Source organism: Strix aluco, chromosome 4 (assembly GCF_031877795.1).
Source record: "Strix aluco isolate bStrAlu1 chromosome 4, bStrAlu1.hap1, whole genome shotgun sequence".
Lineage (NCBI taxonomy): Eukaryota > Metazoa > Chordata > Aves > Strigiformes > Strigidae > Strix > Strix aluco.
Window position 1 is genome coordinate 85539309 of NC_133934.1, and position 71876 is coordinate 85611184.

Genomic DNA, 71876 nt, shown 5'->3' on the forward strand with positions numbered 1-71876 from the left:
GCTTCGAGAGGCTCCTGCTGAGCTCCCACACCCAGGCTGATCCTTTCCTTTGGGGAAAGGGGGGGAAAATCTTGCACAAGCTGAAACGTGTCAGGTCCTGCAGCCAGGTGCGGGGGCTGCCTGCCCAGGGCTGCCTGTGGGCCCTAGCTCCTGGGGTGCTGACCTTCACGCGCATCCCAAGAGCAGAAAATGCCCGGGCTGCTGACCCTGTGGGGACCGCCAGCTGGGGGGGGGAGTCAAGCAGAGGCAGGTTGGGGGGTTTATACATGCAAAAATAACATAAGCTACCTCGAAATGTCAGAGGGTCCTGCAGGTCCTGGCTGTTTCCTGCAGTAATTTGGATAAAAAGGATCTACTTTACAAAGAGGGGTGCGGAGGTTTGTAAACGAGGCAATGGCATCACACAAAATGGCTTGGGGGAATCCAGAGGAGTAGGGGACTGCCTCTGGGGCAGGGCTCTGGGGCTGGACTCACAGCCATGGGCTGTCAGAAGCCCCCCCACCCTGGGGTGCATCCTTGCTCCTGGCAGAGCGCTGAGCCTGAGGGCTGGGAGACTTCCCAAACTGAAGCTATCCTCACTTTGGGCACCAGCAGAAAGGCACTGAAGGGGTGCTGGGGTTTGTTGCTTGGGACTTTGGAGGAAAGCGGGGCATGCTCAGTGGCCACAGTGGAAGCACTGGTGGGACAAGGGGTTTGCTGGAGGGCAGAGGTACCACTGGGAAACCAGAGGCACTCAAATCCACATGCCTACTGTCCTCCCGCAGACCTCCTGGAAATCAGGAGTTATCAGGGCTTGGGGCTGTAATGACTCGTGCAAACTCTCGATTCATTTAACTGAGTCTGAAAGCCAGGCTGTCACACCATTGACCCCTACGGAGCCCATCATGAGCTTTTTGTAAATGCTGCCTGCAAATGCGTGCTCCATTTCCACAGGCAGACAAGAAAATCAACATCTTTTGCAGTGCAGCACTATCGATTCATTCACATGCATCAGGATAAAAGCTCGCGTCGGATGGCACGTAACACAATCATCATCTCCTGCCTGGAGGTTTGTTTCGGTCTGGATTTGTTCTAGGCCAGTTTGTGCAAAAAATACTGCTCTGTGCTTGTTGGCCAGCCAGGGCTGGAGGTAGAGGGAGATGTGTGAATGAATGCTCATGTGTGCCCAGCTGGTGGCAAGCAGAAAGGCATAACCAGTGTGTGAGTGTGACCGCCTCTGCTGGGCAGAAAATGCAGGATTAATGGCATGCTTGCATGAGTGCCTAATCACAGAATCACAGAATCATCAAGGTTGGAAAAGCCCTTGAAGATCCTCCAGTCCAACCATGAACCTCACCCTGACCGTTCCCAACTCCACCAGATCCCTCAGCGCTGGGTCAACCTGACTCTTCAACCCCTCCAGGGAAGGGGACTCCCCCCTTGCCCTGGGCAGCCCATTCCAACGCCCAACAACCCCTTCTGGAAAGAAATACTTCCTAAGAGCCAGTCTGACCCTGCCCTGGCGCAGCTTGAGGCCATTCCCTCTTGTCCTGGCACTTGTTCCTTGGGTCAAGAGACTCATCCCCCCTCTCTGCACCCTCCTTTCAGGGAGTTGTAGAGGGCGATGAGGTCTCCCCTCAGCCTCCTCTTCTCCAGACTAAACCCCCCCCAGTTCCCTCAGCTGCTCCCCATCATCCCCATCTGTGCTCCAGACCCTGCACCAGCTCCGTTGCCCTTCTCTGGACACGCTCGAGTCATTCAGTGGCCTTTTTGGAGTGAGGGGCCCAAAACTGAACCCACTCATCGAGGGGTGGCCTCACCAGTGCCTAGCACAGGGGTAAGATCCCTTCCCTGTCCCTGCTGGCCTCGTCATTTCTGATACAAGCCAGGATGCCGTTGGCCTTCTTGGCCACCTGGGCACACTGCTGGCTCATGTTCAGCCAACTATGAGCACCCGATACTTTTATGCATGAACAGCCCAATGCATTAGCATCCAATTATTTCACACCTGAGTGCCCTAAAATGCATTAGAGTCCAGTTAGTTCATGCATGAGTGCCCAATTCATTTATACCTAAGCATCCAATTACTTCATGCACAAATATCCAATTTATCTGAGCATGAGCACCAAAGGTAGCTCACACAAGCATCCAGTTAATTCATGCCTCAGTTCTGAATCAGCTCACGTGTGAGCAGCCATTTCTCATGTGTGAGTGCCCATTTAGTACTCGCACGAGTGCTGTGGTGGACTAAAATTGCAGGGTTCAGGTTGCTGGGGGCATCACATGCCCAAATGACAGCTGGTGAGAAAAGCCCAAGGACCACTGGTCGGGCAGAGTTAAGGAAGCTGTGAGACAAGGTGCCATGTGAGGAGCTGTGCAATGAGATTTCTGAGGAGACATGGTGAAGGAGACATGCAGCTGGAGACATGCTCCTGGGTGGACATGCTCTGCGTGGTGGAGGGGTTCACCTTGGGGGGGTCTGCAGCCATGCTGGAGCGGTGATGGCAGCACACAGCCCCAACCTTCCATGCTGCCGACAGAAATTCCTGAAGGAATGGGAATTTCCTGAGGGAATGGGGATGTGCTAAGGGCAACCTACAACATTTTTGCTGTAGGAAATGAAGACTAAGGAGGAGCGGAGGAGAGGTGCGTGGCTTGAGTTGAACCTCAGAAAGGGGGAGGAACATTTACTGAAATGTTTAATTGCTCATGTTTTCTTTTTTTAATCTCAATACCTGAAATAGTGATTAGAAGTCTGTGTTAACAGGCAATTAAGCATCACATTAAGTAAAGATTCACCAAGTCGAGAACATTGTGCCGACAACACTTTGCTGTTCACGTAGCTGGTGCTGAGCCTGATCATCATATTGCTTCCCCACGCCTCGTCTTCCCCAGAGCCGTGAGGCATAAATAAATGCCTCTTGGCTGCCCTGGAGGGAAACAAGCCAGCAGCAGTGCCTTGGTGCCACCGTAATGCTCCTGCCCCAACTGACTGGAGGACTAAGAAATGGGCAGGAGGGGGGCAAGGAAACCAACCCGTTCTTTCCTGCAGTCTGAAGACCGATTGCCAGTGAGATGCATCTCTGATGCTGCGTTCCCACCCTCTGCCACTTCTTGGTGCGGGGTCATCTCAGGTGCTTCTCCACTGAAAATTGTTTCTTTCCAGGAGCATCAAAACTACTTTTAAGGTCTTTATTCTAGCAGAGCGGTCCACAAATGCCCTTCCTGGCTCCCCAGAGCACTGGGAGGCTGAGAAGCGTGGTCTGTCAGGGGGTCACTGCATCTGCTCAGCCCTTGGGAAGAGGCAGAAGTGCCGTTCCCTGCCCGTGCGCCCAGCACCTGACTTCACCTGTCAGAGTTCAGCGCTGACCCCATCTCTTGCCATTGCTTTTTTCAAGGGTTGCACTGGAAGCCGTTTTCTTTACTCCTGCCCGCAGGAGCTGGGGAGGTCACCAGCATGTGCGGTTTCTCTTGCAGCGTGGGGCTGGGCCAGGTGGCAGCAGGCATTCCTAGGAGGTGACAGGCTTTCACACCCAGAGCTTACAAACCCTTTTGCCTTGGCTGATCCAAACAAATAAGGTGCTCACTGTCTTCTCCCGCTTGACTGACTATGCTCTGAGTCTTTCCTACATCTCAAGTGACAGTGTACTATGTGAGTTTTAAACTGTGGTTGCAAGCCAAAACTTCCAGGGGACTAAATCGACACAAACTGTGTATTACAAGACTACAGATGAGATAAACGCAGCTCTCGCTTCACTGTGTGCAATCACCTCACCGTCACCATGTGCCTTCCCGCTGTATTTTTGCCTCCCAGCTTACTCTCAGGGAGAGGATGTGCACTGCAAAGCGTAGTGAAGTATATATATATATATATATATATAAAAATACAGGTATATATTTACATGTCGTGGTTTGAACTCGGCTGGTAGCCAATCACCACATGGCCAGTCATTTACTTCCCGCCCCCCTCCCGGTGAAATAGGGGAGGGACAAAAAAAAGAAATTCATAGGTTGAATTAAAAAAAAATTAGTAATAGTAATAAAACAACAGTAACAATATTAAGTCCAAATGGGTAATATGCAATGCAATTGCTCACTGACCGGTGACTGGTACACAGCCTGCCCCCAGCAGTGATCCCGAGAGCACCAAAAATCCCGCCGTGCCCACTGGGAAACAGAAATGGAAATGAGAGAGCACATGTCCCCGTATATACTGATCATGATGTCACATCATTTGGAATACTCCAATGACCAATCCAGGCCCGGCCCTCCAGCTGTGCTCCCTCTCAGCCCAAGGAAAGTTAACCCTATCCTGGCCCAAACCAAGACAAATGGTGACTCAACCGCTTCCCTGTTCCTGCCTGTTCCAATGCTTGATAACTGTTTTGGTGAAGAAATATTTTTAATATCCAAAACTCCTCTGGTGCACCTTGAGGCTCATTCCTTTTGTCCTATCGCTTCTTACTTGGGAGAAGAGCCTGACACTCACCTTGCTACAACCTCATTTCAGGTAGTTGTAGGGAGTGATGAGGTCTCCCCTCAGCCTCCGTTTCTCCAGACAAAACAACCCTGGTCCCCTCAGCTCCTCCTCACAGGAGTTATTCTTTAGGCCTTTCACCAGCTTTGTTGCTCTTTGGACATGCTCCAGCACCTCAATGTCTTTCTTGTAGTGAGGGGCCCAAAACCAAACACCGTATTCAAGGGGCGGCCTCACCAGTGCCGAGTCCAGGGGTAAGATCCCTTCCCTGTCCCTACTGGCCACGCTATTGCTGATACAAGCCAGGATGCCATTGGCCTTCTTGGCCACCTGGGCACACTGCTGGCTCATGTTCAACCATCTGTCAATCAACACCCCCAGGTCCTTTTCCACCAGACTGCTTTCCAGTCACTCTTCCCCAAGCCTGTAGCATTACATGGGGTTGTTGTGACCGAAGTGCAGGACCAGGCACTCAGCCTTGTTGAACCTCATACATTTGGCCCTGGTCCATCAATCCAGCCTGTCCAGATCCCTCTGTAGAGCCTTCCTACCCTCCAGCAGATCAACCCTCCCGCCCAACCTGGTGTTGTCTGCAAACTTACTGAGAGTGCACTTGATCCCCTCATCCAGACCATTGAATCACAGAATCCCAGAATCATCTCAGTTGGAAAAGCCCTTGAAGCTCCTCCAGTCCAACCATGAACCTCACCCTGACCGTTCCCAACTCCACCAGATCCCTCAGCGCTGGGTCAACCCGACTCTTCAACCCCTCCAGGGAAGGGGACTCCCCCCCTGCCCTGGGCAGCCCATTCCAACGCCCAGCAGCCCCTTCTGCAAAGAAATACTTCCTAAGAGCCAGTCTGACCCTGCCCTGGCGCAGCTTGAGGCCATTCCCTCTTGTCCTGGCGCTTGTTCCTTGGGTCAAGAGACTCATCCCCCCTCTCTGCACCCTCCTTTCAGGGAGTTGTAGAGGGCGATGAGGTCTCCTCTCAGCCTCCTCTTCTCCAGACTAAACTCCCCCAGTTCCCTCAGCTGCTCCCCATCAGACCTGTGCTCCAGACCCTGCACCATCTTCGTTGCCCTTCTCTGGACACACTCGAGTCATTCAATGGCCTTTTTGGAGTGAGGGGCCCAAAACTGAACCCAGTCATCGAGGGGCGGCCTCACCAGTGCCGAGTACAGGGGTAAGATCACTTGATAAAAATGTTAAACAAAACTGACCTCAGTACTGAGCCCTGGGGATCATCATTTGTGACCAGCTGCCAACTGGATTTAACTCCGTTCACCACAACTCTTTGGGCCCGGCCATCCAGCCAGTTTTTTACCCAGAGAAGAGTGCACCTGTTCAAGCCATGAGCAGACAGTTTCTCTAGGAGAATGGTGTGGGAAATGGTGTCAAAAGCTTTATGAAAAGCCCAGGTAAACAATACCCACAGCCTCTCCCTCATCCACTAAGCAGGTCACCTTTCATAGAAGGAGATCAGGTTAGTCAAGCAGGACCTGCCTTTCATAAACCCCTCCTGACTGGGCCTGATCACCTGTTTGTCCTATACATGCCACATGATGGCACTCAAGATCATCTGCTCTGTAACCTTCCCCAGCACTGAGGTCAGACTGACAGGCCTGTAGTTCCCTGGATCCTCCTTCTGACTGTTCTTGTAGATGGGCATCACATTTGCTAACCTTCAGTCAACTGGGATCTCCCCGGTTAGTCAGGACCACTGATAAATAATGGAAAGTGGCTTGGTGAACACTTCCGTCAGCTTCCTCAGTACCCTTGGAAGGATCCCATCCAGCCCCATAGACCTGTGTGTGTCTAAGTGGTGTAGCAGGTCACTAACACTTTCCCCTTGGATTATGGGAGCTTCGTTCTCCTCCCCATCCCTGTCTCTCAGCTCAGGAGGCTGGTACCCTGAGAACAATTGGTCTTATCATTAAAAACTGAGGCAAAGAAAGCATTAAGTACCTCAGCCTTTTCCTCATCCTTTGTCACTGTGTTCCCCCCCACATCCAGTAAAGGATGGAGATTCTCCTTAGCCCTCCTTTTGTTGTGAATGTATAGAAACATTTTTTATTGTCTTTTACAGCAATAGCCAGATTAAGTTCTAGCTGGGCTTTGGCCCTTCTAATGTTCTCCCTGCATAACCTCACAACATCCTTGCAGTCCTCCTGAATTGCCTTCCCCTTCTTCCAAAGGTCTTAAACTCTCTGTTTTTTCCTGAGTTCCAGCCAAAGCTCTCTGTTCAGCCAGGCCAGTGGTCTTTCCTCACAGGCTTGTCTTTCAGCACATGGGGACAGGCAGCTCCCGTGCCTTTAAGATTTCCTTCTTGAAGAATGTCCAGCCTTCCTGGAATCCTTTGCCCTTCAGGACTGCCTCCCAAGGGACTCTGGCAACCAGGCCCCTAAACAGGCCACAATCTGACCTCCGGAAGTCCAAGGTGGCAGTTCTGCTAATCCCCCTCCTTCTCCAAGAACTGAAAACTTTATCATTTTGTGATCACTATGCCCTGAACATCTTCAAACGGTCACATCACCCACAAGTCCTTCTCTGCTCACAAACAACAGGGCCAGTGGGGTGCCTTCCCTAGTTGGTTCCCTCACCAACCATGTCATTAGTACACATGCATAACGGTGTTTATTGCTTACCTTGCTGTGTTGACAGCATGTCCCATCGTTACCTGATTACAAACTGTGAAGACAGACTTCAGTGAAAATGCTCAGAACTTTCCACTACCCTCACCCCTGCCAAATCAAGAGGAGAACAGTACCTCCACTCATCGAGGCGATGGATTTGCTGGATGTTTGGTCTACACCAAGGGGTGAGGTGTGACTGTTCACTCAACTCCTTCTTACATTTTGTCTACCCCGGCTCATGCTAAAGCCTGCTTTATACTGGGAGCTGCACCATTAGGTCAAAGCCAGTGCACCAAGTAGGCAGGACAGGTGGCCAGGAAGATCTAAAGGGTTGTTATGCCACCATTCTCACCTGCAAATTGCTGTCTCCATCAGTTATTATCTTTTGTCTGGCAGTTTCCTCAGAATCCACTAATTTATGGAAATGGTATAGACCAAACCTCCAAGCTGGAGGGTATAAAACATCAGCTTACCCTTTTGAAGGCAGACCCAACAGCAGCTGGACTGCTGAGGCATTCGTGCTTCCCGCTGTGATACAGGGGATGCCCACACCATGACCAAGGAGGAAGGATGAGCACTCTCACTGTCAGCTAGGTAACTAATTCTTTTTTCTTGCTCATAGATGCATGATATTAAGAGTTACTGGTTGTAAGTTATGAAACCTTATGGCTTGAATGGTGAATAACTGACTTCACGTGATAGACTAGTCTGGTTAAAAGGGGATTGAGCCTGTTTGTTTGTTGTATTTCCCAGTGAGCTCATGAAATAAAGTTTAAATCACAGAGTATGTTGTCCTGTCTATTGAGAGATACAAACAGTGTGACAGTGGGGTGGGGAGTGGGAGAGAGAGGTCAGAGAAGAAAGGAGAGGAGGATGTCAGGATGGACAATTGCCCTTGATGTGGACTGCAGGTAGGTCACAGGCCTGACTGAGGGAGTGCTGCTCCGAGAGTCAGTCCATCCCTGGGTGTAGCAGTCAGGAGTTAGTGCTTCTCAGTTCTTACTGTCCTCCTTCCCTTGCAACAGCTGGTGGAGAAGAAAGAAGAGGCATGGTGTGGAACGAGTGAGTGAGCACGAATAGCAGCAGTGCACTGAAGAGGGGGATGAGAAGGGCACCCTGGGCAAAGGGGTCTCCCCATCACCAGGGCTGTGGTCTCGCAAGAGCATTGCTGGCACCTTTGGTGCCCTGGCTGGCTTTGCCCTGGGCAACCTCCCTGTAACCAGGGCCTGGGTCTTCACTTTTGTTGGCCTTTTGCCATGTTGCTCCATTGGCTGCCTGGAGAGAATGACAACCCTGTAAGGAGGGTCCCCGAGAGTCACTGTCAGAGACAAAAAACCAGGGCTGTGAGAAACATGGACTGAGAAAAACAGCCAGAGAAAGAGAGAAAAGTTGAGGCCCTCTGAGCTGAGAAATGCCTCAAACACTCGTAAGCCAAAACTATGAGTCACAAGGTGGATGGTGTGGAGGTCAAAGCTGATGAGGCTGCCCCAGTAACAGAGGATGTGGCTGGAGGGGGTAGCCCTGTGGAGACAGGATGGCTCTGCTCTGGGGCACCTGGTCAAGTTCCAAGGGGCATCTGTCTGGTGAATGCCCTTTGCTTCATTATCCATGAAATGCATGTTAAAGTTCACACCCTCAATATGCTAACGAAGATTAACAAGATCATGCTAATTACATCATCCCATGAAACACCTTACCCCTCCCCATCCATGGGATACGTAGGTATGTGGGTCGACCCAGGGGACGGACCCAAGGAAAGTGGGTATAATTTGAGGGGGGCAAGGAGGAGGGGTGGTTTGGAGAGTGCAGTGAAGCGAAGGAGACGGCTGCCTCCTGGAACCCTCGCTGGCAGGATCGACGCAGGAACCCAGACCGGTGATCTCTATTCCTCTATTCCCTCCATCTCCCTCCTTTCCTTTTTCCCCTTTTCCTTCACTACCATTAAGCAATGCAAGGCACACTGTATTGCTTGCCACAACTCGTTATATACTCAGCCAATTATCGTGTGGCCAATTAGTACCTTGTGGGAAGTTAATAAATGGACTTTGAGACTTGTCTCACCGTTTTCCACTCCGTTGGGGATTTGTGAATTTGAGTCACTTGTCTCCCTCATCTGAGCAGGACGGGACAGTCACTGTCTCTGCACCCAAGGGGGAAACTGAGCTCTCTGGACGCCAAGGCCATCCTGTAAGCAGAGGAGGGCCATTTCCCTGTCCCAATCCTCCAGCCTTGGCAGTTTTCTGCCTGCTGACAGCCTGGCCAGCATGACTGCCTGTCATCGGGGCACATCATGGCATTTGCCCTTTGGTCACCCATGAAGTTCCTAGGCATGTTGAGTGGTCTGGCCTCCACGCAGCTTGGGAGCGGGTCTGAGGGTGTTCTTCCTTGCTCGCAGCTAGGGCTGGATCTCCAAGACGTTGGCTGCACTGAGCTCTCTTTCTCCTTTGGAAAGCCATGGTTGTTCCTACCCTGTCCTTGTCCACGTTGGTGTGAGTGAGTGAGCTCATCCTTTAGATCTTTGATCAAATTGCTGCAGCTTAGCTTGAGTTTCGCAGGAAAGAAAGAAGGGCTCTGTGCAGCTGCAGGGGGTGGTCCCCTCTCAGGCAACGAGTGGCAGGAGAGTCCAGGCTTGCCCTTTCTTTCCCTGGACAGAGAGAAGCCACTCTACGGGAGTGTGAGCAAGGTGACCTGCCTGTAGTCAGGGCCTGGGTCTCTGGTGACCTGCCAGCATGACAGCCCCATCCTTGAGGTGTGTGTCACCAGCCACGAAGTCCTTCGTCCCCAGGAGCAGCCCTGACCTTGTAAGCAGGGCTGGGGAGGCTGCAGTGCTGCAGCTTTAGCCAGTGAGCAGGAGTGACCCCTCCGTCACCTTCAGAGGGTGCAGGTTGAGAAAGCGTTGTGCTGGAGGTAGGGGGAAAACCTGCCTTTGGCGCTACTTTTGACTGGGGTGACCTCCCCACAGCTGGGCTCAAGGTCGCTCCCTGGGCTCCTGAAGATGAGGTGGCACGCTGCAGTTGGGAGGGCTAGCCTGTAAGTCTAGCTTAGGCTGGAGCCTCCTGCTCCATGGGGCTCGCTGAGAGTGTCGAACATGTGGCGGGGGTTGCCTGGGGGGGGATCCCCTGTAATCAGGCAGGTATCTCTGGCCCTGGACTTTCAGAGGTGTGAGGCCGAGATGTGTGGGGCTGGGTAAGGGGCTCTGTCACTGGGGTTGGGGTCCCAGCACCCTGGCCTTTGGCCGTGCTGCTCCACTGCCTGGCTGCTGAGCGGTGTGCCTTTGCTGTGGGGGTAGGACTAGTTCTTTGGTGCATCCACCTGCCTGCCTGTAAGCCTCAGTGCTCCACTGGCAGCTCATGCGGGGTGACCACCCCATCAGGGTGTCCCTGAATTGGAGAGAAGGAGCCTCCTTTGGCTTTCGAGACCAGGGCTGCCCAGTAACTCAGGGCCTGGCCAGTCCCCCGCAGTCCCAGGCACTTTGCAGTCCAGGCAGCAGACTGAGCTCGCCCTAAGCAGGGGTGCAGCCCCTGTGGCCACTGCTTTGCATGCCCAGGTCCCCTTGCCCAGGGTGCCTGTCTTAAAGCCCAGAAAGCTCCAGCACAGTCTGGAGTCCTGCTGGGCATCCCTGTGGTGAGAAAAGCAGATGGGTAGGGGGTGGGAAGGTGGCTGGTAGTGCTGTGGGTTAATGGTCTGGGGGTCGGAGTCCCTCTGTCCTTCCAGTAGAGGAACTGAGCTCCCCAGCTCTGACTGTGTCCTTCATTTACAGCAGCTGGTGCAGAGAACAGAAGAGGCATCGCAGGGAACTGTGAGGCAAGAGTGAGCACATGTTATTTGTGGGTACCCAATAAAATGCTGTGAATTTGGGGCTCAGAAAAAAACCAAACATAAAGTGCTGTGTTTTTGAGACTAAAAATGCAGACCAAATCCTGCATTTTCATCTTCTGAAAACAGAGATTAAGTAAGTCCTGTGTTTTTGGGCCTTAAAACAAGCTTTGGGGGCTGGTTTGGGGTCTCAAAAGCACAGCCCTGTGTTTCTGACACTCTCAAAAAAGACCAAGTCCTGCATTTTCAGTGCTTGAATACAGAGACTAAGTGCTGTGTTTTGGGGGCTCAAAACCAGAGCGTTGCATTTCTGAAGCAGGGAGCACTGCATTTCTGAAGCTCAGAGAAAGACTGTGCAGTTTCAGCAGTTGAAAATGCAGGCTAAGTCAGGCATTTCTGGGACTCCAAAAAAAAGTCCTGCATTTTTGGGACTTGGAATTGGAGGCTGAAGTGGACTGTTTTCAGTCCCCAAAATGGAAGCTTGGGGGGTACTTTGGGCAGGTGGGAGACAGAGGGGCTGTGGTGGGAGGGCATTGGGGGCCAGGTGGGCAGGGTGCATGGGGGTTCAAGTCACAGTGGTTCCAGTAGGGAGGCCAGCAGGCACCAGGCCCAGCTCAATGTCTGAGCTAGTCTCTGGGTGGAAAGATGCTTTTTTTTCCAACGCTTTATTCAAGGTTTGTACAATGACCGGAATAGTTATTAAATAATTAGTATTTAGACAACATACCATTATGATAGTTAGATGATGAGTTATGATGAGCTTGAGTTGAAGCACCCATCAACCAGAGCTGTAAGAAGCAGAAGCATCTCTTTTCTGAAGTATCCAGTAGCCAGAGTTTCTGTGTGGATCTGGAGTTTCAAGAAGCAGGAGCTCAAATAACCTAGGGCTTCAAATAACTTGGGCAGTCACATGCTGGAGTGTCCATCAGCCAGAACTGTATGAAGCAGGAGCATCTCCTATCCCAAATGTCCAGTAGCTGGAGGTGGAGCTTCAACAAAGTAAAGCTGGAATGAGGTGCAGCTACAACTGAAACAAGCTGAGCAACAATCAGCTAGAGCTGTAAGAAGCAGGAGCTGACTTAGCTAACTTAGAGCTTCACATTATTTGAGTCCATCATTCGGAGCTGGAACAAGCTGAAGCATCTCGTAGCTGGAGCATCTTGTAGCTGGAGCTGTTGTTTAGAGCTGAAGCTGGAATTACCTGAAACTGAAACAAGCCCGAGTGTCCGTTGGCTGGAGCTGGGACAAGCAGCAACAGTAAGAAATAGAAGTATCTCTTATCCCAGCTGTGTAGCAGCTGAGCTGCAATGTAGCTGAAGCTCCAAGAAGATGGAGCTCTAAGAAGCAGGAGCTGAAATAACTTGGAGCTTCAAATAACTTGAGCAGGAACGAGCTGGACCATCTCACAGCCAGAGCTGCTATATAGAGCTGGAGCTTCAACAAGCTAGAGCTGGAGCTGAAATTACCTGAAACAAGCTGGAGCATCCATCAGACAGAGCTGTATGAAGCAGAAGCATCTCTTAGCTGGAGGGTCCAGTAGCCAGAGCTGGAATGAGCTGGAGCTGAAACTAAACCAAGCCTGAGCGTCCATCAGCTGGAACTGTAAGAAGACAGAACTGCCATGCAGAAGCTGGAGCTTCAACAAGCTGAACCTAAAATTACCTTAAACTGAAACAAGCCAGAGCTATAAGAAACTGGAGTGTCCAGTAGCTGGAACTGATATTACCTGTACCTGAAATGAGCAGCAGCAGCATCTATCATCGCAACCGTGTAGGAGCCGGAGCTACAATATAGTCAGAGCTATAAGCAGGAACTAAAACTAGCTGGGGCTTCATGAGTAGTAACATGCTGGACCATCTGTCAGCAAGAGCTGTAAGAAGCAAGAGCATCTGTTATCCGGAGTGCTGGAGCTGCCACACAGCTGGAATGTCCGTTAGCTGGAGCTGTAACAAGCTGTGGCCTCCATCAGCTGGGGCTGCACTCCCAGCATGGTTGAACAGAGGAGTATCTGCTATCCATAGCCTCTATTAGCCAGAGCTGAGATAACCTGCAGCTGTAACAGGAAGAAGGGTCTATGAGCAGGAATGTCTCCTGGATGGAGCTGAAATTACCTGGAGCTGGGGTGTTTGTCAACCAGATCCATACTCTGAGGCAGGCACAGGCAGGGCTGTCCCCAACAAAGAGCTCTTCCCAGTCAGGAGCAGCAGGGAGGCAAGCTGTCCTTCTGCAAGTGGGGAGCCTGGCTTCTTCCTCCCAGCTCTCCCAGGGCAGCCATGCTACAAGGGGGTGCAGGTGAGGCAGTGGTGTCCTCTGTACCTGTGAAAGGGGAGAGAAACCAGTTGGTCAGATCCTGGGGTGCACAGCACGGCCCTGCACAACCCACTGGAGATGCCTGTCACTGTCCCAGGCAAGGGCAACTCTTCCCTCCTGACTGCCCCTCACTTTCAGCAGATGCTGCCCAGCACCACACACAGTAATAGGGAAGGGAGGGAGAAACGACAACAGGAGAGCTTGGGGCTCAGCCTCCAAAAACACATTTCTTCCCAAAAGAGCAGGCAAGAATGAACGCTGTGCTCAGTGAGGAGTATTTCAGGCACAAAATGACATGGAGCAATACTGGGACCGAGGAGGGGATTAGCACAGAATCCCAGAATCATCAAGGTTGGAAAAGCCCTTGAAGCTCCTCCAGTCCAACCATGAACCTCACCCTGACCGTTCCCAAATCCACCAGATCCCTCAGCGCTGGGTCAACCTGACTCTTCAACCCCTCCAGGGATGGGGACTCCCCCCCTGCCCTGGGCAGCTCATTCCCACGCCCAACAACCCCTTCTGGAAAGAAATACTTCCTAATAGCACTTGGTCCCCCAGCTGTCAGCTTCACCCTGCCCCTGCCCCAGAGCAGGACTCGGGGAGCCACAGGCTGTGCTTCGCATCCTGCTAAACATCATTGCCAAGGCAGGTGCTAAACATCAAGTAAAGGTAAACCAAGCCAAGTGGGTTTCAGGAGGTGCCCGAACAACCAGGAACCCCATGGGGGAGGCCAGGGCTGTAGCTAGCCCAGCCATAGCCAGGAACCACACCAGCACTTGCTAGGGACAGGCTGGGCAGTCACTGATGGTGTGGGGAGAAGCTGCCCTGGAGCAGCTCCAGCACCAGAGCTTCCCTCAGCTTCCTCCACAGCAACCAGCCCCAACCCCTGGCCTGGCCCCACTGCAGCTGGGACCCCTGCCCAGAGTGCTGCCGATGCAGCCCCAAACTACCCCACAGCAGGATACGCAACGTAACCAGAAGCCAGAAGCCAAATAATTTTCCTCCCAAACAACAGCCAGGCACAACAGAGATGCAAGGTGCAGCCATGGCCATGACCCTGACCCTGCTGCAAGCCGGGAGTGATGCCAGCCCCAAACCACTCCACAACAGGGCCAGGGCTGGCACCAGCACCAGAAGCCACAAGAAAGGCATGTTTTCCCCATCAACCACAGCCAGGCACAGCTTCCCCAGCTCACATGCATTTGGGGGGTGTTCCCACGTGCCTGACCCTGCCAGGCAGCCCCAAAGCACAGCATGCCCCCCCGCCTGCTTCAGAGCACTCACCTGACGTTTCCCACCGTGTCGGCATCCCCTGGTGCTGCCCACGTCAGGGCTGTGCTCCTTGCCCAGGCCCAGGCTGAGCCTTTCTGCTGCTCAGCTGCTTCCCTGCACCGTTACCTGCACTTAAAAAAAACCCCTGGCGAGGAAGTGGCCGCAGCATCGTAGCTGGGAGGACACAACTGGCCCTGGTACCCAGCCCACACTGTGGCAAACCCAGAGTCAACACTGGAATGTGGCTTAGCATCCAGAAAGCAGTGAATATGGCCCTTAACATCAGCCAAAGTATCTAAGCACCTACCAAGAGAGATGTTACTGCACGGGTATCGTGTGCCCTCAGGAGCACAGAAGTTTCAGTGATCCCTTGAAGCACAAAGGGTATTTTTACTACATATTGCTTTTGTTTGATTCAGCTGTTTTCATTACCATACACATGAAAAGGAAAGACAGAACACCTTGTTCTTGTTAAAAAAAAAAAAAAAGTTTTACAGGTGAATTACCATGGCTGAAAGGTTAAGGTAAAAATAAGAGGAAATTATGGGTAAAGCAAATTAACAACCAGTGAATCCTATTATGGGTGAAAACTTATTTGTCTTGATGAGGGACAGTAAACCTCCTGTTAGCCTTTGTGATTATGAACATAATGAGTGCATCTGCTTCCCCCCAAGAGGACAGGCAAATTTATAGGCAAATTTCAGAACAAGTCAGTAAGAATATTTGTGTTGCCACGGTTAGCGGTGTGTCCCTAACGATGTTTCTGATCTCACAGCCTCTTGCCTGGTGTGGGAGAGAAAGGATCCCGACCTGACCTGTCTCCCTTCAGTGGGATGGGCACGGGTATAAGCAGTTTAAGGGGAAATAAAGGGGAATTTCCCCCCCAATTAAGGGGAAATAAATTCTGACATGATTTAAAATACAGCTTTTTGCATCAAAGAGCCTAATTCACCAACGAAGCTGGGGAAGGGCCTGGAGAATAAATCCTGTGAGGAGCGATTGAAGGAGCTGGGACTGTTTAGTGTGAGGACGAGAAGGCTGAGGGGAGACCTCATCACTCTCTACAGCTCCCTGGAAGGACATTGTAGAGAGGTGCTGGTCTCTTCTCACAGGTGATTAGTGACAGAACAAGGGGTAATGGCTTTAAACTGCAACAGGGGAGGTTCAGACTGGACATTAGGAAAAAATGTTTCCCAGAAAGAGTGGTCAGACAGTGGAATAGGCTGCCCAGGGAGGGGGTAGAGTCACCATCCCTGGATGTGTTTAAGGGTCGTTTAGATGAGATGTTGGGGGATGTGGTGTAGGGGAGAACTTTGTAGAATAGGGCTGATGGTTGGACTCGATGATCCCAAGGGTCTTTTCCAACCTGAATGATTCTGTGACAGAGGAGACTTTAAACATCACTAAGGTAGACAGCCAGGCCAGTCATGATCCAGCATTTACATATTTTTTTTGAACAGTATCACTAGCATTGATACAGCTTCTATCAAACCCCGCCACTCACTGCTGAGACCACCCCAGAACAGTAAATGATGAGTTGTGGTCTCTCGCCACAAACGCATCCCTCGTTTCTCTGGTAACATGCATTGTAACAGTGCCAGTGATACTGCCACAGAAAGAGTCAAGTTCACCTCAGGGCTCCACTCCATATCCTACTGTCCCAGCCAGGGAGTAAGGGAGACCAGGGGGTGGAACTGGGGGCAGCCCCAGCCCAGGACTTCAGGCACCTAGGTGGGGACACAAATCAGCAGGTCATGGCTGAGACCTGCTGCTGTTATCCCTCTTTGAACCATGAGCTATGATGACAAATATACGTTGCTTTGTTCTGAAATAAGCAGTGCCCTCACCGAAAGAGGAGAAGGTACAATCCCAGCAGAGTGATATTTGCTCTTTTAAGCATATCTGATTAAATATACTTATTGTTCTAAACCTTTGGTTGAAATCTCATCTCTGCGGTCTTTCTCATTACATTTATACTCCCACTTGACAGTGGGTGGCAGCAGTCCTATAAACACACTATTTACTAATCCTTTTCCTCCTCCTCCAGTATTTTCAAGTTCAAGTGCCAAAGCAATAAATTGGAAGTGGTTATCAGTTTGACACTTTTATAAATATTTACACAAAGTCTTTAACCAGTTAGCTGTTCTCCTGTTCTCTCCTGTTGATGGCAGAAAAGTGCATTTCCATAAAACTCTTAGATTAAATGTTCCTCAGAGTGATGAGGGGAAGTGAAAAGGCTTTTTCTAGTTTCTGAGTTTTTCCTTGCACCTGACTGACTGGCCAGCCCTGCAATGGAAACAGTACATCCACAGTATGTCCCTTTTGAGGTGGTTTGTTTCCCAATCCTCCGCTCTGACTGTTGTGCTTCTTGGCTGCATATTTTAGTCTCCCACAGGCTTCCCCTCATCCTTAATGTGGCTGCATTGGTTAAATTAATCAATTATGTTGCTGTTACTTCTTTAGCGCATTATACCAATACCACTAGCAGCCCCTTCAGGAGACAGCTTTTTGTCTGCAATGAGCAAAACTTAGCTAAGAATCCACCCATTCCTCCTGCATCTACAGCAAGAGGCCTTGAAGGAAATCTTCTGATTTCATTTGCAGTTTAACCATATATTTTGCAATGTAACTGTCTATTTTCAGGAGAGAAACTGTTTCTTTTCTGAAACACAACTCCCAAAACGCATCTGTGAAACCTTTCTGTCCTCACTTTTCCCCTGGAGGGCTTCTGGGCTCTTCTGCAGCACATGGGAAAAGCCTTTCCCAGATCTACCGGGTAACCCAGAAGACAAATTTTTGGGACCCTGCAAGATACAGTGTTGTGTAATGAGACCAAGAACTGGTAGGATATGTTGAAACTCGTCCTTGTTTCTAATTCAAGAAAAGAGAAGGTATGACAGCTGCAGTCTTGCAATGGACAGCCAACAAGAAAAAACTAGGACATGATTAATCCAAAGAAGTGTCTTAACTGTTAAATGCAAGTCTCTCCTTCCATGGCTCAGTCCTCCGAGGGGATAGGGTGAGAGCTCCAGTCAGAAGCACCAGATTTCAAGACTAGGCTGGATTATTAGTCGTTTGTTGTTTGGACTGGGGGTTTTGGCCTTTCATTTTGATGAACGTTCACATGATATTCTATTCAGGCAAATTTGTTTTCCGTTAATCTTGCTAAATTATCTTAAAACATAATTGTTCATTCTGAGTCACTCAAAAAAGTAACCTTTGATGCCCATGACAAAGCTGAAAGAAACTCCAGACCCCAAATCCATTACAAGTGAAGTAAAGATGTACATCATTCACAGTATATCTAGTTACGTTCCAGCACTGTTCTTCCTCACTGACTTAACCACTCTAATTTATTTCTATATATTCGAGTAAAAGGATGTTTAGCCTGTGATTTCCGTGACAGCTGTGTCACTGTTGTGGGATGTTTCTGGCATGACACTAGCAGCCCTTGTCTTGCTTAGGCCAGGCCTCACAGTGAGCTCTGCTTCAATAAACATCCTAAGACAGAGCCTTTTCCGGTTCTTTGCCTGTGGGTACCACAACAGTGAGTGGTTTTTCTAGTCCTCAGGACTCTAAAAAGAAACCTAGGAAGGTCATATGATATTACAGCCAAACAGTGACAATTCTGGCAAGTGTACTGTTGAACTATGGCCAAGTCTGTGCATCAGTTTCTGCACATGACTATTCTTTTTTACTGCCAGTTAGTGAAACTGCTGAATAACCAGATCTCCAGCGTAAATAAAGTATATCTACTTATCTTCAGTGCTTCCTGTAGAGGTGTGCTGATCAGCAACTTCGGAGGCTTTGGATCTGGAGAAAAGATACAAGCTGGAATAAATAAAAGAGATTGTAAAGACAAAAGCCTCAAACACAGGACTATCAGTTTGCTTCTGAAAGCACTTTTAATCATAGTGTCACTAAAGGAATGTGCCTTGAAAAATGAGTTGTTTAAAAAAACTCGACTTTAATTGGAGGGTGCCTCTAATGATGTTATAGTAAAGATATACAGTCAGAAATTACTTTAAACTCTTTTATTGACCGAATTTCAAGTAATTTTAGGTATTACACCTGCTCCTAGGCCAATTCTTGTGGTTTAAGAACTATGTTCTCTTCCTTTACAAAATGCCTTTCTTTCCTTTGCTGTGGTACGAAATGTCCATGCAAACAGGGGAAACCAAGTACTGCCCAGGGAAATCAGTTAGTCACAGCCTGTGAAAACCAGTCCAGGCCAAATTCTAGCCTCTTTGAGCTCTAACAACATTAAGGGTCTTTTGTAATGATAGCTTTAAAAACATTCAGGCAGGAGATGGTGAGAACGTGGGGGGTTTGTTTTTTGGCTGTATACCTCTATAAATAAAATGCAAACAGCATCATCCTGATAGTTTTTAGGCAGAGAGAACTTGAAAACCATTAAGCTATTATTTGGGCAGGCTGAGCCCAAATCTGTAAGCCCTCTCTAAGGCAAATGGGCAGGAAAAATGTCAGACACTATGCAAATCAGATGGACTTAAAAACTGAAGACAAAAGCTGTGCTTTTCTCCTGGCTGAAAAGACAGATAGTTGCAGACAACAAAGAGCTTTTCACTGGTGTGCCTTGGTAACGAAAAGGAGCCTGTCTCTCTGGTGGGGAGCTGTGTGGGCTCCTGTCTTGACCTCAAGGACAGTCACAAGGAGTGATGTGCACAGGCTGACTGTACTGTAGGGGTCGCCCGTGAACCCATCGGTTCACTGCTGGGCCTGGTGTCATTAGGACACGGGGGGATGCCACCTGCTAAGCCGGAGCCAGGCTCAGATTTTCAGTAGACACCAGACCCTTCAAGTGAAAACAGATGCAGCAGTTCCCAATAGTTGTCTTCTGTAACAGTTGCATAAATAAATCCATAGTTTATAAAACTCAGTATGACAATGGCTACTGTTAAAAAACACACAAGCTCAAACAATAAACCTAACTGAATCTAATCTTTAATTTGAAGAGCTTGTTGTAAAATAGGTTCTACAGAGCTTGACAAGGCAACCTCAGCTTTGTGACAATACGTCCCATTTCTTTGTTGACAGTGGGCTGGCTGGTGATGAGTAACAGTCTATCACCAAAATATTTTCCTTTACAGTATTTTGGATGCTCTTGAGGTGCACACCTCTTAGCCTCAGTAGAAAAGTGGGAGCTGCTCAGTAGTCCTTGAGGGCTGGATTTCTCTCCACGCTGCCTTCTGTTAGGATTACAGCATGTTCCTGTCTTAGAATAGCACTAGACCACATTTTCCTCAACACAGTGCAGAGGAGAAAATACTTTGCAGCTTTCTAACTCCCCATGGGAGGGCTGGGGGGGTCATCACACTGCAAATGAGACTGCTGCCTCGGTGTCCTGGTTTCGGCTGGGACAGAGTTAATTTTCTTTCTAGTAGCTGGTACAGTGCTGTATTTTGGATTTAGTATAAGAATAATCTCGATAACACACTGATGTTTTAGCTGTTGCTAAGTCGTGCTTATCCAAGTCAAGGATTTTTCAGTTTCCAATGCTCTGCAAGTGAGCAGGTGAACAGGAAGCTGGGAGGAAGCATGGCCAGTATGGCTGACCTGAACTAGCCAAAGGGATATTCTATACCATAGGACGTCATGCCCAGTATATAAACAGCAGAGTTGGCCGGGAGGTGCTGATCATTGCTCAGGGACTGGCTGGGCACTGGTCAGCAGGTGGTGAGCAATTGCAATGTGCATCACTTGTTTTTCTTGGGGTTTATTTCTCTTTGTTATCTTCCTTTTCCTTACTATTACTATTATTATATTTTATTTTAGTTATTAAACTGTTCTTATCTCAACTCACGAGTTTTACTTTTTTTCCTTTCCAACTCTCCTCCCCACCCCAGCAGGGGGAAAGGTGTGAGCAAACGGCTGCGTGGTGTTTAGTTGCCAGCTGGGGTTAAACCACAACACTGACAGAAGGGCAGTTAGACCGCCAGCAAAATATCTGCTTCTGGTGCCCAAATACAATGTCCCTTTTGAGTGATGGGTGAGGCACAAGCTGAAGGAACTAGGACACTGGTCCCTCTCACTTCGTCCCCAGCAGGGTGATATGCCACAAAGGACGTAGTTCAGGATGAGGTCCCGCATGTTTCTGTTGCTCTTCCTCTCAGTCAGGGAAGCTGATCAGAAACACCTCTAACGTCAGCTCTTGGCAGCCAGGCACTGCAGCGGTGTAACTGTACAATGTTGCTGGGTGCCCTTTTGAGTCCCATTAGGGTGGGTTTCATCCTTCTTTTTCTGGAATGCTTTTTGCTTAGGAAGACAGCATGGAAGACAATCTATCCAGGGATGGACTTTGCTTCCCTGATGACTAGCCAGACTATTCAGCAGCCATGACTCCTGCTATTAGCTCAATAATTTAATTGGAATATTCATTCTATCTTTTGATGTAGCTGGCCTGCAGCTTGGTATGGGTAATGCCTTTTGGCTCTGCAAGCGTATCAGATGAGATTTAAAATTACATTTGCAACTTCTCACCTGCCACACATCGATGAATTGCTGGCTAGGTGGAGGTCAGCCACAGTATACCCCTGACTGCTGCAGATCAGGAGTTCACCTTATTGCACAACAAGCTCACATTTGGCAGTTATACCAAAGGATGCACCTGAACACTGATGTAAATCTTGCTGCTGTCTTGCTGCTATTCCCAAAATAGACCACCGGGCAATATCTGTGAGGCAAACAACGGATCATGGATTTGCAGGAAAATAGCTACTCACTTTTTCTGTGGCTGGTGTGCAAGCCAACTTGCTTTGAACGTGTAACTCCCCATCTACCATCATCTTGCACACAATGTATAGAAGAATGAGGCCCTCATCTCTTGCCTCTGATTACAAGAGGGTGACAAGAGTGGAGACTCTGACTCCCGAGGGGAAAAGATGCTTCTGACTGCTCGACTGTTCCCTGCTGGCCCAACATACCAACTAAATTTGAGTTGGGTTTCGGAGTAACATCCTGCCCTCTTGCCTGGAGGTGACCAAGGTTCAGAAGCCACAGGGACATAAAGGTTCAAGGAAGACAGGTCACGGCTGTGCATGACTATGGATGTGTTTAATTGCACATCTTCACATCAGCTCTGCACAACCTCCTCCTTGCTTTCCATCTTTGGAAAGAATTATCTGGTTTTACTGATGCTGCATTCTACCTCTTTAGCACTGTCTCCTCTCTCTCCCTGAAACTGTACCACATGCAAAATATGTTAATCATGATATGGTGCAAATCCATTTTCCTTGACCTTTCACCTCAAGAGATCTTACACACTTGACGAGCACAACATCCATGGGAACCACTTACCTGAGTGTGGACATGCAGCCACTTCAGTGGTGAGAAATGAAACTGGGAAACAACATTCTGTAATGGGCATGTTCAGGTCTGTGCACCTGTATATCTCTTGATTTACTCCTGCTTGTTCAGCTCTAGATCAAGAAGAAAAGAAGTCAATCAGAAATGCTCAAAGCCGTGACAGGAGACAAAATAACTGCACTACAACATTCAAGCACAAGAAACTCAAGAGATACAGAGTACCAGTCTTGTGCTGCCTTGAAAAAAAAAAATGGGAAGGGAGGATGAATTTAGGGCAGTGTGCTACGCTACAGTTGAGGAGGTGGCCTTTAATTGTCTCCTCTTTCCCACACTTTCTACATAATCTTGAGCAAGCGAAATTGTCAAATTGTCAAAGGTGTCTAAACCCAAAACAACACACAGCTCTCTAGAGGGACTTCAAAAATCAGCAAGGGGCTGAAATCTCTCAGGACTTCAGCTTCCACTTTGTCAAATAAAGATCCAAATTCTTCTCACCACTACACCGTAAGGTCTCTGGGGACAACAGCAGAGAAAGCTGTGTCTGTTCAGAGATAGCTTGTTGAGTAGTGAGAGGAGAAAGGGATCTCAGATGTTTTTCATTGCAAGTGAGACCTGTTAAATCCTGCCTGAAATCACAAAAACTCTCTAAACCTCAGGACAGCTGTTTCAATGCAAAAATCTAACATCCACCCCACATCTTTTTATGTATGAATTCAAACATTTGGGGCACTGAGGTTATTCCTTCCCCCTTCTATTAACAGATGATGCATCCAGGCATGGGGGTGGCCAACCTCACCCTTCTTAAAGCCTGAAGGGGCAGCTGTGATGGCATGAGGAAAATTCATCACTTGCACTAAAAACTGCATGGAATTATCACACGTCTAATAATTTTCTCTGTCACTCTGCTGCTGCTCCTGCCTATGTGTCTCTCTGAAGTGCTCACCTGCATCTTCGCTCTGATACGGCACCCAGCCCAGGCTAACCGTTCCCTCATCTCTGTCCTCTGTCAGGAAGAATCGTCATCCCTCTCTGCCTCCCGAGGCACGTTGTCTTGAGGTAGAAGTACAGGGAAAAAAGCATAGCTGTAGCTGGGTTTCTCAGGGAGCCACACAATAAAAGCAAAGCTGACAAGACAGAAAGGCAAAACACAGATAAGGACAGAACTCAGACAATTGCTAACAACCTGAATGTAAAAATCTGTTTTTCACTGACCTTAAATTAGAAAGTGCAACAACAAGCATAATCTGATCATCATCATCATCATCAATGTCCATTCAATTCTCCCATGATCTGCTGCACTGTGAAACCACTTGAGCCTGAATCGCTTATTTATCCTCTTGTTTTACAACAGCATAACTGCACTGATGCTGAGTTGAAGCCTGAAGTACATCTGTCTGTCAAAGACAGTTTGGGTCAGTTCAATGTTTAGCCTGTGCCATATCAGCTTCTGTTTCTGGAAAACTTCAGCTGAGTCAACTGCATACATGCTACAAATAAAATGAATCAAATGTACATGGGAACTCTACATGAATACAAAAAGATCTGTGACCTCATTTATTGTAGCTTCTTATGCATTCATTTTCTCAAAATCCACTAGGGAAAACACAGTCTGAGTGGGGGACATGCTGCAAGAAATGACATCAGTGACTCTCTCCAGGGTAGTCTTTTCTGCCTCTGTCTCTTCTGAATCATGTGGACAAGAAGTATAATTCAGGGCTAAGAATCCCAACTGCTGTATGGAATGCAATTATAAAAGATGAATGTCCTGCCCATTGCACTGTAAGCTTACTTTATTTGCAAACACTGCAAGTTAAACAAGCTTTATAAAGAAAACGTATCCTACAGCTGCACAGACTTAATGCTAACTGCACTAATCATACAGCTATTTCTTCACTTAAAAAACATATACATATACTTATTTTTATATATATAAATAAGAAAACTACCTATAAATACAATGGAAAAATACATTCAAAAGCTTTTTATAAAACTTGGCGCAATATTATTTTGACTGTAATAAAAATATTTATGAGAGAAAGACAAACAGACACACAGAGAAACACACATACCTAATACCTAGTGCTTGTCTAAATCCTGAAAAGAAAATCTGGTCTTTGGTATTGTTAAATGGAGTTAATTGCAGAGTTAGTTGCAAGTATCTCCAGACCCACCTTACAGCCTCTGCTCCATCCTCTCTGACTGTGTATGCTTACCACCATTCTGCCCAGGCTTTGCTGGCTGCAAGTTTCCACAATAGTTTACAACCAGGCAGCTGGTTGTAACAAAAACATCTAAACATGGAGTGTCTTCCCCCAAGGGCTCAATCTAACCTTCTTTAATCCAACGGCATTTATTATCCAATCAACATTTCAAACCAATTTCCCAGTTCTAACAATTTAAAGGTTAAGTGGCAAAGCCCAGGCATATATAAACTCATACGGGAACATGCATTGTGCTATATTCTGATTATACAAATAGCTGACAGATAGAACTAATTCCTAGAATCACTTAGGCTAGAAGGGACCTCAGGAAGTCTCTAGTTCAACCTCCTGCTCAAAGCAGGGTCAACACTGAATTCAGATTGGATTGCTCGAGTCTGTCTGGTCTTGAAGAACTGCAAGGAAGGGGACTGCAGAACCTGTCTGGGATCCTGCTTCACCAGGGAAACACTTTTTCCCCTTTTGTCAGGTCAGCACCTCTCCTGTTGCAACTTATGACCCCCTCCCCTTCCTGAGCTGCTCCACAAGGGGCCTTGCTCTGTCTTCTCAATAACCTCCCCGCAGGGACTGGAAGGCTGCTGTGAGGTCCCTGCAAAGCCTTCCCTCCTCCAGGCTGAACAAGCCCAGGTCCCTTAGCCCTTCCTCACAGGGCATGTGCTCCAGCCTCCTGACTATTTTAGCTGTTTGCTGGACTCCCTTGCTCAGGTTGTTTGAGGGTTCTGGTTAGCAATTTGTTCACTTGTACCAAAGTGGGCAAAGACAGAGCTTGAAAAATTGGGCTACAAATCACAATTACAGTTTTATACTGTTTGTGAGAGGAGCTTGGAATTTCTTGGCTTTCTATGTAAGCCGTTAGAGAGAAGGGAAGGCAGTCAAAAGAAAACAGAATATTTAAACTGATTCATGAATAGAGTTCCTTACAAGAAAAAAAAAAAAAAAAAATCAAGTTTTTGCTCTCTTATTCTCCCCTCCTATACGAGTAGAACTCAGAATAATTACATGTTAATTAGACGTCTGATGAAATATGATTTGAAATTATAGTTCACATCTAGTGACATCAACTGGAACATTGAAATGGGTGGGAGTTCTAGCACTGATGTGAACAGATGTAGTATTTCAGCAAAATATCAGTGAAAACAATCTAAAAATATATTTGAAGGAAAAAAATATGATTTTGTACTTACAGAAATTTTCCTGCTTTTTGTCCATCTATTTTATCCTCACGCTACATAAAAGCAAAACATTTTAAGAAATGGACACGGCTCTTTGAAGCAGTAAGGGAAATACATACCACAGTCTACTTCTCCAGGCAACTGCTATTATTTATACACCTTGTTTCCTACTGGATTTTCATTTGACCTGTTACACCCTGTCTCACATATTCAACCTGGTGCAAAACTAAACTGACAGAGAGGCAGCTTCCACAGTGATACCCTTGTAGCTGCAGAATCAGATCAAATCAACCTTTCAAGTAAAAGTCTCTTTTCTACATGCTTCTGGATCAATGCAATTCTGGCCATTATGGGAAAAAGTGAAACACACAGCAGACAAGATAAAATAAATAAATGCCTATAGTGTCAGCTGTTGATAAATGCCACAAATACTCATCCTCTCCGTTAAAAACAAAGACATATGGTAACCTTGTTAATATCAAAATATTAGCTAGGGATATTTCCAATAGCAAAAGCATACATCCGATCCATAGCATCTGAAAATGTTTATAGAGACATTGTGCATCCAAAAACCTTCAGGTTACATCTGCTGACTGAATGCAACGCCCTTGTTATAAGGAGATGCACACAGATTTTGGTGTATTATCCAAACAACTTCTGGTTGTTTGGTTGTCTTCTATCCTTCAGGGAACATTGTGTTTGTCACAAACATTATGTAATTTGATTTTAAAGCAAGAAACAAGAGAGCAGGTTTAGAATTGCTGCCTATAATCCTCTATAAATGTCCTGGAAGAAAAAAAAAAAATCAGAAATCCTTGTCCCAGCCTGAAAGTTCATCGGGAGGGGTTCCCTCTTCTGGTGGATAGCTGTCAAAGTAGCTGTAATCAGTCGGTCCAGACAACTAGGATATTAAAAACACAAACAAACAGTTGTTTCAGAAGGTAACTTTTGAAAATACTCTCCATTGATTATGCATCATTCTTATTGCTCCCAGTGGAGAAATGAAAGAGTAGCATTATATGAAATTGCACTTTGAAAGAAGTCATCCTCGTTCTTTAAAAAATAAACCTCCAGTAAGTAAATTGTACAACAGAACAATGGCATTAGTCTCCTTAAACAAAAACACTCACCAAATTCTATCAAATCCCAGATTTCACCCAAAGCCCTACAAAGCCAGTAAGAAAACTGGGCCACACTGCGTACAATTTTGATTCAAATTTGTTTAAGGCCTAATCTACACTCATGGGGTAGCTACTCAAAGCAGATCTCAGAATTATTTTTTGTTTCAAACTGAGTTCAAAGCGAGTTTCAAGTTCTTTACCCTCAATCTTTTCTCATTTTAGGGCAAAGAGAAATGGGCCACTTAGGAAGCTGATTCAAGGGTGTGCTATAACTCAATAGTTAGAGAATAGAAGAATTTGTACTCTGCAAAGTAATGTGAACAGTGCATCTTAATAATGTGCCCATTACTGAGGAAAATATGTTTTTTCAGTATTTGTTTCTGATCAAACACCATTTATTCTAGTAATGGTGACAATCTAATGCAAAGTACACAGGCAGAATAATATTTACATTATTAAACTGAATATAAGTTATGCATCGCTTGCTGTCTCTTTCATTCAGTTTTCACTAAAAATGGTGAGCTATGATAATTCTAATTAATCTCTGGGAAATTTCGGTCTCACCATCAGTTGTTTCTTTGTAGCCAAGCACCTTTATATTAGTAAAGCAGTTTGATATTGAAAGTCAAAGCCAATACCTCTCTTTTTAAAGGCGATGTTAATTTCCTCACTTTCAGACCATCCCAGTTAAAACCACTCAACCACCTGATTAAAAAGAAATGAGAGACAGACAGAGAGAGACCAAGAGAGAAAGACAGATTGCTTTCTGTCATTATACTATTAACAGCTAAAAAACCCACGTGAACAAGGACTATAAGACATTTTTTCATGACAACTTCTGCCCATGTGACAACACGGTTGTTTGAAGGAGGAAAAGTGAGCGCTGTCATTGCCGCACAAGGGAGTGGTAGCAGGGGAGCTTCAGGACCACCAGATACATTGCAGCTCCTCTGTATACAAGTCCCAAAGTGACAGGCAGGTTAATATATACATAAACACTGCCGTGCAAAGATGTATGCATCCCCTTCAAATTCCACCCTCTTTTAACAGCATGACAAGAAGGAGTGTTGTGGTTTAACCCCAGCTGGCAACTAAGCTCGCTCACTCCCCTTCCTCCTGTGGTGGGATGGAGGAGAGAATCAGAGGACTGTGGTCTCTACTCTGCAGCCAAAGGGATTGAAAAGAACGTGTTAACAATATCAGTAGTGGCGTACCACTTGGCTGCCTTTGACTCCAGTTCATATTGAAGCTCCAGCATGTCCGGCACGGCAGCACTTGGCGGCGGTGTGACTTTATTCAAGCCACGATAGTCTACTGTTGGTCTCCACTCTCCATTAGACTTTTGCACTGGCCCTATGGGGCTGTTAAAGAGTGAGTCAGTGTTGCTGGTCACTCCTCAGCTCTCCAGTCGATGAATCAGCTTACCAATGGGAATCAGGGAGTCTTGCTTGGTGCGATATTGCCGCCAGCGCATGGCTGTGGTAGCAGTCAGCACCCACTGTTCTTTGACCCTCAGCAACCCCCCAAGAGAAGGATTCTCCAAGACACTGGGCAAGGTGGACAGCTGTTTAATTTCCTCTCTCTCCAAGGCAGCTATACCAAAGGCCCACGGGTACCCTTTTGGGTCCTTGAAATATCCTCTCCTGGGGTAGCCTATGTCAAGGATGCACGGGGCCTCTGGACCAGTCACAATGGGGTGCTTTTGCCACTCATTCTCAGTTACGCTCACTTTGGCCTCCAATACAGCTGTCGGGATCCCCCTGTCAATCCAGAAATACAGATGGATTCTGTCTCTTTATAGCTTGATGGCATTAGGGCACACCATGCACTGGTGTCCACCAGAACCTCAGACTCCTGGGGGTCTGATGTGCCAGGCCATCGAATCCACACAGTCCAGTAAACCCAGGTGTCCCCTTCCTCCACCTGGGTAGAGGCAGGGCCCCCCTAGTCCTGGTCATAGTATTCGTTACTCACTTCTTGTAAATACAAATCAGAAGTCCCTTTATTAAGATCAGAAGTAAGATCAGCTCTTCTACTCTGACTGGGAAACTGCCCACTGCTAACTGGAGCAGCAATTTTCCTGGAAGAACCCCCTTTTGTGATCATTTTTACTTGCAACTCATGTACCTGTGCCTTGAGGGTCAAGGTAGATTTTCCATCCCACTTCCTCATGTCCTCTTTGTGGTCATACAGGTAAAACCATAGGGTGTGTACCCACTATATCCTCTCTCTTGAGCAGAGGAACGTTTACTCCTAATAGCTGAGATACTGGTCCATACAAGGGGGTATTAGGGCATATCCTCTTTGAATTCCTGGAACTCACAGGAAAGATTTTCCACCGTCGAGACGCCAGCCCATAGGGAGGAAGAGAGACTTTCTTCGTATTGCCGGAGTTGGCCAGCCAATTCATCCACCATTTGTCTCTCTCCATCTTTCCAGGTCATTACTGCCAACGAGCTGGCATACGACGATGGTGTGCCCTGTAGAAACTTCCACCACATGGGTCCCGTGCACTGGACTTCATCTGGATCTCTGGATAACTGCTTGTTGTCCAGGTCATCATAAATCCCACATGGCTAATTCCCTCAGGTACTGGATACCTCTCTCCATGGTGGTCCACTCACCTGGATGACATATAAGATCTTCCTTGAAGGTGTACCTTTCCTTCACGCCTGACAGGAGTCACCTCCAGAGGCGGAGTACTTGTGCCCCTCTTCCAATCGCTTTGTCGATGCCCCCTTCCCTAGACAGGGATCCCAGCTGCCTGGCCTCCCTACTCTCTAGTTCCAGGCTGCTGGCCCTGTTACCCCAGCATCAGAGCAGCCAGGTGACTATGTCTCGCCTGGATGATGGCTGAAATATTTTTGCATACCTCCCATCTCACTCAGGGATAGGGATCGGGTGGTTACTGCCTCATTTATGAGTTCTGCCTCCTCCTCCTCTTTGCATGATGGCCCTGTTTTTGGAGTAGCTTGCCTCGTCCACTTCTTCCTCCTTCCCCTTCTTAGTAGGAGTTTCTTCCCTCACTAAATGAGCTGACTTTTGTATCTGGTATTTCTTTTTGTGTATAGGGGCGACTGATACTGGCATGGGTTGGTTCTCTGGTTTAGCTGCAATTCCTGTTGCGGGGGTTGGAGTAGGTGCAGTGCCTGTTGTTTTGTTGTCAAATCCAGAGATGTTCTCTTCCCCTTGAGAGTACTGGATAGTGTAGAACAGAGCTCGGTAGGCATGGGCCAGGCCCCAGCCTGTGGTAGCGGTTTGTGTCTCTGGAATTGCTAGGGTGACAGTATACTTTTTCCAAGTATTTTACTAGTTTTTCAGGATTCTACAGTTGTTCAGGGGTGGAGTTCCAAAACGCTGGTCGTGCCCACTGTCCTAGGTACTTGCCCATACTATCCCACACACCCTGCCACTCATAACTCTCCAGCCTTGGGGCAGATCTCTGGGTGGTATTCTTAAATAGTTGTTTAACCTCAAACAAGACCTGAAACATGTTCAGGAGACATAGCAATAAGGACATGCTGGTTTGAACATCCCAAGGATATCCAAAATTCTCAAGAGCTATTGTAACTAGCCTGGAGGAGAAGGGAAAGGTGAAGGAGAAAAGGAAAGTGAAGGAGCGGGGCAAAGTGTCTCCCCTTGTATCCCCCATAGATTGGCTCTCTGAGGAGAAAATGTAAAGGGTGTAATTATTCAGAGAATCACAGAATCATCAAGGTTGGAAAAGACCTTGAAGCTCCTCCAGTCCAACCATGAACCTCACACTGACTGTTCTCAACTCCACCAGATCCCTCAGCGCTGGGTCAACCCGACTCTTAAACACCTCCAGGGATGGGGAATCCCCCAGTTAATATTAATAGTTTCCGAGAGATGGTTCCCAAAGTAGGGAGACGATGAGTAGCAAATACCAGTACTAGCCTCATTTTATCATATCATAAGCCAGTGTTACACAGCACATCAAAATGATAGCCTTAATCCAGCCCCCAGAGGTGATAAACAGCACAACAGGGAACATACACAGCAAGTAAGGTGTTACATAACACAGCTCTGAGAACAAGCATGACAACTCTGAGAGTAAATAAATCAACACTGTGACCAGTGACTATTAAACTACTATAATGAATGCTTATAACAAATTTGTTTTAACACACTCTGGTCAGATCTGTTGTTACCTCAACCCTTTCAAGCCCCACGCTGGGTGCCAAAAAGGACTGTTGTGGTTTAACCCCAGCCAGCAACTAAGCACCACAGAGCTGCTTGCTCACTCCCCTCCTCTGGTGGGATGAGGAGAGAATCAGAAGAGTAGAAGTAAGAAAACTTGTGGGTTGAGATGAGATCAGTTTAATAATTGAAATAAACCAAAATTAAAAATTTTAAAAATTGTAATGAAAAGGAAAATAACAAAAAGAGAGAGAAATAAAACTCAAGAAAAATAAGTGATGCAGATGAAAAACATTTGCTCACCACCAAGCAACCAACGTCCAGCCTGTTCCCGGCAGTAGCCTCCTGGCCAGCTTTCCCCCTAGTTTCTATGCTGAGCATGACATCATATGGTATGAAATAGCCCTTTGGCCACGTTGGGGTCAGCTGTCCTGGCTGTGTCCCCTCCCAGATTCTTGTGCACCCCCAGCCTCCTTGCTGGCAGGCAGCATGAGAAGCTGAAAAGTCCTTGACTTAGTGTAAGCACTGCTCAGCAAAAACTAAAACATTAGTGTGATACTAACATTATTCTCATCTTAAACCCAAAACACGGTACTATACCAGCTACTAGAAGAAAACTAACTCTATCCCAGCTGAAATCAGGACAGGAAGACAAGCAGAAAAGTCAAAGCACTTCTTTTCCCAAGCACAAAGTGCAGGGCTTAGAAACAACTCATTTAAAAAAGCAGAAATGTTTAATTCACAGAGGACTTTCATTAGAAGAAAGAGGACAAAACCTAATATTGCTCTGGAGCTCTTAACTACCATTCTTAAAAAGCAACTATTTAAGGGTCAGGAGGTCTGGAAGGCAGATGCTGAACTGGCATTGATTTCTCTGAGAACTGAATTAAACTCCTGCATCAGCAACCTGTGACAAAACCAGTAAACAACAAGATGTTTCTAGATAAACATGCTGAGGATTTATGTTTATATCATTGCTTGCTGCAGTCACAAATATACTCTATAGCAACAGAAATCTCTCATGCAATCTGCCTGGAAGTGCCTGCAGCTTTATAGGTTTACTGGACTGGGTTCTAAAATATTAAAAACATTTTCAAATTAAAAAACAGATTTTCTTCTTGGCAGTCTCTTTCACTTACCTGTGCCTCCTGATGTCATTAATTCCATTCCTCAGATTGCCTAATCTTTCTGTAGGGTTTTGCCTTAAAAAAAGAGAAAAAGAATAAAGGTAAGAATTAAAAAAATGTTCTTATTTTTTTAAAAGAGCATTAAAGGTCCTAACTTCTTGCATTTAACAGTTACAGAGGGATGGAGCTTGCACACAACACGTGGTCTCATAAGGAGACATAATGAGGTGTTGCTCACTGCTCCTTTCTTTTGAGGTGGAGAAACCTTCCAGGAAGTCAAAACAGTGTCATTCTGCTGTGAGAAGCAGCAGAGGGAAATCAACTGGTTGAATTTTAGTTGCACACCTTTTTTTTTTTCCTCTTGGCCAGCAGCTCTGGCCATGAGTTCCAAAAGAAGGCAGACCAAAATTTGCAGCTACAGAAGTCCTTTCAGTCCTGCTGCACAAACATGGTGTATACTGTTCCTAGTGCTGTGGATGAAATCCCACTGGAGCTGGAAGTTCAAAGTCAGCAGTGGCACCAGCCACAGATTGGGCACGCCACTATGCACTAATGCTTCTGAGTTATGCTGGCCCTTTTGAAATACCACCTTTTTGCACATTTTCAAGAGGGCTAAAGTTAGTCTGTAAGGGCCCTACATTTTCCGTAGGAGCTATATGTCTAAGTAATTCTGGAAGCATTGTTTTAAAACACTGCACTTGATAACAAAATTATATTCTTTAGCTCTTTCCTTAGCCAAAAATTAAGTTTTCCCTGAGATGTGTTTCACAAAAAAATTCACAGCTACAGAGAAAGCCCAGAGCCTACATTTGTAAATGATACCTGTGCAGACTAAGAGGTGTGATACACGCTCAGAGGCACGCATGTGTACTGAATATAATCAGAATAGACCATGCCAGGCATAACAATTTTAAATTTAAAATTAAATTTAATTTTAAAGTTGTCAGGAATTCAACACTCCAGTCTGAATCTTAAATAGCTCAATCTGTCTATACCCAGGCTCTGCCACAAAGTGCTTCTCCTACCTGCAGAGTCTGCGGATCAAATCCTCAGGCCGCCTTCTTATTATTTTAGGAAAATCCAGCTTTTCAATGCCTTTGAGAATCAAATTATATGTCATCATTTGATCAGCCCCAGAGAATGGTGGACTAGAAAAAGAAAGCAACACTGAAAAATGGAATGGCTGGCAAGAGCAGATGTGGCCATTTCTCATCAAAGCAAATATTTGAGAATATGGAAAAAACCCCACCTTCCTAGTTTTACAACCCTCAGCCTTTCAGTCTGTTTAAGATATTACAAAGCTTTGAAGCTGAGGAGCTGCCTGCAGGTACCAGGGAAAATGCATGATTATATGTGCCCCTCTAAGCTAGCTCTGCCTCCAGCCTAATTCAGAGAAGCTTCTATGCTGTATTTTATTTCAGTTGTTGTATATAATTGAACATTCACAAAGACTTGTCACGGAAGTGTGGATGGAGACAAAGAACGAGTCCTGCTTACAGTTCATCCACCCTATTGTACCCTGTCACCCACTAAAGGGGAAAAGAACAGTCTGTTCCTCACAGAAAACATTATCAGTTAAAGGAGCTCTACACCAGCCACTTATAGGCGGTGTCTCTTTCCTTGGATGGATAAACCAGAACTGAGAATATGTCCCACACTTTGTCCATGGTGTTCCTGAAATGATGGAAGATAAGACATGTATAGGAGGCAAAAAGAAGTATCATTTTGCAAGTTATTCCTGTTTATTTACTGATGGGGAAAAAACCAAAACTTTATTTAAAAAAATAACCTTGAAAACATTTCTAGAAACAAACAAACAAACAAACAAGGTAACAACTTGGAGTAGGAGGCACTTACCTGCCAGCAAGGAGTTCATACACAAGAATCCCAAGGGACCAAAAATCCACGCTGAAGTCATGGCCTTTACTCAGAATGACTTCAGGGGCAACATACTCAGGGGTTCCACAAAACGTCCAGGTTTTCTGCCCTGATCCAATCTTCTTTGCAAATCCAAAATCAACCTGATGAAAACCAACATATGCTGCATAATGCAGAGGTATTTTACACTGGGAAGCCTTAAGGTCTTAATTGCTTCCTCACCTCCTGCAAAGATCTGAGAGTTGCCAGTTTACAGCTAATGTACATGGTGGTGTCGTGAAGGAGAAAGAAGTAATTCCACTGGATTACCAAATGTTATAGAACAGATCCATTTATTCTCACGAGTAATTTCTTGAATTATTTTCCGTTTGGATAGAACAACACATGCTTTCCTTGAGGACATGAGATTTACAGCCCATGGAAAATGGTGAGTTGCTTATTGTCCTCAGAGTGGATATTTCAAGCTCTTTGAAGGGTATTCTCTTTACACTTTTCACGGTCACAGTCAAGTATGGCAGGAGCTCTCTACAGAGATAATGTAGAACACACAGTTGCTCGAGGCTGGACAGGGAGGTAATTCTGCATCTGGGAGATGTAGTTCCTGCCTTTACATTAAGATTGGCTGCTGAGAGAAATTATTTTTGCTGTTTATGCTGTGGCAAGAGCTCTCAGAGGCTGCAAATCCCCAGTTTGTCTGCGGCTTGCAATGGCTTTGCAATGCCTTTGTTTCTCACTGTGCAATGAGTAGCCTGCCCTCTTTTCTACTGAAGCATAAGGGTTATTAAACTCTGGGATCCTGGTACTATAATTACATCCTATTTATATCCCCCCTGCAAGGAAACAGGATACAGGCACAAAAGGATAACGTTACAAAAGGATTACAGCTTACCAGTTTTATATATCCTTCAGCATCCAAAATCAAGTTTTCTGGCTTCAGATCTCTGTAGATAATTCCTATGTGATGTAGATAGTCAAAAGCCTCTGTCACACACCCAACACAGAACTTGGTAGTGGCTTCATCAAAGCTGCCTCTGAAACAGAAATAATCACCATCCTTGCAGACAGTTAACTTCTAAAAATGTCTTGCTCATTAACCAGGTACCATATAACACCCAGAACATTAACAGCTTTTTTTGCACTGACATTCAGTACATCACTCATGCGGGTGAAAACTGAATCAAACGTCTTTTCATTGGACAGCCCTTGAATAGAAAACCTACTCAGCAGACATATGGAGCTGACTGGTGACTTTAAAGGTCAAGGTTCTACTTCACTTGCTGTTACCTGTCTCTCAGCAAGCTCCACAATTCCCCTCCAAGGCAAGCCTCCAGTAGCATGTATACATACTTACTATCTTTGAATGTGCGATATAGTCTGTGGAGACAAACAGCAGCAATTTAGGAAAAACAAAATAAAACACGAGACTTAAAATGTCTTTTCTCCAGAACTCATATACACCAAACCTCATTCTTAATAATGCCGTCCAGTGGGTCAAATGCAGGTCAACTTTCAAGGAAACCTTATGGTCAACTTACTTTACAATGAATGGAGAACATATCTGCTCAAGGATTTTCTTCTCAGAATAGATATGCTCTTCTTGTTTGGTGTCCACTACATGTTTCTTCTTTATACACTTCATAGCAAAAGCCATGTTCTCATTTTTCACTTTAACCTGTGAATAAAAATGATAAGTACATGTGAGGGAAAGAAAGGATGTTTTACCAATCTGTTCTCAATAGGTACACTGATATCCGCCTTTTTCAACACAGCACAGGACTGAAATTGATGACTCTAACGAGGGACAAATTCCAGATTTTCTGAAGAACTGTTCTGTACGATTTTAAGTCACACATCAGATCTTTTGAGTGTCTCACTCCCCACTTGTAAAATTAAAAGAAACGCTCCCTGTGTTCATTGTATGTATACAAAACAGCAGCAATTTGGATAGGTACTATATTTTACAATGAGTTTATACCACAACGGGTCTTAATTTCAATGTAAGATTTCTAAACACTAGCATGATACAAAACAACAAAAGGCAGAGGTAGTTTATGAAGAATATTTACAGATCATTTGGCATTACACTGAAATATTATCCAACATGCAATAAAATGATGGAAGTTAAAACAGGGCTTCCAGAAAACCAAAGAAGCAGCTATCGGTGTTCTACAGCTGGCTGAGAATTCAATTTTTAGCTTATTATTCAGGTGATGATGTAGAATTTCCAAGATGGCAGTAAACCTGCGTGGAAATTTGTTTTGTGGAGCATGAATTGGAATAAAACAATTGATGGTCTAGCTACTGTAAAGGATTATTGACTTCACTAAAGTCACATAGCCTCCTTTAATTTACCATTAGCTTCAGCACCCTGCACAAGAAGCGTTCATTATTTTTTAAGATGTTTACTACTCAGACAAAGAGTGGAATTTAAGACCTTAGTCTAACGAGGCTCTTTGCATCCCAGAAACACAGCTGTTCATGCTACTGAATATGATTCAAAAGAGCCATTAGAGATTGTTGGAAATTTCAAAGTCAACACAGCTCAGAGCTAGATCACACTGGTTATAGTTGCTGTGGGGCATGCCAAAGCAATTTAAACAACACAGACTATGTGATGGTGAAGATTAGTTCAGGTCCAGGCAGAATCTTGGGAAAAGGCATGCAATTCAGGGAACACAATGCAGGTAGGCACACCTGTATAAACTACACACACACAAACTGATAAATATATGTCTTTTAACAGCAGGAGATGAAGACACACAAGAAAGGATTTGTTTCTTTGAACACTGAAGTCCTGAAAATATTTTTTTAACTATTCATTGCTTTATATAGAATTACCTCTGCTGAGAGCCACAAGCATGCAGATTATAATCCTTCACATTTTTCAGCAGTTAAATCAATCATCTAAGACAGAGAACTACTTGAATATGTTTAAAACAAACTCTTACAAGCTCAACCCTTCCGAACCCACCAACACCCAGAGTTGTGACAACTTCTAAATTCTGGAATGGGGAAGGAGGGAACTGGGCTACTTTCTCCTTCAGCTCTATCATCTCCAAAGACACCTCTCTGGTCAACTGTCCACAGAAAGATCTTCCTCTGCATTAAGAAAATTAACATAGGTTAGTGCTTTCCTTACCAGCAACCTGTATCACAGTACTCTAATACTCCTATAAAAAAATAAAAGAAAAGCCTTCTTATTTCCTAACAGAATCTTTATTTTACTTTGTGCAGAAGCACTTTCTTTCTGGACATCCTCAGAAGTAGCAAAATAGAAGCGAAATGCTACTGAAGTTCACTGAGTACAAACAACAGTATTTTTTTCAAGAGCTGATCCATGGTGAGGTTCCGAATTATGCAGTCAGCTGCAAAACTTTGGGCACTCCAAGTTGGAGAACCAATTTCTGAAGGACTGTGTACCAGTTCCAGTAGAATGATCAGAAATAAAAATGCAGCTATATTTCTAAACAAAAGAAGAACATACTCTGCTAAACTTCCAGTAGTGCTCAGGTTGAAATCAGAGGCAGATAAACTAAAAGTGTGGTCCACAGCTAAAAGCACTCTTTAATACCACTAGAGCTACACTGTAACATTAAATATAAACTGTTTCTTTTATATCTGCTTATTTCTATTTAAAATGGCAATTAGTCTTTTCTATGGTAATACAGTTTCATTAACTCAATTGGGAGTTAAAGTTGACCTTTAGGGGTTTTACCAGTCAAAGAATTTACCATCAGAATGCAAAAAATTATTTGAGCACACTTACACTTCCTTTCTGTGTTCAGTTTTCTTGAGATAGAGTGAATTCTTGGTTGGAAGTCAATATACTGAGATTCTATGTATTTTTTGTTTCAGAAAAAATTTCTTTGACTCTATAAGCATGTACAGACAGTTTTATTATAGTGATTGCTATCATTCCTAGGGGCCCATCTCCATCAACTACCACCATGATTTTACTTACATATCTATCACTCTTTTTTATGATTACCTACAAAGATGTGCCTAACAAATGATCTGACTTACTTCGCATGTCGCTTTTCATCAGCCTGAGCCAGATTAGCCACATAACCTTCAAGGTAAGTTTGAAGCTCCTCGTAAGTTCCAACAGTTTGATTAAATGTCCTAAACACATGAATAAAACAGTATAAACTACTGAACATACAGTGGAAAGACAAAGAAACGAGTATCTGTGCTGCTGCACCAAGGCTTCACATTGCCTCTAAGTCATGACCCAGATTGACAGTACAAATTTCAAGAGCTTTGAAGAGGTGGTGACCAGCTGAAGTACTAAACTTGCTTTGCCAGAGGGTAGGGAGACAGAATGCCTGATCTTAGGTCATTTCATGTTATGTTTAAGTAATTTGGAGCTGTCTGGGGGTACTTTGCCTCCCATGCTCACTGTGGTTATTAAGTGTGGTTCCACCAACCCTACCACAGAAATCAGCTTGGTGTGAGTCCAGGCTGTCAGTCCTTCCATCCCAAAGGATAGAGCCCTTGGTACACAGTGCCAAAGCAATTAAGATCACCTCTCCCACTTCACAGGTGAGTAACAGTACTGTGGGAAGAATAGACTTAGAATAGACTATTTCAGTTGGAAAGGACCTACAACGATCCTCTAGTCCAACTGTCTGACCACTTCAGGGCTGAAGTTAAAGCATGATATTAAGAGCATTGTCCAAATGCCTCTTGAACACTGACAGGCTTGGGGCATCAACCACCTCTCTCGGAAGCCTGTCTCAGTGTTTGACCACCCTCTTGGTAAAGAAATGCTTCCTAATGTCCAGTCTAAACCTCGCTTGGAGCAGCTTTGAACCATTCCCACAGTCCTATCCCTGGATACCAGGGTGAAGAGCTCAGCACCTCCCTCTCCACCTCTCCTCCTCATGAAGCTGTAGAGAGCCATGAGATCGCCCCTTGGCCTCCTTTTTTCCGAACTACACAAACCAAAAGTCCTCAGCCACTCCCCACAGGACACGCCTTCCAGCCCTTTCACCAGCTTTGCTGTCCTCTGGACACATTCAAGGACCTTCACATCCTTCTTAAATTATGGGGCCCAGAACTGCACACAGTATTCAGGGTGAGGCCGCACCAGCGCTGAACGCCTCTCTTGCCCGGCTGTTCTGCTGTGCTGGATGCACCCCAGGAGGTGCTTTGCCCTCCTGGCCGCCGGGGCACACACTGCTGACTGCTATTGAGCTGCTGCCAACCAGCACCCCCAGAGCCCTTCTGCAGGGCTGCCCTCCAGCCACTCCTCTCCCAGTTTATACTTGTGCCCAGCGTTACCCCATCCCAGGTGCAGAATCCGGCACTTGCGTTTGTTAAATTTCATGACTGCCCAATGCTCCAAATCAATCTAGATCCCGCTGCAAGGCCTCTCATCCCTCAAAAGCATCAACAGCACCTCCCAGTTCGGTATGATCAGCAAACTTGCTAATGGTGCATTCAACTCCTGCATCCAGACTGTTGATAAATATATTGAACAGCACTGGCCCTAGAATTGAACCCTGAGGAACACCGCTGGTGACTGCTCACCAGCCAGATGTAGCCCCATTCACTACAACCCTTTGAACCCTGCCCTTCTTCAGCCAGTTCTTCATCCAGCACACCATGAACCCGCTCAGCCCACAGTTGGACAACTTGTCCAGAAGGATGCTGTGAGGGACAGTATCAAAAACCTTACTAAAATCCAGAAAAACTACATCCACTACCTTCCCTTCATCTGCTAGGCTGGTAGTCTTATCATGGAAGGATATCAAATTAGTTAAACAGGATTCTCCCTTTGTGAACCCGTGTTGACTGTGCCTGATGATTGCATTATTCTTTAAATGCCTTTCAATAGTACCTAGTATGACCTTTTCCATAATTTGTTCAGGAACTGAGGTTAGACTCTCAGGTCTGTAGTTCCCTGGGTCTTCCCTCACACCCTTTTTGTAGACTGGAATAACATTGGCCAGCTTCTAGTCAGTGGGGTCCTCCCCAGACTCTCAAGACCTTTGGTAGATGATGGAGAGGGGTCTTGCCATAACATCCACTAGCTCCTTGAGTACTCTGGGGTGAATCCCATCAGGGATTGAGAACATTCAGCTGATCTCTTACAATTTCAGTGACCAGAAATAGATAGTCACTGTTCCCACACTTGTGGTAGGTACTCTGACTCAGGTGACTGGGCAGCCGAAGGTCTACCAGTATTACTAAAGACTGAGGCAAAAAAAGCACTGAATAGCTCTGCTTCTTCTTCATCCCTATTAGTCAGATGACAGTCTTAAACAAGTATTGGTCCACGTTTTCTTTAGACATCCTTTTGCTATTAACATACTTTAAAAAGCCCTTCTTGTTTTCTGAAACAACACTGGCCAGTTTCAACTCTAATTGAGCTTTGGACTCTCATATTTTCTCCCTGCATATATGAACCACAGCTCTATAATCTTCCTGTGAAGCTTGACCTCGCTTCCAAAGATAGTGCAACTTCTTTTTCCTCTTGAGCTTCATGAGTAGCCTCCTGTTTGGCCAAGCTGGTCTTCTGCTCCACTTTCTTGACAGTGGGATTGCCTGCTCCGGTGCTTCTGAAAGGTGGTTCTTAAAGACTGACCAGCAACTGTGGACTCCTAAGCCCTCAAAAACAGATTCCCAGGGTACTCTGCTAAATAGCTCCCTAAATAGCTTGAAGTTTGCTTTCTTGAAATCGAGCGTAGCAACTCTGCTGTCCTTTTTTCTGATTACACCAAAAATTTTAAACTCAACCGTTCCATGATCGCTGTGGCCAAAACAGCCACCAGCATCACATCTCCCATGAGTCCTTCTCTATTCACAAATAACAAGTCTGGGAAGGCATCTTTCCTAACTGGCTCACTGAGTACCTGTGATAAGAACTTCTCTCCTACAAAAATTTCTAAGATCTGCTCGTCACTGGTGTCTGGGAAGTTGAAATCTTCCATAAGGACAAGGGCTACCGATCCAGAAAGTTCTCCTAATTGCCTATAGAATAACTCATCAGTGCTTATATCCTGGCTGGGTAATTCGTAGTAGACACCCACTACAACATCTTCTTTGTTTTCCATCCCCCTAATCCTCACCCAGAGGCTCTCACCCACATCATCCCTAACTGTAAGGGCTGTACAATCAAACCTCTCCCTTACGTACAGCGCAACACCTCCACCTCACCTGCCCGGCCTATCCCTCCTGAACAGCCCGTAGACCTCCATCCCAGCACTCCAATTGTGCGACTCATTCCACCAAGTCTCACTAATACCAATGATATCGTAGCTCTGGGAGCTGACCAACGCTTCCAGTTCATCCTGTTTGTTTCTCATAGTGTGTGCATTGTCGTACAAGCATTTCAAAGAGGCTCCTGAGTCCTCCATGCTCCCAGGATGAGTATAAACACTCCCATCAGCATTGCCACCCTCCAGCAATGCCACGCCAACCCTTGGTTTACCTACTGCAATCCTGTTGGTATCCCCTTCCCCTAGAACACACCAGCTATGGCACGCTTCTCTGCAACCTATTTAAACAAGCTAAAGAAGAGAAGAGGAAAATGCATTCACAGGCCAAGATGCCATTTCCAGGGCTGGGGTAGAATCTTAGCCCTCAGTAGGAGACCTTCTGGGATTCAGCAAGGAAAAGGATGGTGGCTGTCCACACTCCAAGTAATCACCCTTACAGTTAGCCCTGAGAAATGCAGGTTTGCTCTTTCACTTTCCACTGGGAGCTTGCTCTCTTCCACATTTTCATTTTAGGAAGGGTAAAATTGGCCTCTACCTGACAAAACCAGGAATTTGGCTGCATGTCGCCCTCGACAAAAGGGCATCCTGAAACCAGGGACATGCGGAGGCTTTTGTTGCTCCCTGAGCCAAGGAACAGCACTTAATCAATGTGAAACATCACCACCACAAGGAGAGAAAGAAAAGAATAACTCTGAACTACTCTTAATCTTCTGTGCTCCTGCACCTTCTGTGAGCCTCTCTTCATTAGGTCTTTGTCTAAAGCACAGCCACAGCTCAGTATTCCAAAAGCATAACCACTCATTCAGTATTCACTTAAGAAAACATAGTGATTGTGCCTACAGTGACACCTTATCGTTAACCTACTGAAAGAGGATGCAAATTTTCATTAAACTGTAGCATGATACTTACTCTCTATCTATAACGAGGCACTCCACATTGTGTTCATCTGCAATAACGTTTGCTGATCTGACATCATCACTAAGAATTGAAACAGATTAGAATTCAGAAGCGTATCAAAATCCTCAAAGAACCTCACGCTGTACTCATGGAGGGTCACAGCTGCTATAGGTGAAACTCCTCAAAGGCCTCTGCAGCCTGTATCTGGATTAATATTGCTGAACCAAATACACAATTATAGCATTTTAGTAGTCATTATTATAGTCTAGCACAGTATTTTTCCAGTTTCAATAGGGTTTGGATCATGACATCCTTTAGCAACCTTCCAAGAAATTAGCATGAGATGTAATTAGCATTACATCAGGATTTACTGCTCATTTCTGAAATGATCCTCAGATATAAAACATTCCAGAGACCAAATGATCCCTACTCAATCACCCACATAAACACCTGCTATATGAGCTATTTGTCTCATAGGTCATATCTTCTCTGTACTCCTTTTCTCTGTTTCCTACTATCATGGGCACCAGCACAGAAACAACAACTCAGCCCAGCAATGATGGAACTTATCCATGCTAGGGGTCATATAGAGCCTGGCAGAAGTTTCCATCACAGCTTTTACTGAAATATAAACAATAAGCAACAATGCAGAGAGGGCCAGTATTTGACTTTTTCAGGAAAAACCACAGGTAGATAACAGGGTATACTTTCAAGTTCTCTGCAGAAAAACAAAACATTAAGATAAATTCAGCCATTGCCTTCATCAGCTGACCTTACAATCAAAACAAAGATCATATTCAAAACAGCCATGAGTTGTATAATCTGAACCATAGTGATAGGTCAATTGAAATACTATACATCATGAATCAGATAATGTGAACTAACCTAATGAGAGCCTTTTCTCCAAAGTAATCTCCTTTATGTAGATTTTTAATCAGCTGAGGCTGCGAGTGATTTGCAGTACTCTGGGTAACTATCACCTAGAAAGTACAGGAACAAAAACTTAGAAAGGGAAGTTTCAAAGTATTGCATGGCTTCCCCTTCTTTTCTGTGTGTTTCATAAATGTGTTAAACTCAGTAATGCTGCAGAAATAAATATATATAATTACTTCTTCCTCTCGAAAATTAAAACCATCAAACATTCCCTGACACCTCTCTGATTTTTGCTGAGAGACGGAAAAATGAATATATTCATTATTGCCCACCCCCCAAATATTTTCTTCTCATACCTTTTAAAACAGAGCAAAATAAGTCACATTTTAATGAAAAACTGAAAAATACTTCAGTTCCCACAGTGAGCAGTCATCGTATGAGCTTTTTGTCTTCTCAGCTAAACACATAGCCTCCATAAATATTAACTAACATCATGAAACTCCACTTCCATAGTAGCACACATTCTGCTGATGCCCACACCCATTAGCAAAAACCAAACCAGAATATCTCCAAACACAGACATGTTTTGGAATCTTGAAACCCCTACTGGAAGTTTATGGATGAAAATTCTCCTGATTTGATTCTTTAGAGTCCTGTGTCAGCCTCCAGTGTAACAGCTGATGGATAAAGGCTGCTGCCGTACATCTCTGGGTCTATTCCTAAATGAAAGGAATAGGCCCTGAGTCACCTAGAAGGCCATTCTCCATTAAACCTAGGACTCCATAATTTCTTAGCTACTTCACAAGTTTATGTCATGCCCATCAGATATTGAAACATCCAGGAGAAGACATAGGATCAAATCTCATTTACAAAAAATTGACTTTACATCTCTGCTACAGTGTTGAGAGGTTTAAGGACATACTTTAATGACATTAAAAACCCTGCACAGATTTTACTGAAAACCACACCCCTCAAGGTAGTTTTTGAAATACATGTATTGCTGTATGAGTTAGGTTTATTATATATTACCTTTCCTTTTGCTATAATAAAGAAGGTATTTCCTTCTTCTCCTTCTCGAATAACATAATCTCCCTTGTCATAGTACTCCTGTGGGGGGGAAGAGAGAGAAAATATTGTCCAATAATATATCATTAGCCTCTTTGAAAATTCTGATTACTATGCAGAGTTCTTAATACATCTGGATGTTCCACTGATGTTTAACTTCATATCTCATGCATATGTTGCATCCCATAATAATATGCAAGCATTTCACTATATAAAGCATTGTGAACAATCTGTAGCGTATCTTAATGTAGCAGAATGTGATTTGTTTAAAAACTATTAACACTGGTATCATTCTTATGAAGCAGGAGAAAATGAGTCAAAAAAAAAAAATATCAAAAGCTCTTAAAAGAGTTCCAAAACAAAATCCCATTTCCAAAAGTAATTTTGGGCTTGACACCTCAGTGGGAATGCCTAAATCATCTACTGCAAGCTACCAAAGCATCAACTTTTCTGCCTCTGCTAACGAACCCTGCCTTCATCACCTAATTGTTTAACTTTTAATCAAGCATTTTTTCATGCTAACTTCCAGCTTTGTGATCTGTTCCTCATAAACAACCACCACATTTTTTTCCCCCTCTGAGTGTTTCCTGAATGTCCTCCTCCCTTGCCAGGAATCCCACAAACAAACAAAAAAAAAAGTCACTGCTTAGGATACTGCTGTGCTACGGCCCTTTGCTGTTTCACATAACCAACACCACAATCTCCTCACCCCCTTGTGCTATGGCCATGCATCACTCTAGCTGCCTCCTCTGACTTGTTGGGACTGAGGATCTTAGTTTTCTGAGGAACTTCTGTTCTCCATCTGCAGAATTGTTCCAAGACTGGGGTTCCTACAGACTTTCCCTACACAAAAAGCATTAATAGTTACCACTGCTCTTGGAAAACATCACAGCTATGACTATATATCAAGCCTTTACCTCCAAAGGCTGCTGGCAGATGCAGCCCTAAGACACACAGATATTTGGCTGATTTCATACACTGAAGTCCTAAGGCCTTTTTCCCCTTATATTTTGCAGTGTACGTGGTTGAAGGTATATGAAATTATTACATATGCACGTTGCAAACAAGTAAAGCATGATTACCAAAAAAAAGTCAGAGACCTGGACAGCAACTTTGTGCTTAATCTTAATAAAGGCCAGATTATACATCCTCTTATCTACTTGTTTGACTCCTTCGATGGCAAAGATAAAACTTACTTTTATGACACTAAATACTATTATTTTCCAACCTGGAATTCCACTCTGACCACTCCAAAAACACGTAATATTTAAAAAAAGCTTAGTTGTTTTTTGGTTTTGTTTTTACTTACGTATTCTTCTTTGTTATTTTGAAAGCTTACTGAATATTATTTAGAAAAACTTAACAGTATCTTACCACCTCGAGGCAGTCCATGATCTTAGCTAATTTATCTTCAGGTAAGTTTTTCAGCAGGGATACACTTCCAGAAAACAGAAACGCAAAACAAAAAAACCCAGAAGTACTTTTCATTAACACTTTTTTCATGATCTCTTTTTATCTATATAATTTGTACAACCACATTTTATAACTAGCTAAACTGGTGGTGCTATACAAAACACATAATCTACAGATAAATCTTAATTTGGGAGCTTCAAGCATTCTTATCTTGTTTTTTAGTTAAACAGAAATCACACAATTTACAACTTAGAAATGTGGCAAACATTGCTCAGTCTGTAAATCAACTTTTTATTCCAGTAGGGGAAGAAACTCTAGTGGGCACATAGACTAATTTCAAAATTCAGTTATACAGAATCCATTAATTGCAAAACCAAGACATTGTGGTAATCCAATAATATATTTTCAAATGTACTGCAGAGACTGCAAAATCAGACAAAGGTAACAACTTTAGTACTACTTGGACAACTATTAAAAGAGAATCCAACTATAGTGATGACTTAGTGAACTTGTTCGTAAGAATGAAAAAACTTCCCATCCTGAGCACTCAGACTCGTAAAAGTTCAGAAATCATATTCTCTATATGATATATAGATTCTCTGTATGATTATTCTATATGATATATATATTCTCTCTATCATGTACTCTATAGCTACTCAGGCTCAGCAAAGAAGTATTCATAGAAATCAAAGTTGGAGATGGATGCTAAAACACACGGGAGATTCTAGGCATTGCCAGGCTTGAGATATGTATTTGAATTAACATTAACAGAATGGTCATTCTTTGTTAAAGAAAGAAAATATGAAATCAGCTAATTATGGTTTGGAATCTCTAATTTGATCTTTTTCCTAAGGAAAAGCACTGTACAACTCTCAGTGTTCCCTGCAGGAGAGACAATTATTCTACTCTCTGCAGATTTCCTAGTAATTTATGTTGGAATTAGTACATAAATTAATAGAGACAGGCAGTTCTCATATTCAAGTCTCCAAGGGATGAGGAATACTCCTTAATCTACCCCAATAGCAAATTAACTTCTAGTTGGAGTATTTATTTAACTCTATTTATTTAATATATTTTTAACTTATAGCCATGTAGCCTTCCTATACATTTGTTCAATTATTTAAAAGCGTTCAAGCACTTATTGCTATTTCCTAATGTAATACAGGAGAAAAACAATCAAAATGAGAAAAATGGTTTTGTGAATCCTAAAAAAAATCAAGAGAGGTAAATATTCAGGTTTTTGAGGCCCTTTGCATTAAGAGTGCCTCTTTCTCTCTCTAAGACAGATGCGGTATTGTTGTGTACCTTAGGAAGTAGCCCAAACCAGTATTAGAAATAGAAATGCATTAATTTACCTTCTAAGGAAGTTTCTGTATTGCTCTTGTCTTGTTTGTGCTGTCACTCTCATGATATTTTGAAACACTTCTCTGTCCAATGCCCATGTTTTAACATTGGTGATTGCTTTAAGAAAACAAAAGCCAACAACAAAATCAACAATGTTTCTGAAGGATTTGATGGAAGATATTACAGTATCAGGTCATGGTACAAGACAGACTAGCTTTTCAAAATGCCCAAGGCCAAATTTTAAAATATCCAGCACCGACCGCAATCAGACTTTTAAAAGAATTCAGCTTCCACTTAAATAATGCTCACTAAAGTAAGGCACAGATTTCCAAATGGTTCCTCCACAGAGCACTTCCCATGCAACTTCCCAGGCTGAGTAACCTTGAAAACCCAGCCATTTACTATGACTACAAACAGGGCTGAATGCTCGTGAAGAGCTACCCCTAATCACAGACAGTCGTTGCACTCGAATGCTGCAACGTCATCTGCAAAGGAGCTGATATGAAAGAAACAAAAACTTGGCTGAAGTTTTTCAAAACTTACTAGGTAAAGATTGATGGCTTGGATACATCTCTAATTCAAATCACATGCTTGTGAGATATGCCATAAAATAGAAACAACAGAAGTCAAGAAATACATTTCATTTCATTTAATCCTGTGATCTCCACAGAGTTTTCCTCCAATGTAGCTATTTTATAAAGGAATAAAGGGTAATCAAAACATTAATGATTATCTTTTGAAAGGTAATAAAAATATTAATACAGTAAGCATGCATAAGATCCAGCATCAAAGATGCAAACCACTAAGTGGCCTCTGTGTGCAATCATTGACACAACAGAGCACACTGCACTTTTTAGTTTTTTAGACAAAATGAGATGATTCTATTGAATTTAATCTCTTCTTTTAAAAGATGCTACACCATATTCAGCAGTTTTCCTTCTGTCATAAGAAGGAATAAAACTGTTTTCTCTGGGATAAAGGAAAGTTACAGAAAAATTTAGAGCAATTATTTCCTCAATTTATCATAAACATAGAATCATTTTCACAGGAAAGAAAAATGCCAGATTTAAAATGATGCACAGTCATTGGTCTTTGGTCTTTCTACTTAACCCTGATATACACGTGGTCTTAACTGCCATTTATCAAAATAGCTCAAATAGGGAGCTTTTTCTCCTAAATAACATCTTCCAGTTTATTTTGCATGAAGAAAATATGGCACGTATCCAAGCTACCACAAATGCATTTCCTGTATCTTGCACCTAAACTAAATAATTAAATAGCTAGAAAAAAAGCCTGTAATCTCTTAGATGAGATAGAGAAAGAGAAATGCAGAAACATAGGAGTAAATCATGTTCCCAGTTTCAAATGCAGCCACTGCATGTAAAGAGGCTGCTGGGTAGCAGCAGCCATTGAAATGCTGTCTGGCTAAACTCCTTCACTTGTCAGTTTTCAAAGACTGCAGGTAAAGGGTGTCACTAGACCCAGCATCAAGAAAGAGTTTTCACATATGTATTTACTAGTCATGCTCAGTTATGTCATTGTACTGCTCTTCCTCCACAACAAGAAACATAGGACAGTTATTGGGGAAGGGTGGATTCCTGCAGTGATTTACATATTCAAACACCCTTTCTTGTCCATAATTGGACAATTCTTGTTCTACCTCAAAACCAATTAATGTTAACAAAGGTCTAAAGCAGCATGACATCTTACTGTGCAGAAACAGTACTTTATAATGGTAATACTATACAGCAGGCAAAAAAGAAAAATAGAGAACATATTAAAGTAGAACAGTGTGCTAGTAAGAAAAATAATCATTATTGATGCTATTCTGTTCATCAGGCAGCAAGAAAACCAGATTACATGTCATAATTTGCTTCTGCAGTCACTAGTGATTAAGTGCTTAAACTGGGTGCAGGAAGAAAGACCAGAAGCTTTTAAAGTGAACAACTTCTTGTTTTATTCCTTCTTTTTAAGTCAACATGAACTCTTCATACTTACTGGTGGTTCAAAGTTCCTGCAGATTTAGACAAGAATAGAAATTAGTAATATTTATGGAATGGTGGAGAGTGGAAAAAAATATAAATTTAATCATATTTGGTCACTTACTGGTCTGTCACAGAATAATTATGGCAGGTGAGAAAAGGAATCAAGGGGTACTTAATGGGTGAATACCCAGTCTTACTCAGGAAGAGGGATATTTGTATCAAAGCAACACTTAACAACTCCATCCTGGTCAGCCGGTAAACACAAAGCAAGAGCCAGTATTTGCCTCAGAGAAGCAGCATGTCTCAGCTAGAAGTTTCATCTCTCTCACTGCCACATTTGAGATCAAACTCAAATCTTCTCCCGAGTTCTAGTCGCAAATGCCAGGTGCAAATAGATCTTGGCAAGACTCAGTAACTTAATGATACAGAAGTAAAAGGAGTACAAAAGCAACCTATTCGTACCTATTTTATTTCCTCTTGAATTAGGCTTTATCTGCTCCATAAAAACACCATGGTTCTAATATCTTCTCAAACTTGCTGTAATTTCACCCTCATGGTTGCATTTGACACAAGAACATAAGAGCCAAAGACCACTACTGCTACTAAATCACTCAACATTAAAACATAATGCTTCCTTAGCAGTTAGTTTGGTACAGATCTGGCTAACCAGCATACTTTGGAGATGCCTAATTGTTTATCAAAGGTCATGCTAGAGATGGGATTACATTCATGGCATAGTATTATTAGAGTTCCCAAGCAGAAAGAACTCAAGGAAGCAAACTTGAGCTTCCTGTAGATAATCTGGACATGTAGACTTCTATTAAATGAAAACTTCAAAGAAAGTTATAACAGAGACTTCACAAAAGTACATAGTTTTCATTTTGAGCAACATTGTCATAATAAACCTTAGGTACCTTTCACAGAGGCAGTGCGTGTGCAGTTGTATAAAATGGCTAGTTCACCAAATGCTGTCCACGCAGGTATTGAGGAGAGTAGTTTATTCTGCTGAAATACTTCCAGACTCCCCTCTGTCAAAAATAACCAAGATAATAGGCATTAAAACTGAGCTCAGCTGCACAGAGTGAAGGGAAAACAAATAGATATATTTCTGCCTTTGCCACTCCCTCGAACACAGGAATGGAAGCAACGACACAAATAGTGCTTTGAAACACACACACAAACCAGTAGAAATTATTTTTTTTTTAAAGGTATTGCTAATCTACAGATCTGCTCTGGAAGGGAGAAAAAGCTGAGATAAACTTTTCAACACTAAAAAGGCCATGGAAAAAAAAAATCCTGATGGGATAAACCTTTGCTACAGTACTGGTTCAGATAGCCTAGTGCAGTGTAGACAAATATGTCTTAAAATAGTGATCATGGGAGAAATTATTCATGAGGTTTGTCTGTTCATACACACATATGTGTATATATGTGCAGAATGCAAAGGAGAGAGCAGAAAAACTAAAAGCACATCAAATCTTCCTTTAAGAAATTGTCCTTGAGCCTCACTACAAACCTAGCAAAAGTCAAAGAAAGTCTGAATTTATTCATAGGTTATGGCCCAAAAAACCCTTTCCTTTAAACATGTTCTAAAAGTTTGGCCCTATTCTCTCCAAGACACCCACTGACTCCTCAAAAAAGGTCTAATGTGCTGGAAAAATTTCCAGAGGCACAACTTCTTCCTCGTATTTCATCTGTTTTTCAAAATATTATTTTGTCTAGTAAGAATATGACTACCCGATTACAAATCCTACCTCCTCTTTCCCCGTGCACCATTTATGTTATCCTAACACAGCTACCATCAATTTTTCAAACTAACCCATCCATAGGAAGCCAGAAGACAAAATGTGCTTTCCAACATATACCAGTATGCTCCTGGTTTAAATATTCCTACCTCAATAGAACATACAGCATGAAGCCTAATTCATATGAGCCTCTGGGCCTTCTACTGGTCCAGAATTGATGAAGTATGCAAATTAATCACAAATACTGATTATTTTTTAATGGTGAGATGATGAAAGAGAGTATTGCTGCTCAGAGCAACTTTCAGGTGTTAAATTTGGGCTCCACTATGGCTTTTCTGTGATCTGAGTGTAAGCACGGTAGCAATCAGCACAGACGACTGCAGTGAGATTACTTCAGACCTGTTGGCAATATTTTAGGAAAGTTTTCTTATCCTAAAGCTTGTTTTTTTGTTTTGTTGGGTTTTTTCCCCAGAAAAAACAAGCAGCTGTTTTTAAAAAAAATTCTAAGCTTTGACAACAGTAAACTCAGACCTCATCTCTCAATTTCCCATACACAGAAAACTGGTATAAGCTCTCATGAATGTTGAAAAGTAAGTTTATTTCAGAAATGCCTTCACCACTGACCAGTTTTCTGTATTTTAAATTATACCTGCTCTTCCTTTGGAGAAGAAAGGGTTGACTGTACCTACAACAGGAAGGATTTGCTGGCCTCTAGGCTTTCAGAAATGAAAGAGATCACAAAATAGCATTAAATCAAGGTTCAAGTTCCCAAGACTCTTTTTGTTGCTCTCAGTCTGTTTCATAAAAGTGACGGGTAAAAATTGCATTGCCCTCAGCAGGGCCAGCATAAATTTAAGAGCACAAACATCATCATTGTGGTTTCCTGCAAAGACTTCTACGTTACTTGCCTGTTTCTTGCACTTGTGCATTGTACAAGTAAGCAGTATTCACCTTTGAGCACAAAAATGTGATTGCCCGGCTCTCCCTGCCTGATGATGTAGCTTTCTTGCTGGAAAGTCCTTTCATACATACATTCCACCATATCTCGGATCTGGTGAGGCTCCAGTCTCTTCAAGAACTGATTTTTATTCAGGGCATCTGTGATAAGCTTCTTCTCACTGGTTTCAAACAAAAAAACCAAAGTTTAAAAGATCCAGCATGGTTGGGGTATGCTACTCACCAGGCATTCATTCCTGTCAAGATGCTTCCTCTCATTTCTAACACTCACATGAGCTACTGGTACTCCACTGAAAAATGTTACAATCCTTGCAATTAATATGCATCCCATTAGCTGTGCCACACTATGCCCTCTCTCCTCCTGTGTGACCCTGTCTGCAGAAAGCATCAGGTTAGATGTAAAAAGGCTCCCAGTAGAAGACACGTTTTCCCAGAAAGTTTTGCACTGTTTCTCACCATGTTCCTTCCCCATTGCACAACTAAAGACTATAGCCTTGCTTATCTGAAGGAAAGAAATGTGAAAGGTATGTCTTCACTGCCTGTACAGGAATGGCAACTTGTTATAAAATCAGGTCCACTTTTCTAACATTTTTTCTAATACCCAGCAAAAACATAACACTTGTTAAAGTCAACACTGATGGCACTAAGACTTTATCAAGAGTTTCTCCTTTGTGGTGAGAAAAGATGCAAGGAAAGATATGCAAAACCACAAATAACAGGTGCTGCTATTTCTTAGGAGAATGTTAGAAGACATTGGTGGTGGGAAAAATGAAACAAGTTATAAATGAATGTGATTTTAAAAATTACTACAAAGAACTTCTCTTCCACTCACAAAGTAACATTGATCCCGTAGCATTCCCTGTTCATAGCTACTAAGCATGATCAGGACACAATCACAAGGTCAGCTTGCAAAGTACCTGTTGAACAATTGTCCCAAAATTCACAAAACAAGTCCAGGTTTCAGGAGAGGTGTGTGTGGAGGTGGAGGGTTACTGCTGATCCCTCCCACACTGCTCTTTGCCTGCCATCCACCTCCCCACAAAACTCCTCTGACCTCTGCTGTGCCCACGCCCTTTGCACAGATGACAACAGCAGCATAAATGCTCCTACCTAAGTAAAAATCCTCTGCTAGTACTAGTCTGCTCATGTGAGATGCCAAATATACTCTCTCTCTTTAAGAATGACCAGACATAAGAGAATCTTCCCAAAGCAGGCCCTTTCCTCTACTGCTTTTAGGAATTTTTAAGGTATAATCAGAAGTAAAAATATAACACAAGGGCTTGTGGATATAGGTACGCAGCCATTAGTGCTGACCTCTTTGCTTTCTGAAATTCAGCATTCATGGAAATAAAACTGATATTATCCTGCACTTTGGTGATGCTATAGCAAACTACTGCCATCATACCATTGTTTTGTTAAAAAGTCTTCGGAAAAGCTTCAGGGCATCTGTAAAAGTCAGAAAAAGGCAAGTAAAGTAGGCACATCAGTGATCAAGGACTAGCCTGTCAGGGCCCTGGGTGCAGTAATGGGCCTTAACTACCCTGATCAGCCTCACTTGGGACCACCACCCATGCATCCTCTGCCCACTGGCCTGCATACTCTAAGCTCAGGTCTGGGCAGCTTGCCGGAGCTATGTTATAGAAATAGTTGATTCTGGTTTTGTCTTCTGGATGGGTATTGGCCCAATATGGTAATTACTTTGTTTCTGCCTCTTGGTGAAAGCTTGCATCTCATTGGTCTCTTCTTCTGTGGGACTCCTGGTGGACCCTGTTACCACCACCCTGCTCTGCCTACCCTGTCCAGACCTTTTGGGATGCTGCCCTAGTTAGTTAGTCTGTGCTGTAGTCACCTGTCGGTCACTTAATCTTGTGGAGTAACCCTGTTCTTGCTGCTCCCTGCGACAGAGGCTCTGCATCATTTCCTGTAGTATTAAATGCATATAAATGAGTGAGTTGTAAAGAATTGTAAAGACAAGTACAGCTGCTGGTGGAAGAGTCCTGTGGTTGGATTTTGAGAAAACGCAGAAAAATCAACAGTGGATGAATCCAGTAATAACGACTTGAATTCAGTAATAATGACTAACCAACTGAGACACAGTGGCTATGCATACAGACTGAGCAATTGGTTTTGATTGACTTGCATATGTTCTGGGTCAAGGGCTTCCTATAAAGTAGTGCCTTGGATCCACGCCAGAAATGAATGCAATTAACTGCTGCACTGATGGAGCTTTTATGGACCTACTGAGAAGTCTTCCTTTATTGCTGAAGGGAAAGATGAATTCTGCCTTTAAGTCCCCACGTTCCTAATGTGCACCTGTAAGGAAGCTGCATAACAAAATAAACACCTTAACAGCTTTCTAAGGTATTTAAGGTCCACACTTGCTTGTATTCATAAAACAATGCAAGGTTATCATCAAAACTAGGTTATGTGGGAAAATCTCCTGAGGAAAATCCAGGAATGAGCAATCAGTTAAGGCAAGTAAGCAGACTTACAATGTTACTAGCCATATAATGACTGAAAATAAGTAAAGGTAATGAGATGAGGCAAGAAAAATAAAATCAAGTAGCTATGGTGAGGATTGTGTTTAGAAATAGAGATCATAAATTAGCTTCTGCTGAAGGCAACAGGGTTATTAGAATATAAGCTCTAACTTTGTTTTCTACTAAAACCAACCCCGCTTATTTAATTCGCCCTGGCCTGCATCATGCATACAATACTGCAATAAAATACAGTAATGGCTCATAAACTGATACTTAAAATAAGCACTAAAGCTTCCAGAACTACAGGAGTGTATGCTGTTCTCAGGAAGCACAGTTTGCCACAGAGCAAAGGACACATGAGTATCATAACGACGGCGCAGGCTCTTGAATCAGTTGCTCATTTCATGGGCATCCAGCACAATATCTAACAGTTTTCTCTCCATTGTTTTCCTCAGCCTCTTCTATACCTGCCCCACTTTTGAGAACTGCTGCTGGAAATAACTATATGTCCTGAAAGGACAGAAGACATCTAATGCTGTACTTGTGCCAGTCACTGCCCTGATGAATACTAATAAAAGGCTAAAAAGTGGGTGCGCAGCTCCACACAACTGTTCTGGTGTTGTGGTATTTCTTGGTCCCACCACTGGTAGGGCTGTTCTTCACTGCCTGGGGCCAGCTTTGCCACAGCATCCTTCTCCAGGCTTTATTCCCCTCCCTGCTGTTAACTGTTGTGGAAATGTTCCCCCTGCCCCTTTCAATACATTCCTAGTCAACCCCTAGAAATAGCACTTGACACTCTAAGAAGGGCTTTTATGAAAAGGATTGGGAATTTATTCCCATCATAAGATAGATGTCAACTCACAGGTACAAGGGTACAACATATACTTTGCAGAGCAATGCTTTCTCTTAATATACCTTTCTGCTACTAATGAGAGATTTTTGGTTATCTGCTGGCATTGACTGGTAAAACACATCAATGGCAAATGTCAAGATAGTTCCAGCCAACCAATAATGGCTGATAACAGAACTGGGTCATGATCCTGAGCCCATAACAGGAAGGGACTTCATACAGGCAGCTTAAATGTTGCTGACGGTGATAGCATGCTCTGGAAGGACACAGAAAAATGGAGAACCAAGTTCTATAGATACTGAGACACCTAGATTCTTATCACTGCAAAGGATAAGAGATTAAAAAATTTTCCATTTGAAAGACTTGTTTGAGAGATCTGCTTTCATATACCAGGTTCAAACTCTAAAATCTTCAGCCTTTAGTTAAATTTTCAATGCTTGAACTTCCATTTAGGAAAGACTCATATTTTTGGAAACTGGGATGGATTTATCCAACTAGCTCAAGAGATGAAATATATACATGAGAAAACATCCACTCATATGGGATAGATCAAAAACCATTGAAAGCTTCTAAAACTTTAATAAAAGTCATTCATGCTGAGATACTCCAAACAAAAGCATGGCACTTAAAACCCTGCTTAGAAGAATGGCATAAAATTGTGCATAAAATTTGTTTTACAAATGTTTCTAAAAGGGACTGGTAACACTCTGGACTCAATGCAAATTCCAGAACATAGCATGGAGCTTCCCTTCCTTCTGAAATAGCTCCTTTCAAAATAGCTCCTTTCACAACTGCATAGCAACACTGTGCAGTTGTCTTATGCAGAAGTGGAGCTAGCTGCATTAAGTCCTCTCTCTGTAAAGGGGAGGCAGCTACTTATTACTTATATCAGCAACTCTAAACACTTCTGTAGACACTGTGAGGCTAAAGGATCAGTACTTTTTAATCACAGTGGACAGAATTCTGTAAACAGTAAAGGTCAGACTTTGTCCTTACATGTATGTCAACTGTTTGAATTTGATCTGCTACAGTATTTACAGTCCACATAAGGAAACTAAATGTTCGCACCTTCCAGCATTTGGTTGTCTCAATAACAAGGTGATGGTGGCTTAACAAGTGCATGTGTATCACAGGCTTATCTAACTGAGAGGCAGAGTAGTGCTATGTCTAAAACAGTTTTGTGGTGGTTTTTCCGCATCTGTTTGCTTCCAAGGTATTTGGAAGATCAAACGATACTTTGGCCACTATCACATCAAAAGATATATCTGCCGCCCCCCCCAAAGATCTTTCACTATTACTTGATTTGTTGGAGAAAGCATAAATTCTTCCCTTGCATAATGTATGTTGGTTTACAAAATACATTTTCTATAAGGGTAATTTAAAAAAGCATTCTGTCCAGGTCTAAGAGTTGTAACAGAGCAGTATCTAATGTTAAACTGGCTGTGGCAGGGAAAAAATGTTGACTTGCAAATGACAAATACTTTGAGTATGATCTTCAAGAATTTTTCAATTGATTATGCCATAGGAATTGAGGTTTCATTAGTATCTTTCATATGTATTAACCCCAAGTCACCCATACATGCTGTACTGTAGTCTTTCAAAGACTTAAGATATTTGAACAAAGTCACTTTGATCACTTCAAAGCAGATGACAAGTACCCATTAATAAGACAGATTTAACTTTCAGAACCTTAGCTAAAGGTTCAAAGACGTGAACTCTTGGAGATGGTGTAAACTGTGTGTAAAACCAAAACTAGTCTGACCTGTCTTTTACACAACTACTTAGGCTAAAAAGAACATTAATACAAAGCATCACTAAAAATAAATGAACAACAACAACAAACCCTACCTGCTGTAATGCCAATAATACAAGACCATATTCTGCTATTTAATTGTCTTCCTGACTACATGCTCATGGACCTGCATATAAAACACAGGAAGGCTGTCACTATTTCCTGCTAAAAGCTAAAGCTGGAAAATGGTTAATTGCAGAAAATTAAGTTTTAAAACGCTAGGTAAAATATGAAGTTGAAGATTAATTATTCTAAGAAAATAAACTTTTAATGTCTGGAATGATCTATTGAATACTTAGGATACCCTAGAAATCACTTTTTCTTAATTCTAGCCCCTCTGATGATGTACTAAGAGAACTGTAAGATGATGGAGGAAAGGATGGGGGAATGGAATGATTTGGATTGGAAGGGAACTTAAAAGATCATCTAATATAATGCCCCTGCCATGGGCAGGGATATCTTTCACTACTAGCCCAGGTTGCCCAAAGCCCCATCCAACCTGGCCTTGAATCCTTCCAGGGAGGGGGCAGCCACAGCTTCTCCAGGCAACCTGTGCCAGGGCCTCACCACACTCATTGTAAAAAAAGCTTCTTCCTTATATTGAGTCTAACCTACCCTCTTTCAGTTTAAAACTGTTGCCACTGGTCCTGTCACTACAGGCCTAGGTAAAAAGTCTTTCTTATAAGCCCTCTTCATATATTGAAAGACTGCAATAAGATCTCCCTGGAGGCTTCTCTTCTCCAGGCTGAACAACCCCAACTCTCTCAGCCTTTCTTCATAGGAGAGGTGCTCCAGCCTTCTGATGATTTTCATGGCCCTCTTCTGGACCCACTCTAACAGGTCTATGTCTTTCTTGTGCTGTGGACCCCAGAGCTGGACACAGCACTGCAGGTGGGGTCTCACCAGAGTGGAGTAGAGGGGGAGGATCACCTCCCTCAACCTGTTGGCCATTCTTCTTTTTATGCAGCCCAGGATATGGTTGGCTTTCTGGGCTGTGAGCACACGTTGCCACCTCATGTTCAATTTAACATCCACCAGTACCCCCAAGTCCTTTCCTGCAGGGCTGCTGCAAAATGTGTTTTTCTTCAATCATAATCCTGACTCCTATGAAAGTTGTTTACATGAGCTCTTCAGTCAGTTGAAACTCATACATTTATGTTAAATTAGTATTTTAGTATTAAAAGTTGAAGATTTGATTGCATGTCCAAAATTGGTTTTACTTAGTTTCACACTTGAAGCTTGAAGAGCAAATTCTTTTCTTGTATAGAACACACAGCAAACTCTCTAATGCTAATTGTTCTGGCCAAGTTGGTACACTTCTCAGCACTAGATAATCAAACAATGAAGAGTTCCACTTCACTCTCAAACTACTTACTCTAAGGATAATAATTACCAGACAAATCCAAGTTTAATGGCCATTGTTGCAGACAAGAATTTAAATGAAAATTCAAGACTCTGCAAGTACTGAAGAGAAGAAAACAAAGGTACAAACAGAATCATAGAAAAGCTGTGGGGAGCAGAGGGGAGGATGGCGTGGTCTTACTGCCAATACAGTGCATACTTAAGCAGTCAGTTGTTTCCAGAGGAGTAAATATCAAAATAAATTTAGGAATGGTGTGTTCTAAATTGTTATGAATCTATGGGAGCCTTAGCAGTAACAATGACAATCTCTGAAGCAGATTTTAAGAGATGACAGGAGGGAAAAGATAACTGCTCCTGTGTCCCATTATGTTACACTAAATCTTTTAGAAAGACAAGAAAACAGAGATGGCATACAACAAAAAAGAAAATGTTTTTAGAAGTGCTGAGCCACTGAATCAAGAATGAAAAGTTCCAGCTCTGTCTCTATCACATGATCAGCATTACATTTGGGTTACTTAAGCTGCAATATTTGGTTTTGTTCTGAAAAACAAAGTCTGTGCTGCATCAACTGGCTCTTCTTTTTGCTTCGCTCCTCAGTGCTGTTACAATTCTGTCTCTGAAAGCACCCTAGAAACCCATCTGGTGGACTGCAGTACAAGGATCATGCCAAGGAGAAGACAGGTAATTACAACAGGAACACTCCTAAAGCAAACAGGTATTTAAACTGCCCAGGTACTTGTGATAAAATGTTAATACAGTTCCCTTACTCTGGAAAAACACTGCTAGCCAAAGATTTCTGCTCCTTATAGTGACTCAGGCAGCCTTTCTGGTTCACAAAACAGCCTCTAACGTGCAATGCTGGACATGATGGATGAGAAATCAAGTCTGATAACTCTCAGGTCTACTACAGTACAGACTCAAATATGTCATGAATTCTTAGGAGAATAATAAAGCTCCCCACAAATCTGAAGCACTTAAGCTGCTGTCTGAAGTCCAGATAGATTCTGGCTACCACCATGTTAACAGATACTAAGGTTATGTCTACACTGCAAGATAAAAGAGGGTCTGAGATATGTTTAAGGATACCAGTCTGATACCTCTGTCTACAAGGTCAGCTGCGACCACAGATATTTCTGGCTTTTGCACTGACTAGAAGTATAATTGGATTCAAAGAGGAACAAGTAAAATTAAGTTCCTACACCATGACTATCAGAAGCTGGAAAGCACGAGGAAGCTGCTGAGAGGATAATCAAAAACACTTCATTACATTTTGCACCAGACTGAGTTGAAACTGGGCTGACAAACTTTGTACATAGCTCAGAATCAGTGTCCATATTACATGTGGGAGAGCTGAGCTGGGGCCACTTGCTCCTTCCCAAGCCTACCACGCTATAGGAATATGAATCTGAATGCATGGGAAGGCATCCAGCCTTCTGCTCATCAGTGCTCCACAGTATAGCTTAAGCTGCAAGCACTATGCAAACCTAGACCTGAGAAGAGGCTTAGGTTCTGCTTAGCTGGCAGTACAGATAAATCCCAGAAAGACTGTAAGAGTCTTCTCAACCAAAATACAGAGGCTACCCACCATTCTTCATCTGAAGTCTGTGGGACACAGATGATTGTTGGTTAAAGTTACATACAAACTCAACCAGCATCTAACAACCACAGTGACAAAGCCTATATAAAAAAGATGGATACTTTAATCTTTACTGAATCTTTACTAAATCATTATCATGAGGAGAGGATATAATTGCGATAAAAGTAATATCCTTGTAACACAGCATATAATCCTCTTGAAATGAGCTCACCTGGAATCCTTTTGAACTCTTGCTTTTTCAAAGGAAAACGTAGCTTGCCTGTTCAAATCATACAGCCGTGTTGTGGGCTCTGCAGACACACCTTCCTTGGCTCTTCTCCTCCTATTGGCAGTGTCTTGTATCCTTGAAGCCTCTTTAAATGGAGAAGGCTGAAGAGAGTGCTCTCCTTGAGTGCTAACAACATCCTGCAGCTTGTTCAACTGTATACACTTGTTCTGAAGTTCCTTGGTGAGTTCTGCTATGACCTTAGTCTGCATAGCCAGCTGTTCCTGAAGCTCAGCAACACGACTTTGACCCTCTTGCAACTCTTGATCTTTTCTCTTCAGCTCCTTTTCCAGTTCAAGCAACCTGCTGCAAAGGACATCAGCTTGCCCGTTGATCACATTGATGCCTAGACCTGGATCCTTCAAAAAGTTATGGTTGCCAGCACAGCCAATAGAGAGGTTTGCTACATGTCTATCCAGCCGCCTCAGATGCTTGGGTTTCATTGACCCATTCCCCATTTTGTCCAGACACCTAGGTGAGAAAATAAATTTGCGGTTTTATTGCATTCCCCAACAAGAAGAAAAAAAAAATTCATGGAATGGTAAGTAATAAATTTAGTATTTAATGTGCAGCTGCATTTGAGATATACAGCTATAGTAAACATAGTTGATTGCTCCATCCTTTCTAGTCCTGAAAGTCAGAGGAGTAAAGGGCAAAGAGAAGAGGTAGGTATGTTGATGAATACAAAGCAAAAGGTCTGATGTGAGTTGAAGAAGGGATATGTAAGCTCCTACCAGCTTGACAAAGACAAAACAAACAGCAGGAAGGAGAAAAGCTTATGCTGTACTGGTGAAGCAAGAAAATTGTTAGAAGCCAAAAAAAAAAAGTTGAGTCACTTCCCCTTTGAGGAACAATTATTGAGTACACAGATTAATTTAACCAGTGGGTGCATATCTCCCTGGCATAAAGCATATGTGATTATTAAACATATGTGTTAATACTAATTTAAAAAAACCCCAACAAATTTAAGGGTTATGATCATAAAAGAACAGTCATACTGGTCAGAACAGGGGTCTGGGTAGCTTGTAAACTGTCTCCAACCACGGCCATAAGGAGATGCCCAGGAAAGGGTATCAACAAAATAAGCATATAGGCTGCTTGAATAAAATTCAGATTTCCTGAGCCTGATATGCTTTATTTAATCCTTGATGGATCTCTAATCCTAGCATTTGTCCCATTTCCCTTCTAACCCCTGTAAACTTCATATCTGCCAACTGTGGCAGGACCCTAATAAGGACTTGCACAAGTCTGCTTCTTGCTTGAGAATTACCTCCTTTTATTTGTTTCTTCCAGTACAAAACCAGGGATATCAAACTTAGGAAAAGCCAGTTTCAGAAAGATTTATCTCTATTAATCTTTTCTACAGTATTTTGTAAATTTTTGTCCTACCTCTCTGCCTCGAACATGTGCCTGAATTCCTTCCAGAATGACAAGTCCTAGCTTACTCAGTCCTTATGCATACAGACGTCACTCCAAAAGTTTGACCAACCTTGCAGTCTTCTGCTGATTCAGGGCAGCACAGAGTTAGACCTAATTTACTCCTACCAAAAGCAGGCAGCTGGCACTGTTTCTGCAGCTCTCTTAATCCTTTAAAACTGGCTCGCATTTGTTAGTGTAACAGCACCTACATCAAGGAACAATTACCTTTTATGGGAAATTACCCCTTTCCATTGGCTATTCATGAAATGAAAAGTGACCAGGAAAAAAAAAAAAGAGCTTGGACTCCTGTCAGAACACCTATGTTCCAAGCACTTGTTGCAACTAGCAGCCTTCAGTAGGTTTGCAGTGACTCACCTTCTTCCCTTAACACTATCTTTGGTGTATTCTACTGTATCATTTGATGAGGAGCAAGGAAGAAGTGTATGCTGCTTAGGTCAGACTAAAAACGCACAAGTTGAGGGCAGAAAAAACTAACATGTTGCTTCTGTGAGTCTAGTGTTCAACAATCACTAAACCACTGTACCCCAGAACTAGTCTTGGGGAGCAATGGCTGCCTATAAATCCCATCTGTCAGCCACAACAGTGTCAGGTTACAGTTTGGTTTAGCTGAAGCCTAAGGAGACCTCCATCAAGAGAGAAGGAATGAGCTTAGGGCTGTATTGTCCAGGCCTTAGCACCACACAGGGCTGTTCCCAAAATCCCCACTCAGGCTCTTGATGAATCTTGCTCAGTTGTATTCTGCTATTGGAGAAGACCACAGAACAGGAAACACCTGCCTTAAATGAAACAGAAAATTGTTTCCTTGGACTCTGATTTTGCCTCATCAATAAACTATTTTAATACATTTTATAAGAGTACTGTTGCACTAACCAGGCAATCATGCTGCTATTGTGATCAATCATCTGTAGGCCCAAAGCAGCTGTTGGTCTGCCTCAGGAATGAAGTACAACTTTTTCAGGTTAAACCCCAAGTGATGAGGTTTAAACTAATCTCTTAATCTAATCTCTTTCACTTCACGGGGACTGGGAAAGAACATGCCCCTGACAAAGTAGACAAGACAACAAGAAATAAATTGGGAAGCTTCAGCAATTTGCTTTTACTGGCTAGTATAACCATACTTTTAACAGATGCACAATTCTGTTCTGGTTTGCAGCCTTCAATGGGTTAGAATTGAAATACTTGACAAGGTAGCTCACGTTGTAAATTTAGTTTTTCTTAAAACAGTCTTTCTTCTCAACTCTGTCTTGCTTATTGTGACTTTGCATAATATTTTTCTTTTGCTGCAATTTCCTGGATGCATTTTGACAGGTGGTACTTCAGCTCAATAACAGGGTAGTATGTCAGAAATAAAGGTAAACCTGTACTGCATAGGAGAATTTAAACAAATTGTACATCAAGGTACTAAATCAAGTAACTCTGAAGAGGGACCTATGTATCACTGCATATGGCTTAACCAAAGATTTTAGCTCAGCATGCAACCATATTTAAAAAAAAACACAAAACAACAATCAACCTAAACTAAATGTTACAAGTTGACCCAGTGCTGAGGGATCTGGTGGAGTTGGGAACGGTCAGCGTGAGGTTCATGGTTGGACTGGAGGAGCTTCAAGGGCTTTTTCAACCGAGATGGTTCTGTAACATGTAGGGTAAAAATGGAGATTACAGGAAATATGTCATCACACACAACACGGTGGCAACATCTGCTACTAGATGCAGTGGCAGTCACTGCATTTCAAAAAAAAAGGGTATCACAGACGTTTTAAAATGCCCTTTACAGAAGGATAGGGTGACTGCCCCAGGGCACAGAAAAACCTACTTTTTAGATTGTGCCCAGTAACAGAACAGGTTTACTGTAAAAAGAGATGATGATTAAAGTTCATAATATAACAACTGCACTAGAGTGAAAGCGTTAGGAACTTCTGTCTTCCCACTGAAGAGTAAATCACCAGCGTACAGGCTGTTGGACCTGACAGATCCCTGTTTCCACACGGCTGCCCTTTATCGGTTGCTAGTGTAGGAAACTCACGGCCAAGAATAGAGCAGGAATCAAGAAAAGACAGGTAATTCAGCATTACAGTAGCTAATTCTAACAGAAAACGTAAAACCTTCTGCCTCCAAGGTTTGACCAAGCGTTACCCGTTAGTAACGAGACGAAAAGCGAGCTCAGAGCATGCTCTGTGTTTACTCCAGGGCTCCTCACACGCTCCTCCGAGGGCTCTGCCGCCGGCAGGCACCGGGCGGGCTCACCCCCGGAGGGAAGCGGATGCTCCGGGGCTGCTCCGGGGGTTCCGCTCTCGCCGGCGCCGCGGGCCCGGGCCGCGCTCCTCAGAAAGCGGGTGGGCCGCAGGGACGTGGGGCACCGGTGCTGCCGGGCCAGCGCTCCCGCCAAGGCTCCCGCCCCGCCGGAGCCCTGCAGCTCCTCCAGCCTCCCCGGCCGCCGTGCCCCGGTCCCGCCTTCCCCAGGTCCCCGCACGCCGCCGCCTCCTCACCGGTCCCGGGCCGGGTCCAGTGCCGCGGGGCCGCCCTCACCTGCGCGCTGGGCTGACCCGGGGCGCCGAGGCAGGACGGAGCCGGGCGGCGGCAGGGACAGACCGGCGCTCCCGCGCTCGCTGCGGACTCGGGGCGGGCGGGAACGGCGCGGCCGGGAGGGGCGGAGAGGACGGGAGGGGGAGAGGCCGCGGCCGCCCCTCCCTCCCCCTCCCGCTCCGTGGCGTGGGGGCGCCGGGCTGTCCCCCGCCCAGGGAGGGGCGGGCGCTTGCCGGGAGCGCGGAGCCGCTGGTGCGATGCCTGGGCTCGGCGGGGAGGCGGATACCCCGGCGCAGGCGGGCAGAGCCGGGAGCCGCAGCCCCACACCACAGAATCCCAGAACCATCTCGGTTGGAAAAGCCCCTGAAGCTCCTCCAGTCCAACCATGAACCTCACACTGACCGTTCCCAACTCCACCAGATCCATCAGCGCTGGGTCAAGCCGACTCTTCAACCCCTCCAGGGATGGGGACTCCCCCCCTGCCCTGGGCAGCCCATTCCAACGCCCAACAACCCCTTCTGGAAAGAAATACTTCCTAAGAGCCAGTCTAAACCTTCCCTGGCGCAGCTTGAGGCCATTCCCTCTTGTCCTGGCGCTTGCTCCTTGGGTCAAGAGACTCATCCCCCCTCTCTGCACCCTCCTTTCAGGGAGTTGTAGAGGGCGATGAGGTCTCCCCTCAGCCTCCTCTTCTCCAGACTAAACCCCCCCAAGTTCCCTCAGCCGCTCCCCATCAGACCTGTGCTCCAGACCCTGCACCAGCTCCGTTGCCCTTCTCTGGACATTCACCGAGAGGTAAATACAGAGCCCAGCTCGGGCCATGCTGACAAGCGTTTGTGCTGCTCGCCTTGCCCTGTGCTTCAGAGAGGTCCTGGCTGGACTCGCAGGCCCACAGCTGAGCTGCAGCAGAGATCCTGCAGCCCTTGCTCTCTCAAACTGACCTCCTGGCTCCTGCAAGGCACTTTCTGGTGTCCCAGGGCCTGTCCCCACTCCGACTGGAGCACCGTGGCTCGCTCCAGAATGGAGCATTGCCCCTCTGTTCAACGTGGGCTCTTGGTAGAGTACAGGTTTCACAAGGGCTGTTCTCTCCTGGCACATATCTTACAGTGATTCAAAATAGCTGTCTTCAAATCAAGGATTGTTAGACCCAAGCAGCCTGCCAGACCATGAGTAAAATGACTGTACAACAGCCGAAGAGCTGCATGCACAAGTCTCCTGCTGATGCTGTCAAGCAGACTTGGTCTAATGCCAACCCACAGCTTCTAGGACACTGGCTCTCCAATTTTCTCCTCTACACTTACCCTCTCCTTTTGAGACTGTCTTTACATGCACCTCAAATCCTTTCTTGTCCCACTCACAAACTTAAAATTGCTGACCAAAAGTGCCAGCACTGGAGGAGAAATACCAAAGGCAGTCTCTGAAGTCTTTGCTGGTATCCCTCCTACGTGCAATTCCTGGCAGCACCACTAGTGAAAAATCTCTGTCATCAAAAATTTTCACAGGTGTATCTGTGAAATAATCCAGGCAGCTCCATCACACGCACCACCGTCAGGTTGCCTGCCTATAAATCCTCCTTTGGCTTCAACAGAGCTCAGTGTTCAGCGTGGCTTCTGCAGATGCTGCCTAGGCCTGGGATGCAGCTCAACAGGACCAGCTGAGAAGGGCTGTGCATTCTTTTACTTACAGTGGTGTTCTCAATTACAAAGGACAAAAGTATAAATAAATGTTGGCCACATATGTTCCACTGACTACTCAATACCTCGAAACACAAATGTTACAGTGATCAGAGAACATGTCCCAGCAACGGCTTACGCTCTGGGATTACGCATTTCAGTCAGATTTCCTGAGGCATAAGGCAGTTTGGCAGCACCCTGTTTTCCATAAGAAATGCAGTCAGGAGTCTGGAGACTGCTCCCTAATTATGGTACACCAGGGCTGTACGGGGTCTTGATCTTTGTTGGTAGAGTCAAAAAGATAACGGGTACCCCCAGTTCGCCTACCAGGAGCCTTCAGAAATTATTTTCTCACTAGCAGCTCGATAATCAGAAAGTACAGAGCTACAGTTGATATATCCTCTCGTTTAAACTCCTGGATAACAAGCATTACAACTGAGCTATTGCTGGTGCGGGTTTAAGGGCAAATCCCATTTCTGCTGAAGTCAAAGGGTAAATTTTTATTTAACTTGTTACAGATTTTTTGGTACTGTCAGCGGTGTGTAAGTTACAACCCACTGGAGATACAATACAGATTCCAATAGCAGTCTGGAACTTAAAAGATGTGAGCAGCTCACACGTTAAGGATGTTATCAACGAAGATTTCTGATAAGGAAAACACGGATAGCAAAGCACAACTAAGAGAGTTAAACTGAGGTTTATGGAAAAATCAACTAACCACACAGACAATGATGTAATACTCAGCACTCTATCCTCTACTTTCATCTCAAATGCCCAAAGAAACAGCCCTGCCCTAAGATTTTTAAAAGTGAGTGGCAAAAATTGAGCTCATAATAAATTGAGACCTATGTCATGTATCAGCTGGAGTGACAGCCTCAGAGCAATCCTCAACACGCTTCTACACATGCTGCAGCTGGAGCGTTGGGCACAAGCACATTGATTTCACAGTGTCACACAGTTCCAACACTGTGGCAAAACCTACCCAAGGCAAAATGTACAGAGGGCAGGACTGTGAAAGAAATGGTCTTGGTGCTGTGTCAGACCAGGAGGTAGGAATGTCTCCTCTTTGCACAGCACATAAGCTTTTGTAGGAATTTCACCAGGAACGCACTTGTGTACAGCTGCTATACACTTCATTATCAGCAGAATCAGTCAAGAGGAAGGCCCTCCTGATGCCAAGAAATTAAAAATTTGCAAAATTGGACAACTGTGATGGGTCTGTTCTAAGATCATGACAATGAGAATAGGTAGTTCTTAAAATTAATTTCACAGAATCAAGCAGGGACTGCAACAGAATATAAGACTAAATGGTAACTTAGTGGGAGCTGATAGGATGAAGGTCTAACCTCTAGTTACCTTAGATAATTATAATACTAAAAAACACACCTCCAGGAGAGGACCTTACATGTAAATACAGGACCACCTTAGTATAATGAGATGGATGAATGTTTAAGAATGCATTGAAGAAATAAGCACCAGTAACCAATCCTGTCTTTCCATGTAATTTTTCCATTGTTGTAATTTTATATAAAAGACCACATTTGCACCCCAGAATCTGTGGTGGCTGCGTTAGATGCCTGGCACCCTACTCTGCAGAATAGCAATAAAAGACAAATATCTCAACTCAGTGTGTTGATTGGCATCTTGCACACCAGGTGAAGAACCCAGATTTAGGGCAACACTCCTGTGCTTGTTGCTGCACAGGCATAGAAAAACAACAGTTCCTATTTTAAGAGTTTGCAATTACAATAGACAAGGTGACGAAGGAGGGTGGAAAGACAGATCTGTACAGAGAAAGAAAAAAGTTGCTCAAGATCACACAGAAGCAACTTGCAGATCTCTGAAGGGGACAGGCTGTCAGGGCCCTGAGGGCACTAATAAGCCTTAATAGCCCTGATCAGCCCCACCTGGGGCCTGCACCTACACCCATGTGCCAGGAGCTCTATTTAAACTCAGCCCAGACGTTTTTGTTTTCATCTCAGGTGCAGCAGTGTAGCAGTAGTAGTCTTTAGCTTAGCTATAAACAACTATTAAGGTCCTTGATCCAGTCTTCAGCCTGGTTTGATCTTAGGCCTTGTTATCAGAGTAGAAACATGGGTGGCAACATGATAAGGATATTTTAGGACAAGAAGTAATGACCTCAAGCTGCACCAGGGCAGGGTTAGACTGGCTCTTAGGAAGTATTTCTTTGCAGAAGGGGTTGTTGGGTGTTGGAATGGGCTGCCCAGGGCAGGGGGGGAGTCCCCATCCCTGGAGGGGTTGAAGAGTCAGGTTGACCCAGCGCTGAGGGATCTGGTGGAGTTGGGAATGGTCAGTGTGAGGTTCATGGTTGGACTGGAGGATCTTCAGGGTCTCTTCCAACCGAGATGATTCTGTGATGAAACTTGATCTTAATTCTAACCTGTGAAATGAGTTCCTAGCTTGACCTTGGACCTGCCTCATCACCATGATGTTGCTTTATGATCTTGACTCTTGGTTGGGCTGGCTATGATCTCTGGCTCTGCTATCTCACTCAGGTACTGTAGGAGTGGGCCCTGGTCAACAAGGCCCTTGCCTTGCTAGCTGTGTGATTTCAGTGCCCCTTTTACCCTCCTGGTTCACCTTTCCTTAACAGCCTTTCTTTTGCTGTTCCTTAGCACATCAGACTACATTAGACTATAGTCTTCTGTTTTATACATAACTGCAGTCACCTGTAGAAGCCAGAAATCAGTTATCCAAGAGCAACTTTGTCTGAGCTGTCTACTAATATTTCCATGTAATACTGGAAGGAGCTTACTACCAGTTTGAGAACCTATAGAGTAAAAAGATACTAGGAAGACAAAGATGGGGGATGGGTGGTACAGAGAACTAATCTGCTAAAGAAATCCTTCAGAGGTCACAGAGCTGGTCCCAGAAATCCTAAGCTGCCCTATTCTAAAAATTGCTTAGATATATTACAGAGACGTTTTCCTCAGAACTTGTTTCAAGGTAGCAGTATGTCTGGGTTACAGTTAGGGATGCTTTTGTCAATCTAGACTAGAACTTCACTGGATACTAGTTAGGTTAAAAACCTGGAAAACTTGCTACTTGTTCTGGTTTTATTGTGTGTTGGTTTGTATTAGTCTTCTTTCCCTTTGAGAAGGTTAGTATGAGTGCACTACAGCCCAGGATTTTTGGGTAGATGCTGTACTGTGGCATGACCTGCTTGTAGGTGATTTGCCTCTACTGAAAGCCACCAAGGAACACACAGCTTTCTATGCCAGAACAGATGGAAACTGATGAAAAAGCTGGAGCTAGAAATCAGCACCCCAGGCTGCCGGGTTCAGCAGTCACAACAAGGTTCTGGGCCAGCATGAAGCTGCAGAAACTGAACAGAGCCTTTTGCAGCTATGTTAGTGGAAGCTGGTTTACCAGGAGGTGGGTCCCTTCAGAAAAACTGTAACTGCATTCATGACTCAAAGATGTTTTCATGGAGAATGAAGAAAGAAGATTTTTTTCTAACAGAGGGATTTCTTTCCCTTCAGCACAGGAATATCAAGCAACCTCACTAATTTAAATATACTACAGCATCATATATTGTCTGCAACTCTGATGTGCTCACTGAGTGAGCAGCTGTGCAATATGCAGTAAGAGTCCTGGGTCCAAATAAATATCTTATGTCTGACTTAAGAGGCTGTGATTTCTTATAAGGTAAGGTGGAGGGCTGCACCCCACCCAAAGGGGCTTCTGGCTAACTGTGACAGCAGTGATGCAAGGGAATCAGCTGGAAGACCTGGTGAAGGAAACTGAGAAGGCAAAGGGAATGGCCACCATGGGAAGTGCATGTGCATGGGGGAAAACAGAAAAAGAGATTTTAACCAGATCTGCAGGTGTCAGTGGGCCTTTGTAATGAAGCAGGTAGTGATCTAGCAGCCTCCTGGAGGACCTAAAGAGGACAACATGTCCGCAGCAAAGCCCTCCACTGTTTCTGGTTGTCCCAGGGCATTTGTAGAGCTCCTCTAAGCTGCCCAAACACCTCTGAAGCTTCAGCAGGGGGATGTGCTGACAGACAGCCTGGAGAAGCAAAGGGTGCAGGAGAGAGGCACCAGCATATAGAGTCAAGAAGCACTGCCATGCCTTCTCACAATAAAAGGAAGAAGGAGCCAAAACCACTCTGAAGCAACTCAGCTCTTGCTTTCTGTTCTTTCCTGGACAGTATGTATTGAAAGAGAAAGCTGTCCAATCATATTGCACAAGCCCTATAGTCTCTAATTCCCACGGTCCTTTCTGAAAACTGCAGGGGCAGCAATAAACCTACAAAGCACAACAGGAGTGTCCTGGTGTTAATCGTTTCCATTTATATTGCTGCCTCTTAACAAGAAACAGATGAGACATACATTGCCATGAAGTATCGAGGAGCAGGATCTTGAAAAGATGGGGCTTTAGATTGTGCCTTGCTGCTGCAGAGTTCATGTTTTGAAGCTGAACAAAGCTGATAGTATTAAATGTTTTTGGTTTTGTTTTTCTTGTAGATGGGAATCAAACAGGTAGGGATTACAAAATAACAATGCTGCTTCTTTTATGCTTTGGGAAATATTTCTGCATTCTAAGAATTTTGCTCTTTATTTTGTGGCTAGCCTGTTGAATCAGTAATCTAGAAGATTCAGTTCTACCTGAAACATGACATACTCTCACTTGCCCACTGTAATCCCAGGAAGAGTGTTTTATTTGGGGTTGGTCCCTTCTCCCCCCCATATTAAAGGGTTTTTGGGGGGGTGTTTTGTGGTTTTGGCTCATCTAGAACCTCAGGGCACTGATATCTTTGGAGCAGACCCATAATTAAAAACCAACCAAACAAAAAAGCATTGTTTGAAAGCTAAAGCACATATATCATCTAAGTTCTACTGCCGTCAAGGAAAAAAAAAAATTATTGTAAGGGTTAAATTTATACATACTGTATCATCACTGATTTCAGAGGCTGTCTGGCTTTAATGGTCTGCCTCATTTCCTTAAGCATAAGAACTTTGTCAGGTGAAATGGTCAAATGAAGCTTAAGCTTTCCTGATGTCATACCACACTCAAAAGTCCATTTTCCTCCTGTTTGCCCTTTGTCAAAGCTTGCTTTCAAAACAGAACTACTTGTCAGAGACCTGAGATCAGAATTTCAGACAGCACAGCTGTTCTCTCTCTTGGCTAGAAATAAAGGCAAAGTCATGTCCCCCACATTTGAAATAATAAAAGGTCTGGTACCTGACATGTGAATAGGGAGCCCAGCCACAATAAGTATCAGCAGCTTTAGGATATACTTCAGTCTCTCTATGCTTTTGAAAGCAGAAAATAACTCAAATGGGCAATGACACATTTGTAGTAAATACAAATTTTAAGTTTTCATTTAGAAGCCCCAGTGCTGACTTTCAGCAAGGTTCCTACAAGCAGACACCACTCAGAACCAGTGACTTACCATCACAGATATACTCCAAGATACTGTCCCCTGCATACTCAAGAGCCCTCAGGCTGCCAGGGTGTGTGCTGTGTGTGGAGGGGCTGGTCATACTGCAGCTGTTCCACCAAAATCCATGGGCTGAAAGGGGTAGGTGCACAAAGAGCAGCAAGAAAGCAAGTGGAAGGGAGACAACCTAATGTATGGGTGCTTTCTCCACTTCAGCTATGTCAAGCAAACATCCTTCAACCAAATTCAGCCAAGTGGGGCGAAAAATACATTAATTCTGTTACAGGGATCACTCCAAGCTGGAAGACATAGGCAGGGATGGAGTCCTGAAAAGGCAATTGACACTAATTATTAGTCTGTCTTATAATAGACTCCCACAAGACCTAGAGCATTTACAGCCTCACTTCTGCTTGCAGCTTTGTAAATATGCCCAAAGTTTTATCTGTGTACAGAAATTCATGAGAGATGCCTCCTTCTCAAAGACCCTGCAGTCTATGCAACCAGGACACACCAGCGCTGGTGGGGACAAAGCAAAGGGCAGAAAATGGCTTTAAACTCCAACAGGGGAGGTTCAGACTGGACATTAGGAAAAAATGTTTCCCTGAAAGAGTGGTCAGACAGTGGAATAGGCTGCCCAGGGAGGGGGTGGAGTCACCATCCCTGGATGTGTTTAAGGGTCATTTGGATGAGATGTTGGGGGATGTGGTGTAGGGGAGAATGTTGTAGAGTAGGGCTGATGGTTGGACTCGATGATCCCAAGGGTCTTTTCCTACCTGAATGATTCTGTGATTCTGTGAAAAATAATCTTTTGATTGTGGCTGTCCGGCAGATCAGTGACAGTCCAAGTGTAGCACGCACAGCCTGACTGCCAGACACCCTCATGGTTCCACCACTACACACACCACATCCCACACACCACATCCCACACCTCTCCTTGGCAAGAGATGGTGCTGCAGTCCTGGCTTGAGGCCGTGCTCACAGCAGCAGTTGTTCAGAGTGCAGCAAGTACCAAGAGAGATCCTACTTTTCTTTCTGTCACCCTTTGCCAGAAAAATCCTCCTGTTTTGCCTTGTAGGAAAGGCAGCTTCTCCTCCCCCTAAAAAAATCACCGGGCAAAGCTCACCACAATTTTACCACCTCCCTTTATAATTAATCAACAGACACAGACTGAATGAAGCTAGTGCATCTCGAGCAGTCTCTTTCTGTGGATATGATAATAAATTTTATGTCATAAAAAAGAGGGACTGTACAAGGGAAATGGCATTGCTTCTTAACTCCCAAACAGAAACCAGTCATTTAATTACATGAAATAATGGATATTTATTTGCCATCTTTTCCTCAAATAATAAATAAGCATTTGAACACTGCCTTACTCACTGTCAGTTCACTCACCAGGCTAGCTTCTACTTGGCCATAACTTCCTCCTTCCTGTCCTTGGAAACGAAAGCACAGTGAAGGCACATCTGGCAGCAGTTTGATAGGATGTCTGCACA

The 71876-nt window shown here is 44.2% G+C and overlaps 1 protein-coding gene and 1 long non-coding RNA gene across 5 annotated transcripts; both read right to left on the bottom strand.

Moving 5' to 3' along the window:
* Nucleotides 1–11597: 11597 nt before the first annotated feature.
* LOC141922383 (uncharacterized) lies at nt 11598–15149 on the bottom strand. Its single transcript, XR_012622969.1, has 4 exons — nt 14501–15149; nt 13018–13222; nt 12373–12506; nt 11598–12113 (listed from the first exon to the last, which is right to left on the bottom strand). It is a non-coding gene; the product is annotated as an uncharacterized LOC141922383 (long non-coding RNA).
* A 126-nt stretch (nt 15150–15275) lies between these two features.
* On the bottom strand, nt 15276–59798 carry PRKG2 (protein kinase cGMP-dependent 2). 4 transcript variants are annotated; one of them, XR_012623237.1, is made up of 19 exons: nt 59287–59798; nt 50989–51155; nt 49207–49320; nt 46319–46424; nt 44925–44988; nt 43515–43592; nt 42498–42592; nt 41625–41693; nt 37516–37614; nt 36441–36591; nt 35028–35164; nt 34777–34866; nt 34382–34523; nt 33472–33635; nt 32640–32762; nt 31627–31689; nt 23027–23208; nt 21806–21927; nt 15276–18301 (listed from the first exon to the last, which is right to left on the bottom strand). XR_012623237.1 is itself a non-coding variant. In XM_074823930.1 (18 exons), exons 1-18 carry the CDS (start codon nt 59796–59798, stop codon nt 26011–26013), a joined length of 2337 nt encoding a protein of 778 aa, XP_074680031.1. In that variant the 3' UTR covers nt 25998–26010. The 4 variants fall into 4 exon arrangements, 3 of the variants coding, with proteins under 3 accessions (XP_074680031.1, XP_074680032.1, XP_074680033.1); XM_074823930.1 differs by lacking the exons at nt 15276–18301; nt 21806–21927; nt 23027–23208 and adding exons at nt 25998–26106; nt 26965–27031; XM_074823931.1 differs by lacking the exons at nt 15276–18301; nt 21806–21927; nt 23027–23208; nt 49207–49320; nt 50989–51155 and adding exons at nt 25998–26106; nt 26965–27031 and having other exon boundaries at nt 59287–59349.
* Between the last annotated feature and the right edge of the window lie 12078 nt (nt 59799–71876).

Bases quoted from the DNA above. Each gene is read 5' to 3' on its own strand.
- PRKG2 (XM_074823930.1), bottom strand. From the start codon at position 59,798: ATGGGGAATGGGTCAATGAAACCCAAGCATCTGAGGCGGCTGGATAGA. The intron at 42,593-43,514 runs GTAATATATAAT...TGTACTTTCTAG, and splicing joins TTATTATAGCAAAAGGAAAG to GTGATAGTTACCCAGAGTAC. The intron at 32,763-33,471 runs GTAAGTGCCTCC...TTCTTTTTCTAG, and splicing joins TATGAACTCCTTGCTGGCAG to TCCACCATTCTCTGGGGCTG.